General features: G+C 46.1%; 1 protein-coding gene across 1 annotated transcript; it reads right to left on the bottom strand.

Annotated features, from left to right (window-relative positions):
- Positions 1-29,617: 29,617 nt before the first annotated feature.
- On the bottom strand, positions 29,618-45,300 carry SLC25A4 (solute carrier family 25 member 4). The gene is made up of 4 exons (XM_069631507.1): positions 44,866-45,300; positions 42,143-42,629; positions 40,370-40,510; positions 29,618-30,017 (listed from the first exon to the last, which is right to left on the bottom strand). The coding sequence occupies exons 1-4, from the start codon at positions 44,974-44,976 to the stop codon at positions 29,860-29,862; spliced, it is 897 nt and encodes a 298-aa protein (XP_069487608.1). The 5' UTR covers positions 44,977-45,300; the 3' UTR covers positions 29,618-29,859.
- Between the last annotated feature and the right edge of the window lie 26,789 nt (positions 45,301-72,089).

The raw sequence follows: 72,089 nt of genomic DNA, 5'->3' as shown, positions 1-72,089 counted from the left end.
CCTTTAGGTTTGTGTAACCTATGTGAACCTCATATATCCTTGGGGTCAATTATGAGCATGTTATGGTTCCCAAAACACTTACAGGGTAATTCATAGAATTTCACACAAAAGTGTTTCACGTGGCTGGCGCACAGTGTGCCCGTGCAAATGTCTGCGCCAGCCGCGTGCGCTAAAATCGATTTCCGCGCACAACGTATTCATGGATTTTAGTCTCCAAAAGCAGCCGTGACGCAGAGTGGCGCCGCGACCCTGCTGCAGCGCCAGTTACGCCCCCAAGAACGCCCTCGCGCAAGGAAAAGCCATCAAAATCCCCAATCCAGCGCAAAGGGCTGCGCCAACCCTGGACCAGTTTACCAGACTGCCAAACAGCAAACGCCAAGCGGGGAACGTGTATTACGGGTTTCGCGGTAACGTCTACACGCGAAAGGGCCTGTGCGAGTGGGGTACTTGTATAACTGTTGTTCGCGTGAATTTTTACATGCAATTGGCCCGGGTACGTGTATTCCAGGGGTGCGCGGGAAGTTTCACAAGCGATTGGCCTGGGTATGTGTATTCAGGGCTGCGCGGGAAGTTTCACACGCGATTGTGCCTGGGGGAGCGGGGTACGTGTATTTCAGGGGCTCGTGGGTAGTTTCACACGCGATTGGCCTGGGTACGTGTATTTCATGGGTGCACGGGAAGTTTCACACACACGATTTGCCTGGGTATGTGTATTTCAGGGGTGCGCAGGAAGTTTCACACGCGATTGGCCTCGGTACGTGTATTTCAGGGGTGCGTGGGAAGTTTCACACATGATTGGCTTGGGTATGTGTATTTCAGGGGTGCGCGGGAAGTTTGACACGCGATTGGCCTAGGTACGTGTATTTCTGGGGTGCGCGGGAAGTTTCACACGCGATTGGGCCTGGGGGAGCGGGGTACGTGTATTTCAGGGGCTCGCGGGTAGTTTGACATGCGATTGGCCTGGGTACGTGTATTTCTGGGGTGCGCGGGAAGTTTCACACGCGATTGGGCCTGAGGGAGCGGGGTATGTGTATTTCGGGGGCTCGCGGGTAGTTTCACACGCAATTGGCCTAGGTACGTGTATTTCAGGGATGCGCTGGAAGTTTCACACGCGATTGGCCTGGGTATGTGTATTTCAGGGGTGCGCGGGAAGTTTCACACGCGATTGGTCCTGGGGGAGCGGGGTACGTGTATTTCAGGGGCTCGCGGGAAGTTTCACATGCGATTGGCCTGGGTACGTGTATTTCAGGGGTGCGCGGGAAGTTGCACACACAATTGGCCTGGGTACGTGTATTTCAGGGGTGCGTGGGAAGTTTCGCACGCGATTGGCCTGGGTACGTGTATTTCAGGGACTCGCGGGTAGTTTCACACACGATTGGCCTGGGTACGTGTATTTCAGGGGTGCGCAGGAAGTTTCACGCGCGATTGGCCTGGGTACGTGTATTTCAGGGGTGCGCGGGAAGTTTCAAATGCGATTGGGCCTGGGGGAGCGGGGTACGTGTATTTCAGGGGCTTGCGGGAATTTTCACATGCGATTGGCCTGGGTACGTGTATTTCAGAGGTGCGTGCGAAGTTTCACACATGATTGGGCCTGGGGGAGCGCGGTACGTGTATTTCAGGGGCTCGCGGGACGTTTCACACACGATTGGCCTGGGTACGTGTATTTCAGGGGTGCGTGGGAAGTTTCACATGCGATTGGCCTGGGTACGTGTATTTCAGGGGCTTGCGGGTAGTTTCACACGCGATTGGCCTGGGTACGTGTATTTCAGGGGCTCGCGGGTAGTTTTGTTGCCGGTTACTCGGCCCAAAGAAGGACGCGCACACGGAGGTGGAAAGGAACCTCTTTATTCTCTTGCTGCTTAACAGAAGACTGGCGCTTTCCGCGCCTTACCCAGAAACCCCCACTTCCCGGCTCCCACATCAAACTAACGCTCCGCCTCCCCAACGGAGGGGGCCGAGTGACTTAACCCGTGGGGTGCTTGGTAACACTACCCCCGAACATTATATCCTAACATCAACTTAACACTCTTCAACAAGTCTCATTGGTTTCTTGATGACTCGACGTGGCCTCTCATCTTGAGCATTTGGCTCTAAGGTAATTGGATTGTGCACTGCCTGGCTTGTCCCTCCCGGATCCCCGACCGGAGGGGTCCAGAGGTCGTCGCTCTGGGGAAGTAGACCTCGGTGGCACTTCCGTGCCTTCCCTCTTGACATAGTGTCTAAATTGTTGACAGTTCCTGGTGACAGCTCTATTTTGATCTTCAGCCGTCACCATAGTGCCTTTCACTGCGACTACCCTCATAGGACTTGGGGCAAACCGTGGATCTGTCTTCCTGGTTATTGGTTGTTGCACAAGGACTTCATCTCCTACCTGGAAATCTTTTATTTCAGCATGGCGCCGCGCATCAGTGTCACGCCTCGCCTTCTCCTTTGCTTCAGCATCACGTTGGAGTGTGTCTGTGTCAAGCGGTTTTTCACTTGACGGGTCGCGAGGGATACGGGTCTGCACCTCATAGCGAAGCATTAGTTCAGCAGGTGTCTTATTCATAGCTTCATGAGGGGTATTCCTGTACGCTCTCAAAAGGCAGCATAATGCCTGATGCGGGTGGACTGCTTCCAACCTGGCTCTCTGTATCGCTTTCTTGATTGACGCCATGAAGCGTTCTGCAATTCCATTCGCTTGCGGGTGCCGGGGGGGTTATTTTCATGTGCTTGAAACCCAAATGCATTGCCAGCGCCCCGGACTCGTGCCCACAGAACGGTGGTCCATTATCAGACTTGATGGTTTTGGGGATCCTCCACTCGCTGAATACTTCCTCTAGCACCGCTGCCACCTGGGGAAACGCTGTGGTGATAACCGTTTTGACTATCGGAATCTCGAATGTTCATCGATTAGCAGTAAGAGGTAATCGCCAGCTTCTGTCGGCCAGTAGAAATCCACGGCTACTCATTCGCAAGGGCGATGAGGTATCTGTGTGTGTTGCAGCGGGGGTGGATGTTCCATCGGGGCGGTGCACTGGCACGCATGGCAATTCCTCACCCATTCATCGACCGCCACATCCAGAAAGGGGAACCAGACATGGCATCTTAGCAGTTTTTTTGTGTTCTCAGCCCCTCGGTGACCTTCATGGGCTGTGCGGACCACCTCACTTCGTAATGTGGCAGGAATGATAATCCTGCAGCCTCGTAGAAGAATGTTGTTGTCTTTCACAGCCAGTTCACTGTGCACTCTAGCCAGTCTTTCCATCTCCTGTTTGTTCACGCCCAGATGGGCTAACATCGCTCTGTGGTGGTCCTTCCATTTACTGGTCAGGGTCAGGCTGATTGCAAGGGCTGTCGTCGGGTCAGCGGCAGATGCGGCGGCCACCCTTTCGAGGGATAACGCTGGTGGTAAAGAATGATCTGCTACGTATTCCACATAGGCTACATCTCCCTTCCGCGTTAGCGGGGGCCCAACCGGGTGTCGTGACAGATAATCTGCTGGGTTAAGTTCACCCCCGGGGCGGTGTATAATGTCATAGTTGTATTCTTGTAGCCGGATGCCCCACCGCTCGATCCTTGGCGGCATCTTGGTGTGCGGGTTTCCGAACAAGGACAGAAGTGCCTGGTGGTCAGTGATCAACGTGAACTTCTTCCCAATGAGGAAGTTGTGAAAATGTTCACATTCCCACACCGCAGCCAAGCTCTCCTTCTCGGCTTGGGAATAAGCCAGCTCCAGCGTTGACAGCGCTCTGCTTGCATAGGCGACCACATGCCTAGGGTTGATGTCCGCACCACTGGTTTGAGCCAAGATGGCCTCGAGGCCGACTGGGCTTGCGTCCACCACCACCTCAGTATGCCAAGCAGGGTTGAAGTAGGCAAGGCGGTGAGCATCCGTGAGGGCTTGCTTGATGGCGGTGAATGCCTGTTGACATGCGGGAGTCCACTCGAATGACGTCTCTTTCTGTAGAAGTTTCCTCAGCGGGTTGGTGAGGGAAGCGAAATGGGGGATGTACCTCGCACAGTACCCCGCCATGCCAAGGAAAGAGCGGACATCTGCTACCTGCTGAGGTTCGCCGAGGTTGGTGATTGTATCAACTTTGTTGGGATCCGGCATCATCCCTTCCCTGGAGAAGATGTGGCCGAGAAATTTGAGCTTTGTCTTGCTAAACCTGCATTTGGAGATGTTGAGCGTGAGGCCCGCAGCTTGAAGTGCTTCACACGTGGCATGCAACGCTGTGCCGTGGGACTCCTTGGATGAACCGAACACAAGCATATCGTTGCTATAATTCAGAGCACCTTTTATGGGTCTGATAATTTGGCGTATTGCTTCCTGGAAAATCTCAGCGGCGGACGAGATTCTGAAATTCAGTCTACGATACCTAAAAAGACCATCGTGTGTCGCAAATGTTGTGATGACTCGGGAGTCAGGATGTAACTCCAGCTGATGGTAGCCCTGAACCAGGTCAAGTTTGGAAAACATCTGGGCGTTGTTCAACTGCACAATCATGTCCTCTATGCATGGTCCCCGATGCCTCTCCCGCTGGATAGCCGTGTTGGCCACCCTCATGTCCACGCACAGACAAATTTATTGGCCTTCTTTGGGTACGATCACAAGGGGAGAGACACGTGGAGTTGGGCGAGTTGCTGGTTCTATAATGCCATCATAGGGTAATTGCTGGAGCACCTCAGACACAACCTCCTGGAGGTGAAATCCGACTCGTCTGTGGTGCTGTGGCACCGGGCGAACCAGCGGGTCAATGTGCAGTCTGATGGGGGGTACATTGAGTTTTCCCAGTCCTGTACATAGCTTAGGAAATCTTTTCATCACGTACTCTTGTGTGATGAGGTTCTGGTTTTGGAAACACGCTACTACGCCGATCGAGTCCTTCAGGTTCATGTTGTTTGAGGTTGCAGTGATAGTATCTCCAGTCTTCACGTGGATCTCAATCAGACCCAGGCGGGACGCTGTGTGGTAGCTGAGTAAACATCTGCTCCTGGCGAGCGAGCGAATAACGTGAATGGTTGTGTCCACTTGTCGTCCATTGAGGAGAAAATGTCGAGCAAATTGTCCCACTTTCTGTAAGGGGGTGGCAGCACCCCACTGGAAGATTCTCGAGTGTGATGGGTCAAGCGGCGGTGGGTTTGACATCCTGTCATAGTCCTGCTCGCCCATGATATTCACGGTAGCGCCCGAGTCGACCATGAATTGGAATTGGCAGTTTCACATTTTGATCGGGATTTTTGGGGCTTCCCTTGTCCCTTCATTATCGAGAATGAGGTTGACAAACTCGTCCTGGTCATATCGATCATACGGTGCATTGTAGGCCGCCTCTTGATCTTCATGATAAAATGTCTCAGGCCTTTGTTCCATTGGTGGATTCTCGTATTCATCTGTGAAATACCTGGTCTGATCCGCCTGGTCGGGCTGGACGTAATATCCTGGTGTTTGGTACTCATCGATTGCTCTGACATATCGTCTCTGGCTTTGTCCTTGTTGGTATTGTCTTGGTTGATTGTATTGAGGGGGTGTTGGCCGAAAAGGCGTCCTGGTGGATGCTTGTGGACGCATCAGGGGAAACGGTATGCCCTCTCTGCATACAGAGTGAAAATGCCCCTCTCTCCCGCAGTTCGTGCATCGTTGGGATAGGGCTGGGCACGACCCGGAGTGTGGGAAGGACATCCCGCAACGATAACACTGTCTTTGCTGGCGTGAGACCTGCGCCACTGGTGCTCTGTATTGTTGTGGTCCTCTGTCGCTTTGGCGAGGCGGCTGTATGGCAGCTTTGAGTTCATTGGTATCTTGTTTGGGGTTGCTTGTGTTGCCCATGGACGAGGCTTGTGCATCAACTCTCTTATGTATGCGGGCAAGTTCGCTTACTTCGGGGATGGTGAGAGGTTTTTTTAGTAGTTGCTTCTTGAGTGCTGGGGAGAGGCAACCTTCTATCACGCTCAGTCGTATCGCTTCTTCTAGGGAGAACGCGTCATACTGGCAGTTTGCGCCTTTCACTCTTAGGCGAGTTATGAACTCATCAATAGTCTTGTGTGGTAGCTGGGTGCATTTGTTGAATAAGTACCTCTCATAATCGCGATTGACTTCACTGATGAGTAGCTTGTCTAGGGCGGTAATCAGGTTAGGGAAAGTGTTCTGTTCAGCTGCTGGAATCGTTTTCACTACAGTCTTTATTTCCCCCCCTACCAGGTTGAGAAAAATGTCCCTGATGTTGGGGGAGTCACCATCACCGGACCCCCTCACAAAGTGATGAAAATCCTCCATCCAGTCAGTCCATCTGGGCCCTTTGGTGGCCTGGGGTGTGGCGGGGGCAACCTCAACTGCATCAATTTCGCCGCACGAGCAGGCTGCGGAGACCCAGGGTTGGACCCCTGGTTGTTCATGTTGTCGGATGGATGAGACTCCGTGAGTGAGCTGCCACCACGTGGGAAAGCGGGTGCTGTTGGGATTTGAAGACCTACAGCACCTGTGTGCCTCAGGCGTGTGTGGTATAGAGAACACAGGCGTGCACCCACGCACTCACCCGAGCGTATGATGGCAGGACCGGCCACTGGGCCTATATGGCTGTGGGGGTGGCACAACAGACGTCTTCTACGGCGTGGTCCGTGCCACAGTGAAACGGAGAAAAGCAGTTGCAGCCGTGTGTAGCAGGAGCGCGTGGACGGGATCGCCGGCACACGTGTACCGTATGGAGCCTGGCGGCCAGCCAGGTGTGAAGGATGCTGTTCCCCACGTCGCCGTAACAAAGCAGCCTTGCGAGAGGAGGAGGAGGAGGAGGAGGAGGAGGAGGAGGAGGAGGAGGAGGAGGAGGAGGAGGAGGAGGAGGAGGAGGAGGAGGAGGAGGAGGAGGAGGAGGAGGAGGAGGAGGAGGAGGAGGAGGAGGAGGAGGAGGAGGAGGAGGAGGAGGAGGAGGAGGAGGAGGAGGAGGAGGAGGAGGAGGAGGAGGAGGAGGAGGAGGAGGAGGAGGAGGACTACTACTACTGCTGGCGGGTTGCTGCACCTCGCACCAAAGAAGGAGGAGAAGGCTCTGCGTGATAGCCAACACGCGAGCTTGGACGCGGCGGATTGCCGGTTACTCGGCCCAAAGAAGGATGCGCACACGGAGGTGGAAAGGAACCTCTTTATTCTCTTGTTGCGTAACAGAACACTGGCGCTTTCCGCGCCTTACCCAGAAACCCCCACTTCCCCGCTCCCACATCAAACTAACGCTCCGCCTCCCCAACGGAGGGGGCCGAGTGACTTAACCCGTGGGGTGCCTGGTAACAGTTTCACACGTGATTGGCCTGGGTACGTGTATTTCAGGGGTGTGCGGGAAGTTTCACACGCGATTGGCCTGGGTATGTGTATTTCAGGGGTGCTTGGGAAGTTTCACAAGCGATTGGGCCTGGGGGAGCGGGGTATGTGTATTTCAGGGGCTCGCGGGAAGTTTCACACGCGATTGGCCTGGGTACGTGTATTTCAGGGGCTTGCAGGTAGTTTCACATGCGATTGGCCTGGGTAAGTGTATTTCAGGGGTGCGCGGGAAGTTTTACACGTGATTTGGCAGTGTGGGTCCTCCCAGGTGTCCCCTCTACCCCCTCCACGGCCCCTGCAGGCAGCCCACACCACAGGGGACTACCCTGCACCCCTGGTCATGTCCCACAGGCAGCCCATCCACCATGGGCATGCCCCTCAGCCAAGCCACATGTCACGTTGCAATATGATCACCAACTCATGTGTCCCAGTACCCCCACCCCCCAGCAGTCAGGGGCTCCTGCCAGCAGGCCCCCACTCATGTCCCACTCATGTCCCCCCCAACATGTCAACATGACCCACAATCATGGCCCTCATGTCCACCAAAATCCCACGGCATGCCACCCCTGCCCAAATAACCAACCAAGCATAACATACACCCCACATTGAAATGCCCATTACATGAAACAACCCAAATGCATGTATGTACATCAGCACATGTCCGTCACACACACACACAATGGGTGCCAGTGAATGTGAACACCCACATCGTGACATGGATGAAACCAATGAGAGAATGCCACACATTGAAGTACGGGAACAAATGTGTTGAACAAAAAATGTGGTGAAAGAAAATCAAATACCAAACAATGGACATAAGGAAAACAATGCAGAATGTCACATAATGATAAAAAATCATAAAATCCATTGCTCCATGGAAAAAACAAAAAAGAAAAAGCCGATAAATGCACACTCCAACTATTTACAAGGATGAAATCCTGGGTCCATGAGCCCAACTGTCCAAAGCAAACCTACAAAAAAGCCTACAGAATAAACAACTATATACAAAAATGTGGGGCATAGTCCATGCGCCCCAAAGGGAAGAAAAAAAGAAAGGAAACTTAACACTAATGAACTATATACAATGGCGACGGGCAAGTCCAACGCCTCACTGGTTGATGTCATGGGCCAGGGCATCATCAAACTCCTGTTCAATGGCTTGGAGGCGGGCATGTTCACTGGCCCTGAGGTCTCGCAGGGATAATGCGGTGCCCAGCTCCAACTCCCTGCGAATACCCTCAAGGCACTCAGCCCGCCTCAGCACCCTGCGCATGGAGTTCTCCGCCCTGACCATTGTGAGCGTTCCTCCTCCGCCCGCCGTCGCTCCGCACCTATCTGCTGGCCCAACCGCTGCCACACGGAAGACACTCCCATTCCAGGGTTCTCCTGCCCTCCGGCCGATGCCTGCCCCTCTGATGTAGATGGCCCCGAGCCATGATGCCTCCCACGTCGAGCCTACCACTGCCTCCGATGCAACTGCCTCTGCCAGCACGACGGCATCCAGGCTGATGGAATCCACTGACGCCGTCGTGCACGTGCCCTGCCCGATGATGCCGGCACATCCTCCATCTGCTGGGGTCCAGTTGCTGGTGTGTCCACCCCTGCAGGACCTCTGACTCCCGACTGTGGCAGGGATGGGAGCCCCACCGAGCTGGCTGCATTGGTCGGGGCAGGTCCACAGTGGGCCCTGGTGGCATCTGGGCCGGAAGACGGAATGGAGAACGACTAGCGCATAGCCTCCACAGAGGAGGAGAGGGTCGCCAGAGTGGCCGACGCATGTACGAAACCCCCGATCATGGTCGCTCCCAACTGGGCCACGTTGGCACGCTGCTCTTCGTGATGACGTGCGTGCTCCCCCTGGAAAGCACGCACGTCATCACGAATGACACCCGTGCGCAACACGACACCAATCAGGACCTTCTCCATACGGCCAGGCAGGTAGAGGAGTGTCAGATGACATGGACATCCCCCCTGCCTGCGGATGGGCCTGGGATGGGGCATCCCTGCTGGTGCATGGTGGTGCAGTCACAGTGTCAGGGACAGTGACATGCACAGGCCCCTCCATGGCGGCCTGTGCTGCCTCCTGCCCCTGCCCCTGGACTGCACCACTTGCACCAGTGGTACCACCGCCACCAGGCCCCATGTGCAGCTCTGTAGCGGCCTCCTCCTCCTCTGTGGAAACCACCAACCTGGATGGCTCCACACCGTCTTCCGCCGTTGCAAGCCCCTGTGGGGCCTCACCCACCCCTTCCGCTGCAGCCGTGGGGGCATCCCCGCTGCTTTGCTCCACAGCGCCGTCTCCGCCCTCTTCTTCACTTGCCGCTGTGTAGAGGGAGACATAGAACACAAGCATCAGGGTACTGTACAATGGTCCCCTAGACAGGACGTAATGGCAGATGAGTGGCACTGTCAAACATCACTTCCATCATGTCCCTCCACAACACATGGGTCAGTGCAGGCAAAACACATTCAGTAACAGGCATGGCGCATGCTATGGACATTAGCATACATGTCCAAGGGACTCTTGAAACATACAATGTTGGTTTGAAACTCACATGCATCATGGGTCATGCCTATCACATGCACACACTTCCCCGTAGTTTCATCCATCTGGCCTCGTACACCCCAGACACAGTGGATACAAGGATGACTAGGCTGCATCAGTGAATCCGAACATTGTCACAGACATGTGTCATGCATCCATGGCATTCACAAGTCACAGACAAGCAGGTCAGACACACAGACATGGACACCATACATGCACATGGCATCAGCACCCATCCCTCACCCCCACCCATGTCCAGGAACAGAGACTGGCATGCTCTCATGTGTCCATTCCGCATAGAGCTCCCCATGTTGCATTTAAACACATGCACCAACCATGTGGTTCACACATTACTGGTCTCACATGCATGACCATGATGTCCCAGCACACACACATACGTACATGGCCTATGTCACACATATAGGCAAGTATCAGACAACCAGCACATTGCAACATGCCCTGTCTCACACAGCAATGCTTGGCCACTTACCGCTCAACTCCAGACGGGTTTGCCTCTAAAGGATCTGGGCGTGGAGCGCTGGGCGTACGCGTTCCAGGACCCTCAGCTGGATGGTACTCATGCGGCCCCAGCCCCCCTCCACGAGGCGCCGGGCCTTTAGAAGGGTCCTGGACCTCAAGTCCTCCCAGCGCTTCTTGACTTGCTTGATGTTGCAGGTTACCACCCCCTCCGCGTTGATGGCAACCACAAAGTCGTCCCAGATCCTGTCCCATCCTTCCTTGTTGGCGCGTGATGATCCGAAGAGGGCATCATAATGCCCCAGGACAAGCTCCACCAGGACACCAACTTCCTTCTGACTGAAGCTGGTGGCCCTCTGCCCCTCTGGCTGGGGGTCGCCAGTGGTCTCGGATGGTGTTTGCCCCGACATGGCGACCCCCGAAGCAGGCGTGGGTGGGCAACTAGGTCCTGGGGCTGGGCTGTGGAGCGATGGTATACCATTCCGGAGTCTTCTGTTCCAGCAGGGGTGGACACAGAAACTGGACCCCTGCAGATGGCAGATGTGCAGGCACAAAATGGCAGGGCACGATGGCAGCAGGTAGGCAGGCAGCAGCAGATGGCTCGTGGGACGCTGGTCGGGGCTCTGGGGGGCAGTAATTCGGCCTTTTGGGCAGGAACGTGGTCTTCTGTGTGTTTTCGCATGGCCAGCTTGATACGGAGTGATTTGGCACGTGAAATTCTTGCACGTCAGCGTGTAATTTGAGGAAAGTCCCTTAGCGCATAGGTGCGTCAGCATGCATATGCGGTTTCATTGGACCAAAGGCCCTCAGCGCGTAAGCACGTCTGTGACGTATTGCGCACGGGCCTGTACGTGCTTTTCGTGGGGTGCGGTGCATGTGTTTTCCAGGTGTTGGAGTTCACACGCTATTACTTCACAGCGGGTGGGTGTTGGTTACGCGTTCTTCTACACGCAAGGCAGACGGTGAGTGGTACCCCGCTCACCCAGGCCCAATCGCATGTGAAACTTCACGCGCACCCCTGAAATACACGTACCCAGGCCAATCACGTGTGAAACTTCACGCGCACCCCTGAAATACACGTACCCAGGCCAATCGTGTGTGAAACTTCACGCGCACCCCGTACCCAGGCCAATCGCGTGTGAAACTTCACGCGCACCCCTGGAATACACGTACCCAGGCCAATCGCGTGTGAAACTTCACACGCGCCCCTGAAATACACGTACCCAGGCCAATCGCGTGTGAAACTTCACGCGCACCCCTGAAATGCACGTACCCAGGCCAATGGCGTGTGAAACTTCACGCGCACCCCTGAAATACACGTACCCAGGCCTATCGCGTGTGAAACTTCACGCGAACCCCTGTTATACACGTACCCCGCTCCCCCAGGGCAAATAGCAGGTAGAACTGCGCACCCCCAGAATACACGCACATGCTATTTTTCACACAGCGGGTGTCTGTGTTTGTCGCGTACCCCTTTGCACGTCATTTGTCCTAGAAGCCCACCGTATGGGACATTCTACATAGCTGTATATACCTGCTTTTTGTGGGCGCACATTTTGGCGCACATTTTTTTCATGCGCGGGGACGCGACCGCCTGCCTTAGTGTGGCGGACATGTTTAGGCCCGTGCGCGTCTTTGCCCGTGCGCTGTTTTGCCCTATTCGATTCCATGAATACGTGTTGTAGGCGAGCGTGTGGGCGTTCCTCGCACTTGCCTCCTGTACTTCCCCCGTGACGCCCACATTTTCAAGAGTTGTTCCCCATTCCGCATGTCACGCCCCGTGTTCCGCCTACTTTTGTTATGTGCGCGGGCGTGCTTTCGCTGTGGCCTTAGCGCACGCCGTTAGATGACCTGTGCGCCGGCGTGCGCCGCGCACTTTTTCAGCACACATCCCAGATTTTACTCGCGCACGGACTTCCATGAATAGATGTGCGCTGGTTTCCCTGCGATATTCGCACTTGCACTGCGATTTTCGCTCTTTCACTGCAAATCGCGCGCTTGCGCCGATATTTACAGCGCACATTAATTCCATGAATCGGCCTGTTAATGTAATAATGCCACCCCGGAATGCATATGAATCTCTCCTTCACCTTGTCAGCAATGTAGCGTCTTGAGGCCTTTGCGATCCAGATGCCTTTGGACATCTGCCGCATCGCCTGGAACGTATACTTCCTGGATTGGGACTCGCTAATACCCACTCCAAGATGGCGGACGGCGAAACTTGCGCGCATGCGCGATATCGCCATGGCAACCTATAAACATAAGATACAGACAGCCCCCCGCTTATGCATCAGACGGCTGGTTTCTCAAATACACAGCGGATATACAGCGAGGTGAGTGCTCGAACAAACGCTTCCCTTTGTTGTGAAGCAGGTATATGAGTTGGGAAGTCATATTTAGGTTTGAGTGTCATGGGACGCTCGTATTGTTTAGAAGCATAGGTGCCTAACGCTGTAATGTCGAGTCATGCTTTCTTACGCTAAACGTTCGTGTTGAGTTATGTTTCTTCACGCTAAAGTTAATGCTTGTATTATGCCACAATGCCTTAGTCTGTACTGCGGCCTTGACCGCTCACTTGGGGGGCCTGACCCTCTGAATTAGGAGCCCCTTTTTGGGTTTGATTGAGTTGCACAGTATGCCCTCAAGGGTTGATTTATGTTGAGCTCCGAGTAGCTCAGGAGTCCTAAATGGTGTGCCAATTGCATATGAGATAGACTGTGAGGCCCTAGAGGCCTCATGTTACTTGACAGTGAGGTTTCCCCTTTTTAATGTATACACACCTTCTTTCCCTCCCCATAGGGTATCTGATTTCCTAGACTCCTACACCTACCTGCTACCAGACCCAGGGGTGCACTGTGGTCTCGCAAAATCTGGTTCTACTATCTGACAACAACTATTGTTGATGGACTACGAGGTTTGTGGCCCTCCCTATATTATTAGTGATTTAGTTGTGGTAAAACATCCAAACTCTTAGTGATTATGTTCTCTGTTATTTTCTAGAGATTTGAATTGTGAAATATTTTGAAGAATTGGAAGGAATAGTCACCATAGCCCTGAGGATGGATTCTGTAGTAATCCGAAACGCGTTGGCATTTGATTGAACACAATGGTGCTGTTTGAAATGGGTCTTATGGACTTTGATGAATTCTCAAAAATGTTCTAGTGTGAATGTTGTAAACCCTAGTCATCTGCAATTTATTTGAAAATGCTTTTTGAACTTTTTTTGAAATATTGTTATGCTTCTTTGTGTTTTTCGTGTTATTAATAAAAACCTGTGTGTATATTCCTTTTGGAAAGTAATTTGAGTTACAATACTGGCCAAACTGGCAGTTATTTAGTTCTATTACGGAATCAGACTCACTATCCCCTTGAGAGTTATATGTACTAACTGTTTGTGAAATACTTGATCGCTAAAATAAATTGATTAGGTCTATATCCATACTCCCCTGTATATCCCACCCTTGCGGTCGCAGGGCAAATAGACCTTTGAGTGTTATCAGGGATATCATCCCATTTGGAGTGCATGTGGGGCTACCGTGTGGTAACACACGGATTCGTTTTTCTGGCATACAGGTTAATGCCATATCTATGTGGACCCTACCTGGGTTCTTCTAAGGGGTCCCTAACCTAACACTCCCCAGGTTTTTCTCAACAGGAATGATGATTTGCTTGTGTCTGTAACAGACACCCTGGTCCGGTCTCTAACACATGCTCCCTCTCTCTCCTTTCACTGATGTCAGTACTCCTTCTGCCACACTTTCTGCTCTACTCCCTCTCACCACTCTCCCTTGTACGCATTCTCTTACTCTCTCTGTTCTTCTCTCTCCCCTCTTTTGTCTCTACAATGTCTGCACGCCATTCTCCTCTCCCCCATTCTGCACCCCTCTCCTCGCTCCTCACCCCTCTCCACACACCTTTCCACTCTCCATACCCCTCTCCTCACCTTTCCTATTACAATCACTATTATACCCACTGTCCCATTTACAGCTTAAAAATGGTATCACTCAATCGTACACCAACTCTGCCACCGATTCTTCAGCACTCTGCTCTGCCGTCTGGTCTGTCGGTCCACCTCCACCCCTGCTGCCCTCACCCATACAACCGACCCTTGGTCTCTCATTCACTCTCCTTTTATACTGTTCTCTTCCTAATTCTCCCACTCCCCTCACCTTTCATTGCTTCCAGAGCTCACCTGACTCTGTGGGCTATTATTTCTCCAGGGGTTGGGTTACACAGGCGCAAAGCTTTGAAAATCTCACTTAGCTCCGCCCTCCTTCCCCAAACAGGTCTAGCTGCGCACTGTGCTGTTTCTGGGCATGGGTCTGGTGTTTTCGTTTTTCTTTCACCCTGGTGAGTTTTTAGCTTTGCTGTCATGCTGGGAGTTGATTCTTGATAGATTTGTTTAGGCCGTGTGTGCTACTCTTGTCCTGCTCATTTTTCTCATTCACCAGCACACAGGATTTTGATTCTTGTGGTTCTGAAACTCAGAAGAGAAAACACTGGCCAGAACAAATACTGGAAGGCATTGTGGGTCGGAAGGTGGTGCTAGTGGTGACATTCATGGCATGGTAGGGGTGTTCAGGGAGTGTGCACCCCCCAACTCCCAATCTCCGCTTCCGGGTCAATTGTGACAGAAGGTGGTACTGGTAGTGACATTCATGACATGGGAGGGGGTTTCAGGGACTGTGCACACAGCAACTCCCATGCTCCACCTTTGGGACAGGGCTGGCTCTGACTTTATGGAATTATTGAAAGTGCAGACCTTTCTCGAGAGCAGCAGGGCACTGTACAGGTTGTGGGGCCAGCATTTGGCCTAGCATCTTATAACAGTAGCGCAGTACTGTGAGTTGTGGTCTGTGCATCCATTGGGATTAGTCCTTGGTCAGGTTTTGTTGAAAAATCTACGTTTTGAGAGATTTGCGAAATTGGAGAATGGTGAGGGCATTCTGAGGCGATATCGGCATGGAGTTTCAAAGGGTGGTTGCGCAACAAGTGGAGTGTTTTGAGGGTCCTCTCATTGCGGACAAGTTGTGATTCAAGCTAGTTCATCAGTTTGCTGCATGAGGAGCATGTTTTTTATAACTGAAGGGTAAGCTCATGTATAAGTAGAAGGTCTAAAGAGCTAATAATACTTGGAACAAGTGGGAAGGCGTCCTGCCACTTCCTTTTGGGCCGTTTACCTACGTGTTTTGGTAAAGGCTAAATTCTTTCGCATTTTAAATATGGCGCCTTGTCCTTGGACAAGTTAGGCAATGCGCGCGCACCCAAAACCGGAGATTGCGCGAGAGTTGAGTGGGAGTGGTGCGTGGCTCTCTAGCAGCGAGTGGAAAAGGAAGAAGAATCCTGCACTTGGTTCTACAAGGATGGAACAAGACTGAACACATAACCCTATTCTAAGGCCATCTCAGCAGACCATCGAAGCAATTAGTTCCATTATGACCCCAGAAGAGAACCAAAGTTAAGAGGGTAACACAGCAATACTAAGGAATGGCTCAATGCTGGTTCCAGTACCCTGACACCGGTTGCCAGACTGTGCTCCCCAGCCTGCAACCTATCATCAAGACACTTCGAACAAAGAACTGCTTCCCCACAGCATCCAGCCCACTATCCGCTGCGGGCAGCACATCATTGTGCCCCAGCATTTCCAGTAGATTTAACATCTACCTTCAACTCTCTCCTTGTTAACCCCTGATGTCGGACAGTTCAATTGAACTCCCCATCCTCATCATCGAGAAGCTAATTTAAACCCCGGACTTCCATCCAGGGAACACCACGTTGAGGCCCAAGAAGAAGGCTCATTGCCGAAACGTCACGGGTTTACATAACCTTGAAGGCTTCATTCCCACATTCCCGTTTCATTACCTGATCTGATTCCTGACGTTGACCAACGACTAGGTCCCTGTCTCTTTTAGAGCTCACAGACTCCATGCTGTCTTGCATATATGATCCACCCAAATCACAAAAAAACATGATTGATGGTGACTCTGTGCACTATATGTGTTAGATATGTTGTATTTGCTGAATGTCTGCCACAATTATGTTTAACAATCACTCTTTCTTTTTTAATACATTTCTAAAACAAAATGAATGTATTTTGATCTAAAATGTATACTATGAAATAGCAGTATTTCTTGAAAAATTCTAAATGTGTAAAATATGTTTGTGCACCTATTAGCATTAGCAAAATAATAAAAGCATGCTAAGATGCACTCTCGAAGGGCTTTTCTTGCTCGTCTTTTTAGAATACCTATGACGGTCAGCCAAATAAAAAAGCCACTGCCATATTTAACATGCGAAAGAATTTAGCCTTTACCAAAACACGTAGGTAAACGGCCCAAAAGGAAGTGGCAGGACGCCTTCCCACTTGTTCCAAGCATGAGGAGCATGTGCCACCAGACAATTTGAGTTTAACTGGCAGATATGCTGTTGTGCTACTTGTGACTGCTTTGTAGATGATACATGCAATCTTGAACAGTAACCTGACCTGGAGAGGATGCAAATGTAGTTTGTGTAGGACGGGGGTGATTTGGTCATCATTTCTGTGTAGCTGTAATAATAAGTGCTGGTGGTGGACTGCTTTCAGGGTAGCCAAGTGAGCGGCTGGGTGCTCTGTCTCAGGGGCAGACCTTTCTGCCCCTGAGACAGAGCTTTCCCCCATCATTGTGCGAGGCCACCAGGGTCTGCACTACGGTCTGGAAGTAATGGCGCAGGATGAACGGTTATGGTGAAGCCTAAGGCTGTTGCTCAATCCGAGAGTTGCGAATCAAATCCTTCTAGGCGCATGTCATTGAGCCATTGTTGAAGTTTTTGTTCCGAGGGGTACCAATGAGAACACATTTGCTCTTGAATGGGTTAAGTTTGAGGTAGGCAGTCGGCATACAGGACTGGATTATGGCTAGGTAATCTCAGAGACTACTAATGTCTGGAGGGCATTTTACTGTCATGTACAACTGAGTATCGTCTTCGTATTAGTCAGTGGCTATGTTGAGATTGTTGAGTAGTGTGCCCAGAAGCTCCATGTAAAGGTTCAAACGGATCAGTGAGAGTATGGAGCCTTGGGGGACTCTGTAGGAGCCTGCAAGTCAGTTAGAACGCAAGGTGTTTGTCTTGATGACTTGATGTCTGCCTTAGAGGTAGAACATAAACCAATTCTGGACAGTGCCAGAGAGCCCCATCCTGTCAGCGAGAAGGGAGAGGAGGATGCAGTGGTCAATGGTAACTGTGACTGATAGTCATTGGAGAGGTGTAGCTGTTCGATTCTGGCGGTAGTTGTGTAGCAACTGCATTTTCCAGGATTTTGCCAATAAACGAGAAGTTCATAATGGGCTGGTAGTTGGTTAGGTCGTCTGAGTTTAGGGTCTGTTTTTACAAAAGAAGTTGTATGTGATCAGTTCTGAGGTTGTCCCGGAGTGACCCTTCTGAGTTACGGGGTATTTAGCCTGACCTTGGGCATGGTCAGACCAGTTGAGTGGAGGTAGGGACTAGGAAGGTGATGTGGGGGGGATGATGTAAAGACTAAGTTTAGGGTATATTGCCTTTACGGTGCATGAAGAAGAGCACATTTTGCTTAAAGTCCATGGATCCAGTTAGTACGAAAAGAGTGCTTCAAGTATGGTTGTCGGCGTGAGATTCAGGGACGTTAAAATCTCAAAGGATGACATTATTAGTGTGTGCTAATTTGGCAAAGGAGAGAAAGTTGGAGATGTTGTCAATGAAAGAGTCACCCATGTGAGGTGGTCTGTAGATAAGGCGGAAGGTGACAGATTCCTTGTGAGATAATGGGATCCGGCACGTGAGTGATTCAAATGAGCATGTTCTGAGAGAGGATGATGGAGCATTGGCCCAGGATGGTCTCCTCTGAATGATTGCTACTTCGCCTCCTGCCCTTCCTGCCTAGTTGGCTTGTTGGATGCACTAGCCTGGTGGTAGGAGGATGTGGAAAATATGGGGGGAGGATGTGGTGAACCATGTTTCGGTGATGAAGAGGGTGTCAATGTTATTGTACAAGATGGGTCAGCAATCTCTGCGACATGAGCGACTGCTCAGTAAGCATTGACCAGCATGATAGGGTGTGTGGTCATTGGGTATTGGATGGGGCAAGAGCAAAATTAATGAGGTTTGCTAAGGTAGCTTGCCGGGGCTGTCTTTGCGCTTGGGCATTTGAACCCTAGTGAGGGTGGGGAGAGGCTGTGGATGGAAAAGACACATGGTGAGGATTTTTTGTGAGTAGCAGTAGTAGTGATTACTTTGTAGGTGAAACGCAGAATAGTTGGTCTTGGCCTTGGTCCCATCAAGCACAAACAGGTGAAGTCATTAGCTTTCCTTGTAGTGGGAGGAACGACTGAGAGGCAGGGCATGATCACCTGGCCAGCAGCCTCCTCAATGCTGCCTGCCTGGAGCTGGCCTGGAGGCCTTAAGTAGCTGTCTGGAAGGCGTGAAGTAACTTGGTGGTGGATAGAGAACCTCAGTGTCAGGGTCGGGTCACCTGACCAGCAGCCTCCTCAAGTCTGCTGACCTGGAGTCCTTAAGTAGCTTCCTAGAAGGTGTGACACCTGGTGGTGGGTGGAGCAACCAGTGTCAGGGTTTGGCCTGCTCAATGCTGCCTCCTTCCCCTAGTAGGCAACCTGCCTCAGATTCGGAGGGATCCCTATCACCCTTGCCAAGAGAGTCCTGCTGCAGACCCTGTCAAGGAACTTTATGCAGTATTTTTTGTTTGCTTTTGTTTTATTGTGTTTTTGATTTTATAAAAAACCTTTCACAAACATGAGATTTACAAGAAAATAAAATGACATAAAAATACATACGTAAAAGGAAAGGAAAAAAAGAAAACAAACAATCAAAAGTCCATAAAATGTATACAAACAGATGAATACAATAAAACTGCAGGGGTGGCACTCTTATTACAAACAATCAAAGGTGCCACTTACACCTTCTCTCTGAGGAGACTTAATAATTCAGTCATGAATCTGTTTAGGGCTGACACGAGTGGGACACTGTCTGCCTGCACCAGTTGAGCCCCAAAAAGATTCACCCAAACCTGTAATTACTACTAGAGTTTGAACTTTGAAATACTGGATTCTAATCAAAGTAAGTTTAGAACATCAGCGGATTAGGTGTTTGAGTGATTCAGTGGAAGAAGTGCACTCACACAATCTGCAGTACAGAAGGCGCTCTACTTGAGAAGATCGTGCACCAATACGTTCTAGGGTTGGTAGTTGGTTCAATTCGGAAACGCAGGTATAAATTCCAAGCTCCATTACAAGGAAAGAGATAGATGTATTTTGCTAGGTTTTCTCTCTTCCTCGGAAATTTAGCGTATTCCCTGTAGGTCTGATACGTAGATAAAAGATTAATTGTGTCAGACCAGTCCTTAGTGAACAGTTTGTACTTTGTTCTAACTGGTCTCTGAACAAGCTCCTCCTCAGTTGATTGGATCTCAATTAATAAATTGGTCATAGAGGCCCTAAAGGCATTCAACGAGTCCAGCGATTTTTTAAATTAGCATTTCCCCTAAATCAATATACAATTAACTTGTTGCGGTGGATAGAACCTTTGCAAAATTAGCTAATTGTCTACAGTACACCCTACATTACAGGGAAATCAACCCTAGTTCATGTCTAATGATGGTATTAGGAAAGGATTTTGACAGACCAAGGGTTTCCTTCCATATCACTCCCTGAAGGGTGTTGCAACAGTAATCTATAGTAAGTCCATTGTTGTCATATCCAGACCATATAACATTGTTGGTTCCACTTTAGCTAAATAATAGCGAAGTAAAGGGAGGAGCGGAAATGTACAGAGTTGATGTTTGATTTTCTTCAGCTGGGTTATCAAATGCAGTGTTCTTGTTTTCAGGGAGACTGTCCATTCGGGGATAGGGTTACTGTGGGTGAGGTTATATCCCAGATATCCAATGGAGGCAAATCGTTCTAGCCTTTCTTCGCCAACTTTCCTAAACATGAATTTAGGTCTGATTTTAGTAGTATAATGACAACTTTGGACTTTTTGCCATTAACCAAGAGGTTATTCTGGGTCGTGTATTCAAAGAACAGGTTGCGCTTTAGCTGTAACCCGATCGGGGTCTTGTCAAAAAAGACGAGGTCATCAGTGAAAGCTAGCCAGTTCAGCCTGAGGTGACCTAACTATTGAAAATGAAGGTACAACAGACCAGAGATGGTCAATATCACTGATGTATGTGTTAAAAAGGACAGGGGCCAGGACACAACCTTCTTTGAGGCCCACCTGGGTCGCAATAGGTCCTGACACCATTCCTTCCGTGGTCAATCTCACTTTAATTGATGTACCCGTATGTACAATTTCCAATAGCTGCACCAATTTAAGCAGAACACCCCAGGTTAACAACTTGTTCCACAAGATGGTACGGTTGACTCTATCAAATGCACCACTCATATCTATAGAAGCCATATATGTAGTGCCAGTGGAACCCATTTTTTACCGCCACCAAGAGATGGCCCATAATAGTAGTGTTTAAAGCTGTGCCCATTGGTGGTCGAATTACCACTTGAAAACATGAAATTACCCATGAAATGAAATGCACAAGCCTGCTATTCAGGTCTCTCAGCAATAGAGTGGAAAACATTTTACTCGTGGCATCCAGGAAACAGATAGGCCTGCAATTGCTGGGCTCGTTGACATCATCTTTTTTAAAGATTGGAATAATAAGAGATTCCAACCAGGTATGAGGAAGACAATGCATATGAAAATGTGACCTAAAGAGAATTAACAACAGGCCAACCCACAGTTGGGGGTCACTCGTGATTACTATGGGTGCTAGTCTGTCAGGGCCAGTGGCCCTGGAGGCCTTTGACCTAGATATAGCCCACAGTAAGTCATCCATGTGTCACGGGCAACCCTCCTGAACCGTGATCCCAGACCTGCTGTCTATCACAAATATCTTTCCTGGTTGGGCGTACTTGGTCGAAAGAAATGCTATCCAGGAATCAGCGGTAATATGGCAAGACATATATGATTTAGTGGAGCCCCCCATAGAATTTATGATAGCCCAGAACTCAGCAGTATTGCTGTTTTTCAATTTTTCCAAGAGAACTTGGTTGTCTTTAATGAGCATTTGGGCTCTGAGGGTTTTGATGTATTTCTTGCCGCTCTGCATAATAAACTCCTGTTAGATGATATTTCTTTGAGGCATTGGAGGATTTTAGTGTTAAAGTGGTGTACAAAAAAAAGGTCAGACTGGGCTTTTCCCTTTAAACACTAGTTTGGTATTAGTTTCTAAAGTGTCGACAAGTGATAGAGTTCCATTTAACATTTAAGCCCCCCCCCCAATGCAGAATTTGCAAAGTTGAACACCCACATGTGCATGGCCTTTTGGCATTAATGCCTGTCTTTGTGGGTGTCATAAAAACACAAAAACAAGCATTCGCCCCATGGGGACCACACAGCCTGGAACGCCCTATCACTCCACATCTACCTCCCACTCTCCATCATCATGTCCACAATAAGCCTCAGCACATATCTTTCCCCATACCTAATCCAGCCAGAACACCTCTTCTGCCATCTTCATCTATCCTGATCTTCTTATCCTGCCCTGCAAATCTTCTATCTTTTTTCACCTTCTGCCTTTTGAGCTTCGTAAGGCACTCCAAGACCCACTGGGTAGAGCCATTGCTGGACACACATTCAAACCAAATAAATAAATGAAATACTAGTATTCCCAAGGAAGTGCTCCCCCGGGAACTGGCTACCCAAGTGGAAGGAACGGCCTGGCAGCTTCCCAGACACCCAAGTCTGGTTAGTGAGTGTGACCTGTTGTCGGAGAGTGATCAGACTGTACAACTTTACTTTTCACCTGTACCTGAATGTTGACGCGAGTTTTCCCCAGGGGCATTTGCAGTCTTTCCCCATTGCCTGAGTGTCATGATTTTGGGTGTGCTTCTTAGGTGGATGGGTTTGCAACCGTCCACAATCTCATTGTCTGATTATAAGTGTGGCAGTGACTGTTTGGTTGGGCTTTGCTATCCTGCAGGATTCCTGGGTGTGACCTCTTAGCACAGGGGTTATCATCCTCAGGTTGGCTGGGCTTAGCAATGTGTATGTGTGAACTCACTGTAGTTGGGTTTAACAACCCTTATGCGGTGCCTGAGTGTCTGTCTGAACCTTTTTTTGCTAATTGTGGTTTGCTTTGCACCTCCCATTTGACCAGGGTTTGAATGAACAGCTTGGTCTGGTTGCATCTTCCTCGTTACCAGGATGTGATAAGGCAAATGGTGTATACGACTCATGCGCCTCTTTTGAAGAGCACATTCTTTTATTTTTGTATTAGCATACATTCAGTCAATATGACTTTGTATACACTACAACCATCATAATAACTTTCATCAAATACCTAATAAATCTTTAGATCTAAAACATTCCCTCATTTAACATGATCACAGAACATTGCTATACAAATTCGCAAAATTAACACCCATCGATAAAACGGTCCAATTTTTCATTCTGTGGTCCCAAATTAGCTTAATTACTATAAGATCTATAAAAAGTTTGGCGAGGGTATCACGTTCCACAGGAAGATTCCGTGTCATTTCCAGGCATGCCTCTCCACACAGTCTGCAGTATCTTCCATTGCCAGGTATCCCTAGCCTTGCCCCTTCAATCTCTAAAGAACTAAGCAAGTTAAATTTCATTTTGAAATATCTTCTGATTGTGAAGTTCATAGGATAAGCAAATATATATCCGGCGATACTACAACAATTCTGTACCCGATCTCGCATAGTCATGTATGCCTGAGTCAACTGTGAGAGTGTCGCTTCCGGATCCATCGCAAAAAACCTTCCATAGAACATCAATCTTTTATAAACCACCATTGTGGTAATGCCTTGCAAATATAATTCTAAATGAATATACTCTTTGGGCGCAGCCTTTGACAGTCTCAGCAGTGATTTCAACACTTTACCTTCCAAAACCCTTAATGCCCCACTCTAATTCCACACCCAGATTTCAGCACCATATACAATACAGTGAAATATGTTTGCTCTTTACAGTAATAAAATAGTCTGCACAGAATGTCCACCCTGCTTCCCCACAAACCTATTTAAGGCCCCAATGTGCTGGGTGATCTTTAAGCAGACACTCTCCCAGTGTGCCATCCACTCAAGCTTATCATCAACTACTACCCCTAATTATTTATACGTAGACACTTGCTCTATTCTCTTTTCATCAAGTGACCAGCAGTATTTCCTTAACTTAGATGGAGGAGGTGCAAATAGCAAAATCTTTGTTTTGTCCATGTAAATGTTGAGACCATTGCATGTGTGCTCGTATGTAATTGTAGAATCATGACCAAGAGACCGGTAGGTAATCCCCAAGCGACGAGCTTGCCCCATAGTCACTCTCGAAGGATGGTGTCGAAGGCTGCACTAAGTGTTCCACTAGAGTGACTAACGTTGTCAAGTTATGAAGTGTTCTAGACTTTTAGTGAAATCCCATCTGATTTTGCGGTAGGATATTGTTCTCCTCAATGCAGTCCCGTAGGCCCTTTACCAGTACTCATGCAAATGTCTTAGAAGGAATTTCTCGCCTGGCTAGTAGTGGATAATTTCCTGGATTCTTCCAGCTAGTTGTAGGTGAAAGGGTCCAATGAAAAGATTCGTAATACAATTGTTTCGAATCAAAAGGACCGAAAAGCAAAACATCAAATGCATTTTTTTTGTGGGGGTCCCCCACCCAAACTCCTGTTTTTTGCCCAAAACACACAATTTTTACCTATACCAAGCCCCCCAAAAAAAATACATTTAAAAAAAAAAGGCATTCGATCATTGGTTTTTCGATCCCTTTGCAGCAAACGTATTGTATTTGACCCTTTTTCATTCGACCCTTTGACTGGACACCTTCCAGCTCCCTTGCTTGTGGACTGGTACTATGCTACTATCCATCTAGGATCTCGGCAGAGCACCCTTTTCGCTAATACTTTTAGACAAACGATGGAGTACTTCCGCCCAAAGAATTGGATTCATTCGAATCAATGAATTATATGTTCCACCTGGGCCGCACCCAGAGATTAATTTCACTTTTTTTAAAGTATAATCAACAAATCTGCCACTGTGATTTCATTTTCCCATTCCAGATTTCCACTGACCAGAAATGGATCTCAACAGGACGCAGCACCTATTGTACCTTCTACGTCAGCTACCCAGTCCGAATTGGACGCGCCAATTACCAGTGCAGCGAACTATTTGCAGTGTTGATGAGAATCCAAAATAATCTATGTTCATTATTTTTAACATGTTGTGCTAACTGTAGCCAAATTTCACTATCATTTTTCCTAAAATGACCCCGCATGCATCTCTGGTACTCCTTTTTCAGAGTCTTTATAGCTTAACTGGTGTTTATATTACCTCCAGTTTTGTCTGATTGATACACTACCCTTTGTATGTCCAGTCTTAATCGTCTTTTTGACTGTTGCACATCTTTATAGTATTTCTGCTTCCACCCAGGTTTTTTGTTACCTATATCTTCCGATTTCCCATACCCTCTACTTCGCGCCTTGAAACACTTGTGTATAGGCGCGTTATAAATGCCGTATCATATCACCTGGGCCTTCATTGTGTTAATGGTCGTCTCAAACAAACGAATCAGATCCTTATTATGGATATCTGCACACCCATGATCTAAAAAACTAAGAAGCTTTTACATTTTCTGCCTGCCAGTTGGTTTGCTTTAGTCACCTTTGTAGGATTCCAGCGTACTGTATTTATTCCCTCATTAATCCCTGATTTAAAGTCACAGCACCGCTATGATCATAGGCTTGCGACTTAGGTTTCCCATTTCGATTGGCACATAGTGGAAAATTATCCTTCCAGTACGTAGCATTGTTCGAATGGTCCCTTTTGCAACCTCCTGCAACATCAGGGCGTGGTTGTCTTGTAAATTGTGAGCCCGGGGGTGTGTGGCAATGAGTGGGGCTTGTTGGTAGATGAAGGTGTTTTTGGGTATATATATATATATATATATATATATATATATATATACTTTGATAGGGGTGCAGTTGCTTGTACGATGGGACTTCAGTGGGTGAGATTTTGGATGTCAAATGTTACGGAGAGAGGGGCTGTGGCAAATGGCAGTGGGGCTAGTGGCCATCTATAGCTGTTAATGACCGATGGGGGGGGGGGTAAATGGCTGGGATCTGGTTGAGTAAACAGTGGGAAAGGAGTCGGAGGTAAATGTAAATGGCTTTACCATGAGGGAGGAATTTGGTTGTGGATAATGCTGTGAGGGAGGCTGGGACAGATCAATATAGGACACTTGAATGAGTGAGTGCTGGGATTAGGATTTGCAAGGGGAATGAGGTTAGGGTGCATGGCTGCAGGGGCTGTGTGTTTGTAGAGGGAAAGGCCAGGGTTCAGTGCAGGTAGAATAGGACCTGGATGATGAAAGGTGAGAGGAAGGCATGTTGGTCGGCCACATGGCAGCAGTAGGTGAAATAAATTATAGGGTGATTGACTGGGTGGGGCCTGGATATGAAAGTAATAGTATACAGATATGCAGGTTTAGTTTTAGAAAGTGCAATTGTGCTCCCCATCATTAAGGAGGTGGTGCAACAGTGGTAGGTTCAATTGGTTGGAGTTAGAACAATGGCGGCCCCCTGCGCAACAGGCAAGAGTTAGTTTGTGGGTGTAATAGTACCTGCGTCCTGGCACATGGTTTGTCGGGAACCAAAACTCCAATGTTGCCAGTGGGTTAGTTGCTGGCTGATATGACAAACCTTGCTTTGTAATGGCGCTGAGGGTAGGTTGTTGCCGAGGTTGTAGCCTTAGATTGCTTGAGTTGTTGGATATTTGAAATAATGGAGAAGGGACTCCTGACTCGTTTTCATCAAAAAGGGTTTAATGTAGTAGGACACATAGATCACAGGTCTTGCAAAGTGTGCTAGTTGAAAGTGAAACAACAAGCCAACGCACGTTTCGACCGTAGTCTTTATCGAGGCAGAGGAGGTGGTTGGTCCTTAGTAGGAAGGAGCGCTTGAGGAAACTCCTAGTAGTTGTGGGCGGTAGGCTGGTTAGACAATCTGAGAATGAGGGTGAGGCGTTCCATGGTTCGGAAGTCCGACATGAGTGGTAGGTGATGTGGTGAGGGATTGGGCTGATGTGCCAGGAAGGTGGATGGGTGGAGCTTAATGTGGACGTGAGGTGGGAAAGGTATGAGTTATTGACCAGGACTAGCAGGTGGCCAGTGACTTGATGTCGAGGAGAGAAGTAGTATCGTACAATGAATGGAATCAGAGTTTGGCTGGTAGGTTGAGACTATGTAAAAGGGTAGAAATGTGAGAATAGAAGCATTCAAGTGGCAGTGAGGAAATGAGGATAGGTGCTGTTGCCGTGAGCGGATTATATGGTGGTTGGTAAAGATGACTGGGTGGAGCTAGACGCAGATGTGAGGTGTGCAAGGTATGTATGGTGAGACTGGTAGGAGAGATGCAGTAAGAGCAAGACAAAAGGTATTGCATATATTTTGTGTTTTGTACAGCTCAGACACATCTCTGTATGGCCGCTTCAGAGGACTCGGTCCACCGGGTGCCAGAGCAGAGTCCAAGACGTCTATGTGGATGACGCGCGGATTCCAAAACAAAGGTAGGATCCAGAGAGGGCTAAGTGGGGTGACTGATTCACGCGGGCATTATCTTTGTTGGGATCTAATGCCTCATGTTTAAGTGGAAGGAATGGGTGGGGCAATGTTGGAGAGTCATTTCCAACATGACTCCACCCCCACCAAGTCTCCTCTGATGTCACTTCAGAGTTGGAGCACACTTCACAAAAAATGTATCTCTTACGAAAAGGTTTTTAGGAAAAATACAAAATCAGATAAATTGTATCGTTTTAGATGTGAAATTAAGTAAGTTAAAACATTAACAGCAGGAACAACACTTTTGTGTTAAAAATCTCATTTGAAGGTCTACGGATTGAACTTGCCCACAGTTCCAGTTAAATGGGTTTCTTCCAAGGAAATTAAACTGCCAAAGTATTTTTATGTATTTGCTGGTTTGACAAACGTAATAAAAGGGTTTACTTTTGCATTTCAAACTGCATGCCGCTGTGGGTGTCATTCAGTACAAGCAAGTGATTGTGTCACACATGTATGTTGTTATGTGTTAAAGTCTAAAGTCGCAAATCACAGAAGATTTTTTATGCTCAGATCACTTTGATTGTTGGACTTGTCTTGCATTCATGGTGGGAATGCGATGATCACTTACCAGTAATCCGCATTACTCCTAGTCCTACGCTTCCTCTTAACAGTACTCAATAATGAAGGCGATCCACCTTCTAACAGAATTGCCAAAACATACTTTTTTTAAAATCCCTTCCTCCTGTGGTATAAAACTCTTGACCATAGCCAGAAGCCACCTGCTATTCCAATGGATCTAGTACAATCTGCCCAACAGGGAGTGCGGGAGGGGTGCAAGTACTGTGAGGGAAAAGAGCAGGACTGGAAGCAATGAAGATTACCAGAAAGCAATCACATTATTACCTCCACACTCCTTTTCCTCATCGCAGTACTTATTTGCAAAGAATACCATAGACCTCCTCACCGCATGGAGAACATGTACTGATTAAAATGGTTGGAAGCAGAATTGGTTATTAAGTTATTGTGAACACTTTGGGGCTTGCATGAGAGCCATTAGTCAATGGGTAAAAACGTGTTGGCTTAAGTTGAGGTCTTCATGGTGGGATGCCACCCGATCCCTGGATCCCTCAGCTATACTCCATAGTATCAAACCCATGACCCGTCCCTAAAACTACTATGGGCCATATTACAGAAACTTTGCAGTGGTGCAAGAGCAAGTAGCAATAGGCAAAAAGTATTATTTCAATACATTTTTTGCACATGGGCAAAGACTAGCAGCAGGGCAAAAATTTCCATGGTGCAAAAATGCCTTGAAAGAATGTTTTTTGCATTGGGGCTTTTTTGGCCTTAGTGTGAATTGCATTTACACCAGTGCACAGTTGAGGTAATCCCGCCCATGTGTATCCTGAACTCTCCTATGAAATCCTATTAATTGTTGGAGCCCCTTCGCTGTGAGGTCTCTATTCTAGTATTTTTAGAAAGATGTGCCATTCCCTTCTTGCCTCTGAGGCACTACCAATCGCAGTTACTGCCTCGGCCTGGGGTAGTAGTATTGTGATGTGGGATTGTGCCTCCTTTGACCATCCCTAGAATAGCCATTGCTTCCCAATGCTTGGCCTCCCCTGGATGAGCTTATCCCACCTAGAGCCTTCCTTTTGTTCTCCCACAAATGCATAAGAAAAGGAACTCAACGCTGGTTCCTAGCATAGCTGGTGACTCTCCACGTGACAGTTCACAGAACCCGGCATTGGCTTCTTGGCCCAATGCAGCCCACATGTAGCCAATGAATTATCTGTGTGTTCCTACTCGACTATTCCAGAGGGATATTGTTGTTTCCATCTATAGATTCCTGTTTGGAACCCACGTGGGCAAATTACGCATCAATTACCACTGTTGTTTTCGGTTCTTCATTGGCCACCATAAACAAACCAAGGAAGGATATACAACGTGTGAGTCTTTCAGCCGGGACTCCAGGTGTAGTGGGCGAAGGATTCAGAGAAGTCCCTGTACTTCCTACTCTACTGTATTGGCCAAGTGAATGCAAGTTTAAATATGGTTTGTCAGAAAAGACATTAACACATCAAGCACCTCTTGATTTTATTATGTGGAGATGGGATTTGTGTTTTTGATTTAGTAGGTGCCTTTTCTTCTCAGGTTACAAGTAGAAGGGTGGGGGATATTTACTACACACTCCATCAGAATGTAGGTCCCCTGGTCCAAAACCATACTCGGAGGAGGCCAGTGGTATGGCCTTCCCGTCTACACCACGGGTTAACACTGGAGTACCAAAAATCTGCACCATTGAACCTTAAACTGGTTTCCTTTTCATTTCACTGGCCAGTAGCCTATTCAAGACGGATGTGACTTAACTGAGCTCTCCTGTGTTAGGCAGAGTATCATTTGATTTACCCAGACATGTTATGGGGAAAGGAGAATGGTACAGACATGGAGAAAAAAAATAAAAACAAACCAGGAAGAACATTTGTTGGAAGCGGTAGGTAGGCGGGTGCCGCTCACATTGTTTTTATTCTACTTTTGACTGGGTGAGAGGGTGCGAGTGTTGAAGAAAGCATGATCCCCTTGCATTTCAAAGAACAGTCATAGGATTTCAATACAATTCTTTTCACGGTTCAGCGATGACAGTTCACGTGAGAAGGATAAGTGCATGGCACACAGAAAAGACTCAGTGCAGAATGGACAAGAGGCACTAGGACTTATTAGACATTTATTGACATGTTCTGGTTCCAATATAATACTTCTATTTAAATACAAAAAAATAAATCATGATTTAGTGGACACCTTTGAAGCATTTTACAATGTTGCATCTCCATCTCTTTGGATTCCTTCGGCAAGCCTTCCTAATTTCCCTAGGAAATACCCCATTGTCCATTAAACCACATGCATATGTTACAAAACTGTCCCGAGACAATTTCCCTAGCTAGTTTTGTGAGATCTATGTGTATTTCTTGATTTCGTCATACAGGACTAACACGAACGCGCCTCCCATTCCTCTCAGCACATTGGACCAGGCGCCCTTGAAGAAAGCTTTGCCGCCTTCCTCTTTGGCGATCTTCTTCCAGCAGTCGATTGTGCCCGTGTACATGATATCAGCTGCGGAAACAAAGAACCGTGTGTCAGTCACTGCAAAGCCAAGCTGACAAAGTATCCCCCCTCCCACCCACCCATCACCGACCGATGAGCACAGCCCTCGATCGACAACCTCTAGGACTGTCCCAGAGGTGCTCTCCGAGTTCATTAAGGGGGGGGGGGGGTTTTCTGGTTAGAGGGATAATGTTCACAAACAGAACGGAGAGATGTTTAACCATTTGCCCTAGCTCAGATATATGGCCATTTTGTTTACTTTAAAAACACTATGCTTTGTTAAGGAGAGAAATGTACAGTGGCACATCCTGTGTTAGGAACATGTATGGGGGTGAGACTACTTATTTCTGTCATACCGTGGATACCCTATACACAACCGATGTGCGCAGTGGCTCATTTTATAAAATATGCACGAATAGGCAGTAAAATAAGTGTAAAAATTGAGTGCTAAAAGCGTATACCAGTATTTACACCCATGTGACCACTCTAGGACATTGGGGGTCATTATAAGTTTGCCTGTCTCCCACGGGAAATACCGGTGGAATACCAGCAAACTGACCTACCGTTGCCATCACCTGATATCCCGGTATTCCCAGGATATTCCCGGTGATGGAAAGGGCAGTAAATCCCCATCCCATGGAGTCATGCGGTAATACCAGCAGTTTTTTGCTGGTAGGGACCGGATTTACCTCCAGCTCTTGGCTGGAGGTAAATCGGGTAACCCCCACTGGAAAACCTGTAGTTTGGTGGTGCAGTAAAAGTACCGTTAATGTAATTACCACCACATTTACTGTCACTTTTACCACTAGGGGTGTTGCTAGGTCTGGAAAAGATCTGGGACTAAGCTAATTTTGGGACTGTCGGGACTGGGGGCTCGCTATAGCTTTTTGGTTGCAACCCCTGAGCTTCTATCCGGGGCTACAACCAAAAGACATGGGGCTCTAGCCCCCTTTGCCCCCCCCCCTAGCAACGCCACACTGCCATACTTGTAATGACCTGCATTATCTTCATATTTTTCAGGCAGATAAGGAGAAGGGAGGGGAAATAGGTTTCCACTCGCCTGCAAAAGCTCTCCGTTTTACGTCAGACTCATGGTGGTGTAACCCTTATTAATTCCTACTGAATCCGCTTGCATTTTTACGTCAGACTCATGGTGGTGTAACCCTTATTAATTCCTACTGAATCCGCTTGCATTTAGCACCTGCAAAACATGGGTGGATTCCATTTTAAACACCGTCTGCAGCTGTAATTTGCAGGTGGCATTTACATTTTTCATAGGACAAAGTAAAATCAAATGGTGAAAGAGATTTTGCCTGTATTTTCGCTTTTCTTTTGCTCTCTGTTTCAGCCAATCAGGTGGCTAGAAACGCAAGCTAGAACACCGTGTACTTCCCACGCATACCAGCCACCCGAGGCACTTCGCCAGGTGTCTCTATCTGGATTGAGGTGGGGGGGAAAGGAAGGCCATCCCTGCTGCATCCCCACACCACCAACATCTACCGCACCCCCAAGACATAGTGCCCCCTTTCCCCACGCCCACGTACCTGCTGGACCGGAGCTTTCTGCTTTGGTACCAGCACTGCCTCCTAGCCCTCGGCACTTGCCATAGCAATAGAAAAGGGAAATCTTGATTTTTTTTCTTTTTCATAAGATATTGGACTCGCGCATAACATGTGGAGCCCATCTCCCATAAAGAAAAAAAACGATTTGCACCCCGAACGGAGGCATAGGGAGTGAATAGCAATCACCCCCTTGTTGGGGCTGGGGGTGCGTACATAGCCGATAACGGCCCTTAGCCCTAGACAAAGACCTCGCCTTGCTCGGGCCTGCCTAGAATTGGTCTGGCAGGGTGTTAATGTTCATGGACGCCCCGCCGCTTCCCCCGACACAGGGGTGATTACAACAATCTATGTCAGTTTCACAAAGACCTAGCCAATGGAGATCAATGTATATGGTTAAGTGTGGGTCCTTAACATTTAATGGCGATTTTGGGCACAGATATAATAAAACAGTCTGCATCAAACATCTCAGGATGTCACCCATCATTGGAGAAAAGTGTATTGTGGTGGTGAGAATCAGTTTAACCATTTAAGATATTTAATTTTAAAGATTATTTTGTATTTACTTTTCACACATGCATACTTGTCCCAGATACTATTTTATATTTTGATCAGAAATAAAAAATATTCACTCATTAAAAGAGGCACTTATGTTTTTGAAATTTCACGAACATCACTGAGATATGAGATGGATTAATGAAGTTATCTCTGACTTTAAAATAGGAAGGTTTCATTTAATTTAGCTCCCACAAAAAAACACTGAATCCGTGTTCTGGTCTACTCTGCCCTCTACAGCGCTCCCTAGCCCCTGCGCCCAGTGGTCAGGTGCATGGTACTCAGGGGCGCCACCAAGGGGTGGCCAAGGGGGGCCATGGCCACCCTTTTAGAAATGGTGGCCCCCCCATCGGCCACCCCAGCGAAAAAGCAAAAAAAAAAATCTTTTTCGCACTGAACTGTGCATGAACAATAACATGCCCAGTTCAGTGCGAAAACAAATCTTTCTTTTTTGCTGCGACCTTGGATGGACTCTAGTCAGATCAGAGAAACATGGTGGCCCTGCACCCCATTGATCGATTTGCGCATGCTCAGTGGACCCGGAAACACAGCCTGAGCGCGCGCATTTCTTCTTTGGCTCGTGCTTCCAGGCTGTGTTCCAGGCTATGAAAAGGAGACCTGGGCTGTGTCGCTGACTGGGGGATTGAATGGTTCCTGGCAAACACTTCAGAGCCAGCTGAGGATAGTATGTGTGTGGCACCAGGGGGGTGGCACTGCAAGACCACTCAGGAATCTGGGAATCCTGGGAAAGATCAGTGTTGTCATTGCTAGGATGATCAGCAAAATGTGTCTCTCCAGGGGTTGCCACATTTATCATACGGAATTAACCTTTATGAATTCTAATGTAATGCCCCTTGAACCTGTAGGTGTTTAACCCAAACCCTACCTTTGTCTAGAACTAAGCATTTTCGAGGACAGGTGGGCTATAAATTAGCAAATGTGCACTGGAATAGAAGCCTCTAAGGGTGTCCAGTATCCCTATTAGGTTAGAAATCGTGACACTCAATAAATAATAGATCCGATTCTGACTCTGTTCTTAGTGTTCTCAGAGAACAATATCCTATTTTATTGTGGAAAGACCCTTTTCCCTGATAGTTCTGTATCCCCAGCCCATTATGACAAAACTAAATAAAGATGATGCACTCTGTCGTCTAACTAGCATGTTTTCTTTTGCTCCTATGTTGCACTACCCCACATCCGTGCCACGTTTCTAACGTATTGTATTTCCTCATATCCGAGCATGCCATGCAGTACTACTACTGCCATATTTCCTAGACTTGCCTTTTTCTCTCTGACTGGCCCACTATCCTGTGTTGTCCGTTGATCTCTTTGCCAAATCTGATAATACTTGGCTAAAAAGAGGCAGTTAGACCACTCTAAGGCACACCCTAACCCTACAATGAATTGGAGTATGCCTTACAAGGCTCCTTTTTTAAATGCCCCTTTTTAGTTTGGGCTATTATGTGGCAGATCCACCTAAAAGCTGAAACTATTGCATTAGAAGTACAGATGGGGGGAGATGGCATATGAGGAGGGAAACAAAGCTTTAATGTAATGTTTGGTTATTTACCCACCCATTGCCTGCCCATGGCTATTCTAATCCCTATGGTCCCTCCAACCAAGTACCCTCCCTCTCTCCCCAACCCCTGCCAAAGCACCTCCTAGTGGGAATTCTTTGAGCTCTCTTTGTTCATGGTTTGCCATCAAACTTTGCTTTGAAGAAAACACTGGCAGGCCCTTCAAAGGCTGTATTCTGAGTGTTAATGACTTCATTTGTGCTGTAAATGAAATGTGCTACTTATGTAATAGAAATGCCTTAACCAGGTCTAGCACCCAATTTATAAACACTATGCGTGTCCAGTGTTGAAGTCCTGTTAAAAACAAGTATTGGCAAAGTCAGCAGTTTTGGCTTGTGTAGACCTATTAGGCATTGCAAGGCACTCCTATTAGATGCCCAGGCACTCACACCGTTTGCACCTGCTACTATCAATGGCCAGTTAATATCACTCTGGCATGGATTATTTGGGCCCTCCCGTGCGCCTGGGCTTGGGAGGGCTAAAGCCCCCCGCCCCTCTGACACAGCAGTCATCTTAAACAAATACACTGCTCTCCGAGGTGAGAAAACAGGCATTGAAGCGAAGGGTGAAGGCTGAGTACAAAAGCCTGCCAGCCCATCAGTAGGACTCCCTCCACCCCCATGTTGCAGCTAAAGGCTTAACTGCTGGCTCAGCTTTTACATGGCCCATGCTTTCAATAATTACCATTAACAAAAGAAAACGTATATTTGTGTGCATGTGGGGATTGTATGTATGTAGGCATGCATGGATGAAAGTATGTATGTATGCAATGGAGTGTGTAGGTGGTTGTATGTTTGTGTGCTAGGCCTTGTCTGCAAGTGCACACCTGTGAATGAATGCAGTGTGGATGGTGTGATGTGCGTGTTAACGAGCGCACAATCTAAATGTTCTGGGTACTCGTGTGAATGACAGATCAGCTGTGTGGGTGCATGTGTCTGAATGTCTCCATATCACTGTGTATCTGAGGAGGGGCATTGGAGCATTGACATATTTTGACAAGAGCATGGCATGTTTTATTGCCGTTTTTGGGCAAAGGAAAGTCAATGTGAGTGTTTTTATGTGATGGTGGGGTTGGAGTGGGGGTTAGAGGAGGGAGAATACTACAGTGGGGCTGACCTGACTGGGTCTTACTGTAGCATAGAATGTTGTACTTGCATTGAGGTAAAAGGCAACATGATGAGTGTTCTTACATGGGGAGTGCATGTTTCCTTATTTTGAATTGGGTCTTTATTTTACTGGTGTTTAAGGTCAAAGGCAACATACATATTCTTACATGGGGAATATAACATGATGCGTGCAACATGATTGTACTTATATGGGCGGATTTGTGTGATGATATGCTATTTATATAGTACTTTGGCCAAAGCGATGTACAGAGAACAAATTTACATCAAATATATCACCCAGCCGAAGTTTGCACTCATTTAAAGAGCTTTATTTATTGCATTTATTGACATAGCCCAAACCCGTAAGTATCATGGCAGTGATACAACTTGGTGAGCAGGGAAAACAGTACAGTACATAAGAGAGGGGTAACAAGGTGCACAAGCAACGTAATAGTAGACGGTCCGTAGAGGAGGGTAGAGATCAGGGAGGTCACTTTGAAGTATGTATGAAAGGCTGAGTTGGCCTTGCCGTGATTTGAACCTGCAAATCACACTCAGATTACAAGAGCATGCGCTCAGCCCACTGAGCAACTTACTGGCTAGCCAGCAAGAGCATGTCTTCTTTCTGTGGCATTGCAGTTTCTTACTGGTGTTAAGGCCAACGGCAGCATAAGTGTTCTTACATTGGGGTGGTGGCATTTGTGCTGCCTGCAAAGCTGTTTTTTTTATTGTGGCATGAGATGTTTACTGCCGTTAGGGAGCAAATACAACATGAGTGTTCTTATATGGGGAGTGGGGGATTTGTGTAGCCAGCAAGGATATGTTTTCTTACTCGGGCATGGATTTTTTTCACTGGCATTAAGGCAAAGCTAATAGGAGTATGTTCTTACATGGAGATACTGGCATGTATTGGGAGAGCTAGCATAAACATACTTTGTCATAGTATGGTTACTGGCATTATGAACAAAGCAAACATGAGTATTTTCCTATGTGGGAATAGTGGCATATATAAGTGCACCAGAATGGACATGTGTGACCACAATCAATATGAAAATGCTTTTTTACACTTGCAGAGTACTGGCATATAGCAGACAAAATGAAAATGCTCCTATGCATTGTTGGCGGCTTGGCATCTAACGTACTTTGTATGCCTTACCCTACAAAACCGAATGTAAACTGTGTGGCATTTTACCTAATTTATCACAGCAAGTATACTGTAAAATGCACTTTTTTAACCCGTTATTTAAAACCTTTTCTCAAGGGGACAAACCCCCCTTGATTGGTTCGCCCTCCCCCACTACTCTCTGTCACTCCTATGCATTTGGCTGGGGGCAGAACAAGTGCCTTCCTTCCGCAGACTCTTCTTAATGTAGGCCATCCTACATTGGCTCCAGGCCCCACTTGTTACAGAATAATAGCTAAGCCTCTGGTGAGTTGGGGTGAAAGATGGATCTAATGGGCCAAAGGAAGGCGTGATATCTACTCAGACTCCTGGGCTTGGGGAGAGGACGGTAGGATGGGTGGGTTTGGGGGGAAATCACTAGCGCAGAAGGTTTAATGTCCCGTCTTACTAACGGTTTTCAAAACCTCCATCCAGCCCCGCCAAAATGTTGAGGCTGGATCCACCCCTGTGTGGCACCCTGTGTGCCACCCCAAGATTTCCTGTGGCCTCATCAGGCCACCCCTATGAAACATTTCTGGGGGCGCCACTGATGGTACTTTAACAACTTTATACAGGAGTGTTGTTGAACTGTGTCACAAATAAAAATACACTTTAATATGGGTGAACTGAAGAGCAATTCAGCCTGAGCGCTGTAGAAAGCAAGGTGAACCAGGCAAAGAGCCTTGAACTGAATGCGTTTGGCCACAGGAAGCCAATGAAGGCTCAGAAGAACAGGAGAAATAAGCAAGTGCCTTGATAGAGAAGTGGCATCTCTGGCCCCAGAGTTTTAAAGCACCTGAAGCCGCTGGATCAAGCAGGCGGGCTGAGTCAGGAGCAAGGAATTACAGTAATCTAAAGATGACAGAACTAGGGAAGCAACCGCGGGTGCCCAGAACTGAAGGGGGAGAAAAGGAAGTACCTTATGGAGGATTGCCGGTTGGAAAAAGCCCTTTTGACAGATTGCACTAATCCGAGGCTCAGCTGACAAAGAGGCAGATATGTTCAACCCTAGGTCCTTCACCAAAGAAACAGAAGACGGGAAAGGACCAAGGGAAGAGGGTCAGAAGAGAGGGGTCCATAGGGCAGAAGCAGGGGGAGGGGGACCACCAGTATTTCTGCTTTGTCACCATTTAGTGTTTTACGCTTTAATGCTCCCATGGCCTCTCAGCAGGTCCTAAACCTAGCTGCTCCCTCAGATGCAGAGATATCAAGACGGACTAGGATTTGGGTGTCATCAGCATAGGAGTAGCAATGAAAGCGGTGGATTTGTGTAGTGGGAGAGTTCTCAGGTGTCCTTGGGCTGTTTGGTGTGGGTTCAGGGGGCATTTTAGCACCACCTTTAGTACTGGCTCATAGTTGACGCTTTAGTGCAACCGCTAATTTTGGATTATATGTGATTCAGCACTCATTAACTTGGGCCTACGGTAGCACATTACAACCACTCGTTTTGGCTCTATGGGGCCCATCAGCATTAGTTTTGGTCCAGGATGTGCCGCAGTGCCACTATTAGTTTTAGCTCAAGGGCGCCACTTCAGCACCACCTAGTGAGAAGACAGTTTTAGCTCAGAAGGAGCACTTTAGCGCCACCATTCGTTTTTGCTCATAAGTGACCAATTGGCAACGGCATTCATTTTAGATTGTCAGTGGGTGCCCCCTAGCATTTAGCAGGAGGCAAGAAGGGGGTTACGTTGTATGGGATGTGGCATACCACATAGAGCACAAACTGAAAGGCACCGGGGAGGAAGGTGGGGAAAGCGGCACTCCCCTCATGTGTCAATGATTTATTTATTTGTACATTTATAAAGCGCACATAGCCCAGAGGCATCTAGGCACTAGAGCTTAAGAGATTGGTTACAGAGGTGTACTTCATCAGGTACAGTACTTCATGCATTCACCACATATACCGATATACAAATCAGGCACCGTATACTTAGTATTACTTAGTCACATAATGAATACATATCAGTCATGGCATATGATAATGAAGGTTACAGACACTAGTGCTCAGATAAGTTTGCCAAATAGTCTTCTTCGTGGGCAGTCGGAAGTGGTCTATCTGGAATAGGCCTAGTATCTATTGTTGGAGATCTAAGCGGAAGAGTCTCGTTTTTAGACTTTTTTGGAATAACCAGTCTTGCTTCTCAGTTGTACAGGCAGAGTGTTCTACAGTTTGGCTGCTACTACCGGGAAACTAGAACCACCTGCTGCCTGTCTCCTGAATCTCGGTGTAACGATGAGGTTGGAGTATGAAGCTCGTGTGGGTCTATTAGTTTGGATTTTTGACAATGTGTTTGCTGAGGTATGCCGCTGCATTGTTAGCGAGGCATTTGTGGATGAGAGTAAGGATTTTGATGATGCTTCTTCAATGCAGGCTGCCTCTCCAGAATGGGAACTGAGATGAGGCCTGTGTGACCAAAATGTGTTCATGAGTGCACGTTTTCAGAGGAGTCTTCTTTTGGGTTATCATTTTATTTATTGAAGGGTGTGTAATGCTTTTTATTTATACATTATGTCTCGGGAGGATAGCTTAGTAGCAACGTGCTCGCCTTGGAAGCAAGACGTCACGGAGCAACACAGGTTCGATTCTAGGGTCCGCGTCTAGAAACCGCTGGATATTAAGCGTGTTATAAATAACCTATCATATCATATCATGGGGAAGTATTTAAGTGGAGCAGTAGCTTCTGATTTGTATATTTGTAGGTAGGCCTTGCCTTCTTCTTGGATTCAATGTATGCGTATATTGTTTTTCGTTCAACATGATTTCTTTTCAGGAGCAATCATAGATGTGCTAGCTGCTCAGGCTTTAGGACGCGGTGTGCGAGTATTTGCTTGGCACGTGACATTTCCCCCTGGTGCTCACCCTGGCACTAAGTGCAACCTGCAGTGCCGGCGCAAGGACCGGATGTATACTGGCGTGTATCTGCACCAAAACCAATGGGAACTGGTGTTAGTTCTAGTGCTAATGGTGGAACGTTGATACTAAGGCACGGGGAGGCGTGAAGTGGATAGTGCAACCCTGCTGTGTGTATGGAGCTGGGACTGTTCTTTTTTTTAGTGGGGATGTTAGTGTTGTCGCTATAGCCAGTGGACTTATTCTCCAGGATATTTGTGTCCGCGCTGTAATTATGCGTGCCATATGTTACATCTGCCTTTACAGAAAAAGGAGGAATCTGGGTATGATGGAAACTGCTGACACTGCTCATCAGGGAGCTTGAAGGCAATTGGGACACAGAGTTGGATAATAACTGGAGCATTAAAGAAACTGAATATAATAAAAACTAGCAATGTGTGCAAGGGGGGGACATTAAAATATTGTTTAATAATTAGCATGTCAATCTTGTAAAATGATGCTGCACTGCTCCCTTGAACATGAAGCACAGCCACTTGCGGTAACTGATCTCTACAGCCAAGAGGAGCCAGGTCTGCTTGTTCCCAAAGTAGGTTTGTCGGGCCAGTCTGTGAATCGTGGAGCCATGGTCCATATTATGTAATGGATCACTGCAATGATGCAATGTCTGGATGCTTGTGGCCATGGCTCCTCTTTGCAGGTATATTACCAAAACATGAACAAAGGAGCAGCACTAAAGTTTCTGTGGTGAGGACAACAAACTAAACTTGTGGAACACTGTCTACTGTGCTCTGTGCAACTACCTGCCCAGCATCACACTAGAGTGCTCGCTCTGTACTGAGCTGTTGGTGCCGCTCCTCTGCAGAGACTCTGGTACACAGGCTTGCATCATGCCCTATAATGTACATAGGTGGGTGTGGAATTGGCCTGCATCACTTCAGATGCACTCTGCCACGAAACTGTCACCTGTCCATTGCACAATGACACGTTGCTGCTGCTCCAGCCATCTATTTGATGAGGCGATGATTTGTGATCTGAGAAAGGGGTCGCATGAGTTGGGGTCAATACATAAAAATAACAAATGGATCTGTGGAGGACCTTCCTGGGTGCGTGCAGGCGGGCATTGGTGGCAAACATTTGTGTGGAGGCCATGTGGGTTATATGTCTGAGCGTGCATACCAACCACATGCATATCAGGCAAATGTATGGACAGCACATGGGCAGCAGAATTGCTTGGATGCTACCTGGGAGTATCCATCTTCTAGGAACTTACAGGAGCCAGTCATGTGTTGCGGACACATTACAGGTGGCCCTCTTTGCACAGGGCCAAATGTGTAGGTATGAGGATGAAAGGCCTGATGAGTGCATGGAGTGAATACAAGGGAAGCAGGCGTGATTTAGATACTCACGGGAGGATGGACACATTTTATGCAATATATGTTGCTGCTTCTGAAGATGAAATCCTCATCTCCAGAATGTGGAACTAAACTCACCATTATTTTTCCTTCTCTGCTTGTGCACTGTACATATGTTTAGAATTTAGAAAACTCTTACCTCCTTTCCTTCCAGACTGCATCATCATACGACGTCTGACAGTGTCAAATGGATAGGACGCGAGACCGGCAACAGCCGTCACACTCTGGGCGATCATCCAGCTCACCATGATGTGCACATTCTTGGGATCGGGCATCATACCTGTGGGTGGATGACACTGGTGAACACTTGCTGCTGACGGGGCACGCACACGGTCAACCTAAAGCAGGTCCGTCCTGTACTCATGTCATTTCCCACAGGACAAATCCATTCAAATCAATGTATTTAAACATACAATAAGATTTTGTGTGAGCAACAATGTATCAATCTGCCATACAGCCATACATTGCTGTCATATGACCAATATTCACTTATCCATTCACTGATGATCTAGCTCAGGGATCTGCCACCTTTGGCTCTCCAGATGTTTTGTACTGCAACTCCAATCATCCCTATACTGCATAGTCAATGGTGAAGGATCATGGGGGGTCATAGTCCAGGGCATCTGGGGAGCCGTAGATTGCATGTCCCTGAACATGCTAATATAGTGTGGCGCCGGGAGCGATTCTGCAGTGATTGGGCAATCAGAGAGCAATAACTAGTCACTAGATAAGCCGATCAGATCTACTCTCAGTAACCAGCCAATCACTCGTGGAACCATGGTTTAGGAATTCTGTAGCTTTTCACCATCTATCCATTATTCTACATGTAACTCCACAGCTCTACGAGTCAGACACCTGCTACTTCTCTCCATTGTGGATTTCACTGATCAGCTCCCTCCATCCATTACCAAATTAGGATGTCCCTGAAGGTGTTAATTCGAGTCAATATTAAGGAATAAATCAAACAATTAACTTCAGGAATTATAACACTGTCCCCAGATACACCAAAATAATCCACCCATGATCACCACAACTAATATCACACCCAATTACTGAAACAGATCACCCCTCAGCTATCCAGACACACGTTCATGTGCCCCTCAAGCCATTGATTTACAAGTATCAGAACCCAGGGCTCTTTAAAAACATGGTTGATGTGACACTCCATTTTACAATAATGACTAATATTGAAATAATAGATCAAATCGCAATCACAGTGTAGGTAGGTAGGTGTGTAGATCTAATTTAAACACACCTTTAAACTTCACTGAGAAACTGTGAAATTGAATAAATGGGAAATATGACAAACGTACAAATGAAAACAAAATACAACTGTATTCCTAATTTTATATTTACAAAAAAGCAATGTCAAATAATTGCATTAAATGAGTGTAAACTGTCAGTGCCTCAAGCATTCTGTGTCCTCCCAAACCTATGCGTGCACTCTACTTTGGCCAAAAGACGTCACATCATTGCTACATAAAACACAAATAAGTCAATGTTTGCGCTAAATGTACACTATCTATTGCTTGGTCGGGATTGGATAGCACAGATGCTGCTCCGGTGTCACAGCCTCCTCCCCGTACATGCGCCCCAGTTCCTTTCCTCTCCCCTTATCACCGCCCCTCCCTATGCCCTTGTCACGGGTCCTCTCCTGCCCTTGGTACATTGTACATCCGCCCCCCCACCCCCACGTCCATGTCAGAGCACATTCTGTCACATGGCTGCTTACTTTTTCCAAACCAGTTCTTCCCCTCTCCTGATGTCCTAATTCACCACCCACATATCAGAAAGTGACCTCAAACTCATAAGTCACAATTCCTTCTCCAAGTGCCAATCTTGTGTCTGCCAAATATGACATACTCCCCCACCCCATGTGCCTGTTCTCAACCTCCCTGTCCCCCCACCTTACCCTTGGCGGTGTCATAGACACCAAAGTAGGCCGCTCTGTAAATGATGATGCCTTGGACGGAGACGTTGAAGCCCTGGTACAGGCCCTTGGCACCATCTGACTTCCAGATCTTGGTGAGGCAATTCCCCAGACCAGAGAACTCCCGCTGAGCAGGCCCTTTGCCCACATCAGCCGCCAGCCTGGTCCTGGCGAAGTCCAACGGGTACACAAAGCAGAGAGAGGTGGCACCGGCTGCGCCCCCAGAGGCCAGGTTGCCCAGGAAGAAGCGCCAGAACTGGGTGTGCTTGTCGACGCCCCCCAGGAAGATCTGCTTGTACTTGTCCTTGAAGGCGAAGTTGAGGGCCTGAGTGGGGAAGTAGCGGATCACGTTGGCCAGGTTGCCCCTCCAGAAGGAGATGAGGCCCTGCTCCTTGGGGATCCTGCGCACGCAGTCCATGATCCCCTTGTACTGCTGGTCCACCGAAATCTGTTTGCTAGCATGTTGGACCTGCAGAATTTGGGGTAGAAAAAATGGGATGGGTCAAAAACGGGCAAAAGATAAGTGGTATTTCTAAGGCAAGAAAATGTTATTACACAACACACACACATCAGTCAACTGCCGGAGTGGGCGGAGCTTACAATGATTTCCTGTGGGAATTCAGGACCAACCTACTCGCACTTAGCCCTGAAAAGGAGTGAAGATGAAATATGTTTACATTTGTACAGAGGTTTTATGACAGTACTGCATAAAATTAACCTATCAGTACGCATGAAATAAAAAAAAAATTATACTGGGAAGCAGTTGCCTTCTCAGTAAAGAATACACAAGAATACTGCTGTGCCAAAATAGACACGTCAAAAAAAAGGTCGTCAATACTATCGGGTTAATAGTGTGTGAATTGTTCCGATTTCACAGAGAGTCACTGCTGGGGCAGATGCTGCTGCAGTGTACACTTCTTTCCTTGGGTTACTGCTACGTCCACTCTGCCTTACCAGGAACAGCCACAGAATGCACATATCTCTTTGAAAGGCCTACAGTGTATCTTCATAGTATGGCGTGGGCATGCGATCTAGCGCTTTCCTATGCGGTTTAAGAAAAGTGCAGCAACCTGTATGCAGTGAACTTTGTCCGTATGAAAAAATAACTAGCTACAGTTTACGGCTAGTTTAGATGTCCATATTGGCCTAAATGGTTTGGAGATTAGTGTAATTGATAGTATGATTTATATGTTAGAATCAATGTTGTTCTTTTTTGTTGTAAATGGATATACACATGGGATATAGTTATAGTTTTCAGAAGGCCCTTCTATTTTACACTTCTTGGGAATGTGTTTAAAATGTTTCCTAGAATTCGATATAGAATGCATGTGTGGCAGAGGAGACCCCTGGGGAGGAAGGTGGCACCGTTTCATAGAGCATTCACGAAATGCGCACGCTTGCTGCATATACATGAAAACCTGCCACAAAACAAGGCATTTCGGCGATGGACCAAATGGCCGTCCCTGAAACCAACAAGTAAGAACTTCCATTTACTGCAGCGAGTGCGTTCCGCCAGTGGATGGCGCTACTGAAGGTCGGTCTGGCGCCCCCTGGTGCTTCCTGTCGGTATGTTCAGGAGGCAGTGGTCTCTGAGTCCAGAGGTCACTCGTCGCGCACGGGACCACCGAGTGTCTTGTCCGCTCGTGTGCTGAAGGTCAATGCCTTGACAGCTCACATAGGGCAGGTGTGTGGAATACACTTTCACACGGGACTCTCCAGCCATGGATTTGCGGGGCCTCTGGGGGGGAGGGACGGCTGGGGGTCGTATGCTATGCACCCCCAAAGGGAGGGGAGTAAACCAATGCACTGCAATCGGGTTTGGGTACTTGGCGTCCCAGAAAATCACAGACAGTTGATTAATGGCGACCCCACTTGTTTATCAGAGACAATAAACTGCGGACGCTCCTAACTCTCAAAGGACAGCGCGTACGCTCTATGAACGAGGGTCCCTTAACGTAGAGATGCCAGTCCAAACGTACTTTCCCATTCCACTGGTTTTACACGCCCGTTATTTTGGTCCGTATATCGTACATTTATGTTTAAAACGAACAGTGCAGCGTCTAAATGAGTCCCCTTTTACATGGCTGAACTCTTTGTGAAAATAAGATACACTGCACATCGTTCCACCTGGGGACCCCGTCTCTCGAGATGCGTGCTCCATACGCAATCCCCTATGCGCTTCCCTAGACGCATTTGCGTAATACAGCGCAGACGGCCAACCCATTCCATGGCGAGGCAGCCGTGATCCAATCCAGTGCTTGCAGCGTAACGCGCCCCCCGTTAGACCGGCTGGGAGTAAATACACGTGACGTTGCCCAAGCAGTGCAGCTCTCTGGCGCTCTGCAGAGGACTGTTCTATTAACAGCCGGGCCGGGGGGAGCCAATCCGGCCCTCGTGCGTGACTTGTTTCCATATTTAGGCACTAGTCTCAGCCCTGGGAGCCAGCATGGCGTCACCGGGGCAAGCACGCACATTGAAACGCAACATAGAGGCGGCGTCCCAGTGGCCCCTGAAACAGTAACACTGCCGTTCTTATGGTTATACATTCATAGCGGCGTATTTCGTGGTCCCTGGCGAGGTATTTCAGGCCAGTGGCAGCTGCTTGCGCAGGCTCCCAATGCCATGCCCCTGGCTGCACGATGCAAGCTTCCAGAAACACGCTGCGCAGTGCACAAGCCTCCCCTCACACTGTCCCGGTCACTCACCTGCAGCAGCAGCTTCACCCTCTCGATGGGCGCCACAGCTGTCTTGGAGATGGCGGCGGCCACTCCGCCGGCCAGGAAATCCTTGAGGAAGCTGATCACCTGGTCACTCATGTTGGAATCGATTCAGGTCCACCCGAGAAGATAAAAAAAACACACACACACAGGCCGGTGCCACTCTCTTCCCCCCCTGTGCCCTTCTTCCCCGTATGCACTGCAGCACCAAGCAAATGGGACCCAGCCGCCGGAGGGTGCCCACCCTTATACTCACCGCGGGTCTCGCGAGAATAAGGCAGGGCCGGGAGGCGCTCGTGTTTCCCATTGGCTGGGCTCTGAGGGGTCACGGGCGCCATATTTCGGCAGCATGGTGGGCTCTGTCAGGGCTGCCCTGCGCCCACGCTGCAGAGGGACGTTTAAAGGGCGAATTAAAGTTATCATGTCCCTTCCGAAGCATGTGCTCACAGTATTAATAGAACCTCGGAGGGTGGAGGGGGACAGGGGAGGATCCTGGGACAGACCTCGGGTCACATGTCAACTCTATTTATAAGGCAGAGGGCTCATAAACACCACGCACTCAACTGGAATACACACAGGATGTGCGATACATGGTGATGTTCAAGTACCATTTTTTAGACTACACAGTTTTCATGTTATGAAATGTGATGTGTTATATGCAGCTGCTCATTATGACTGATGCAAAATAAAAGCCAATTAAAATAACATAACGTTATCATATGCACTAAATGCAGAAACTTGCCACATGAGGAGGAACTTTTTTATATAATGTGTCAAAATGTAACTACATCCTCCCCAATACAAGGCATGCAACAATTCATGTTATGTATGCCACATCCAATGCATGCAATTCTTCTCTTACTACCCCACATGCCACTGTATGTGTCTTGCACTTATCTGTGTATCAATTAGCCTTATATCCCGTATCCTTGTAATATCTGTATATTTGTATATATCTGCATTTCTTGTATCTCTGTATATATGTACATATCTGTATTTCTGTTTAGTTACCGTAATCTTATTATAAGCGCCCAGATACCCCTGGGTCAGGCACGCTACATAAATACAATAAGCAAACAATATTATCTTCTCGTGGGGGTGTGTTACCGCCACGTGTATTCTCCACAAACTGGTATCCGCTCATGATGCTCCAAGACAGATAATCAACATTTAAATGCCCCATAACTCGCTGGTAAAATGCCATAAGCTCGCAAAGTGTCGCATGCCATGCCACGGGCCATGACATACAAACAAAAAGTGGCTCACACGGAACTACCAAACTCATTAAGTGAAATATTATGAATCATGAGTTCCCCCAATTCCCTGAGATATCGACATGAATTGCCACAATGCAGTAAGCCGCGCTTCGGCCCAACGCCATTATAAGTGCTGGGCTGCCCCCCTGACTCCCACCCCCTGCCCAACCCAATCTCACACCTGCCCGTCCTCCTACCTCTCCCAGGTTCCCCCCGTACACTCGTTGTGTTTTGTGTACTGCATTCCATCGCTTACTATTTGTGTATGGGTACCTACGCAGACAGCTCCGTTACATTTTGACTGTGCCAGCGTTGTACCACAAGTAAATAAATAACACAATACGAGCAATTCAATTCTGTAGCACTTACTGCCCCCAGCCGTGAAATCTGTCCCATGGCACACTGCACACATTCAATCAATTTCACGCCCCAAAACCGCGAAATATCACAGACAATGCACTGCCCCCGTGAACTATTCACCTCCCCGAAACCATAAGTCAGGAAGGGTCCCATGTGTTCTCTTCTGTGTAGGTATTTTGGAACACAATGCGGATGGAGGTGAACAGCGTTGGGAAGACGGATTAAACCAGACCCTTTAATTGACGAGGGTTCTCCCAAAATATGCCCCCACAAACATAGACCCCATTCATGTGACAGATCTCAAGCGTTTTCAAGTGGAGCTCCCAAGTTCATCCACGCTATTCACTATGGCCAAAGCGCAAGTGAGTTTGCAATCTGTCTGCACTTGCTCACGCTCGCCCAGGCATGCTCGCCACAATATTCCACACAGCATTCCGGAGGTATCGCTTATCAGCAAAATGAAACCATGTCTGTGACCTTTGCAGATAATCAGTGCCTTCTAGAAATACAGCATGCGCACAAAACAAGTTCCCACCTGATGCATATTAGCATAATATAGAAACTTTGCCAGGAGATATAGTTTACTCTTATGGGGAATGCACCACGCCTGATACAGAACTGCCATTATGCGTTCAAGGCCAAAAGACCTTTAAAAAGAGAAACGATTAAAAAAAACGATTTGGAGAGACCGCTCTGAGAACGCTCAGAGCGGTCCTTCTAAATCATCACTGCCAAGCCCCTGCCGCAGACAAGTGCGCGCAGGCGCCATCAGGCTGACCGAGATAGGCAGGGAAGGACGGGTTACAGTAAGTGTGTGGTTGCGTGCGTGTGTGCATGAAAGGGGTCAGTGTTTGTGGTGGGGAGAGGGAATGGGAATGGGGAGAAGGAGTGTGTCTGCATGGGTGTGTTTCTGAGTGTTTTGGTATGTAAGGGGGTCCAGGTGGAAAAGGTGTGTCTGAGTATGAGGCAGGGTTGGGGTAGGGGAGAGGTTGAAGGAGTTTATGGGGGTAAAACCTCCCTTTCAAAGGGCAAAGGGGGAGGAATTCAAGTATTTTGAATATTAAAGGCCACCCAAAATCGGCAGAAAAAAAATCTGTCTTTTTTTGGTGCGTTCGAGATAATGACATAGAACCCCATATTGTGCACTGTGCTTCGAGGATTATTTTCCTTTAGGAATACTGCGCTGCAAGAACAACAACATACCAGTAACAATGCGCCACAAACAGTCCTGCCTATGAGAACTTTGCTACCCAGAACATTGACACCAGAGATACTTTTACAAGAACAAGTAAAATCCCATAGTAGAATTGTGCCAGGGTACATTGTGCTTTAGAATTCTATGACATGGAGTAATGCACACTGCACGCCCCACAAACAACAGGGCACGGAGCTACTGAAACAAAGATATATTAGTTTTCGTTTTTCGCAACCCCTTACATAGATCTCTCATAAAGTGCACTTCATACTCCCAGGTGGAAAAGGAAGTTAATAGATCGGGGCAAGTGGGGATTGGCGAGAGAGGGGAGGGGGCACCATCATGCAACTACAGTGCTTGAGCGTCCTCTGTATCAAGTACAGGAGGACCCCCATCCTCCTCATCCAGCCTGGCCCCAGGCTCGACTCTACCATCCACACAATTGATATTGCACTTAGGAGCACCTGTCTGCACAGGATCACATTGGAAAACATATCTAGATGCTGCAGCATAACTTTGAAGCACCTATGACCCTTAGCAAGGTATCTCCTCTGCATAGCAGCCCAGCTTCCAGATCCCGCCGCTCCTTCCCTTGGGTCCTCTTGGCCTCTTTAGATCCCTCCACCCAATGCCTCCACTCCCTTAATCGGTGGATCTCCCTGCAGCACACAGACTTGTCGATCACTAAGATTCGCATAGTGTTCCTCACAAGCACTCCTTATCAAGGTCGGCCTCAGGCCACAGTCTTCTCTGCTCGTCCTCGGTTGCCTTGTAGGCGAGAAACACTCATACTCAGAGATGGAACATCTCCTTCTTGTGACCGACTCTTCACCCCGCTTCAGTTTTATAAACTCCGCCTTTGCACTCTGAACTCTGTTCTATTCATGGATATCCTGTCAGTGGAGCAGTGGTGTTGCTAGGGGGGATGCGGGAGGGCCTAGACCCCTCCTCTGAAATCCTGCCCCCCCTGGGCACATTCTGCGTCAGCTGGGCGACTCTCTGCACTGTCTGCAGTGCTGTGTTCGCCCGCACGGCACACACACAGGGCCGCAATCAACAATGAAGAGCTGTTAAGTTCCTTCTGCCGTCAAGACCAGCCCCTCCAATCACAATGTAGCACACAAAACTCTGAATGATGGGTCATTAGTGACTTAATTGTTTTGTGCTTACGTTCTGATGGGATGGGAGGTGCAGTGTGGTTTGGTAGTTGGGGTGCACAAAGCTTCTCTGCCAGATTGCTTGTGATTTCACACATTCCCTTTCGTAGGCGGCCCACCTACTTTTATCTTTGGCCCCACTACTTTTGTATTTGGCCCCCTTTGTGGCCCCCTAAATTTTATTCCTGACGATGCCAATGCATTGGGGGCCCTGTAATGACAACTTCAGTGTCCGGCTCCAAGATGCTTTCTAGGGTTTTATGAATCACCTGGAAAAAGTGAAACATTTGACATCTGACCCCTTGCGCTTTTATGCCTTGATCTAATGTGTCGCCCTTTGTGTGCCACATGATAAACAGGAGCGCTCAGGGTAGCTATGGGGCAGGCAGTGCCCAAATCTGTATCTGACTTATGATGCCCAAAGCATGAGCAGTGAAACAAAGAGCAGAGGGATACAAAAAAAAAATGTGCGGTTGTGTGCAGCATTTTGGACTTTGTGCATCTTTTTGTGTAGCAAGCTGCCCTACACACAGCTATCCAGCGATACAAGGAGTGGAAATGGGATATCTGGGCTTTGTGCAGTCCAGCACTCCATGCACATCTAACTATTGAGTACAAACCCTATACTTTTATATTCAATGGCTCCCGGCACCAATGTGGCTGTAGAGCTTAAGGCACGCTGATTCCCACAGGTGCCCTCCAACTGCCTATGCAAACGACAATAGCTCATGTCTGGGATGCTTCGCCTGGAATGCTTCTCTCACATTCCACCGCGATTAAAGTGGAAACCTAAAAGTATACTGTAAGGGGTAGTTAACTTGCCACCCTCTGGATGCTTTTTCCTACAACGCCCACCAGAACTCACCAGTCTAGTGAATGGTGCAGAATCATGGAAGTTTTAGGACATAACTTCCAGAGGGTGACAGGTCGGTTACCCCGAATATACAGCAGTGATCACAAAATAAATGAACATTTCTGTACAAGGACCAGCAAGACAGGTAATTTTCCAAAATTATCTTTGCCTGCTTTGGAAAACAGAACATATGGGCACACATCGTCAATTTTGATGGCAAGCACTCCAAAACGCTCTAATGAGAAGGAAAAAAAAAGAAAAAAACAGAAGATTGATGGCTGGAAGGTTTTGAATCAATTATAACCACTGGCATTGGCCTGGGCAAACCTCCAGAACCACTGTTTTTCAGAAGGGATGTGATTTAGTAGTTGGATGGACCCTTTTGGGATGGGACTAAGCCTGGTTGGCATATCATCTTTCCCCTTCTGTAATTGTAGTGCAGCAATTGTTGGCTAGAAAGCAGGTGCCCCCCTGCCTTCCTCAAAAAACACAGAATTATAAAATCAGAAACAACACATTTGAAACTACACTTTAAATCCTCCTGGAAAGGCAGCTGGCACAAAGAATAGTTCGTTTTGCTACACAAGTAGGGGCAGAGGAGGCATTAGCTTGCACAATTAGTGTGTCTTTTAAAAATAGAATAGACTAGGTGGTAGGTAAGCGTGTACCAAGAGAGGATCTGACTAAACATGTAGGGCAGCATGGCTATAATAGTTAGGGTCATGTTGCATTGTACCCATAGGTAGAAAAATAATGTGTCAGGCATGCACCAGGCCTCAGTAGGGAGCAAATAAATGCAGAGCAAATGTGTGTTGCAGATTAAACATAAGGTGACAAGACGCCATTTTAAAAATTTCACCAGCAGAGAATTCAGCTTTGCAAGTGATATCTAAAGATGTGGAGGTAGAAAACAATGCTTCTCTTTCGGTCAAGTTCATTGGTGGCCCAACTTTCAGGAATGTCCAAAGTAGGCCAGGATTGGTCTTGGGTTGAGGCAGCCATAATTATCTTTTCTGCTACTAAGCAGTCTGTCTCAACGAAAGCGTCTGGTCTATCAGCATTCATTCATGACTTCGGACTGAGTACTCTCAATAGATAGTTTTTCAATCGTGGATCATTGGATACATGTAAGATTTTTATGTTCCAGAAAACAATTGCCTCTTCCCACTTTGACTTCAGAGGCTATTCAACCTTTACTAGTCCTGCTTTGCGAGCTGATTTTGGGCAACCAAGTGGTGTGTTGGTAATCGCAATTGATATAAATCTACAAGTTGCAACTGAATTTGTCCGTTCATCTGATGGTCTCCTAGCTGTATGTATCAATTCTTTGGATGAGAAGTGGGTTATGTTGGTTGTAAATCTCTATTGAGCCCAACTAAGTATAAATTTGAGGTTTTCCCTCAGAAGCTATCTGATTTATTGGAGAAATGGGTGATTGTGTGTCCCATATATTTTATTATTCTCAGTGGTGATTTTAACTGTGATTACTTGGAGGGTCCCAAGTTCAAGCACTATATACTACCCAGAAACCTCTTCCAGCGATCCAAGAGGCAAGATTTGGGATAGGTTTCTCTGTCAATGGGATGTACAGTAACTAGTGGTATCCAGAAAAACTGCTAGCCACATATATACATGGCATAGAGGTAATCTCATCTCGAGAATTTAGTATTTGTATGTATCATCAGCAGTTAAGGAGAATTGTGGACCAGTGAACCTTCAGGAACCCAGGTTGGGTGACCATCTGATGTTGGATTTTATACTTGCTGTGAGAGTCCCTGTGTTTGAAATTGTTCCCGGACTCGCTTTTCTTTCCTTTGATAGGCCTGGGTTTTCTCAGAAATGGAGTCAGAGATTAAGTGATACATTTACACATCTATTAAGAGAGGAGGATAGGGTAGCTACTTTGACATAGTCTGTGATGCATTGTCTGAAATGGACTGCAGGTTTGACTATGGCAGTGTTGGAGAAACCTTGTAAACATATATTATTTGCTATGGTTTCCTGTTTCTTCAGAGGCAGCAAATTAGAGATTTGTAGAAGCAAAGCCTCACTAAATTGCAGTATGCTAAAAGCAACAATTCTATCAGGCAAATCCATAAGAATTTTGTAAAATCCTTAAGGATTGATATGCATATTGGGGACAACCAGGTAATGCTCAAATACCGTTGTAATAACAAGATGGGAACTTTTTGGTCTATCATTAACAAAACTGTCGGAAATTCTCGGGGTACCTTAGAGTCTTCTGTTTCTGAGGATGCCCGGGTTCAGTTCTTTACTAACAAATATAAATTGCCAAAAGCATTTTCTGAGGTGTTGGACCCATGTGTGGGCACTCGTATTCAGGGTGTCTGTACTTGGGATGAGACGGATATTATATGGGCCATAACTAAATTGAATCCATCAAGAGCATCTGTCCCTGATGGCATGCCATAGTTTATTTTGAAGAACGATCCGGTCTTATGGGCCTCAATTTTGAAAATCAAATTTGACCATATATTTATATCCAACTGCATTCTAACATCATGGGCGCACTCCCTCATAATTCCCAGTTTAAAAAAAGGTGATCCCTTGGATGCTGCAAACTACAGGCCCATAGCCCTTACAGATGCATCCTCAAAGGGCTTTGCATTGTTGGTTCTTAGGGAACTAGAAACTGTTATGCAACAGTCAGCCAGCTCTTCTTTCACGCATTCAAGTTGGTTTTACAAAAAAGATGGGCACACCAGGGGATCGAACCTGTGTTGCTCCGCATCATCTTGCTTCCAATGCAAGCGTGTTGCCCCTGAGCTATCCCCCCGAGATGGTGAAACATACTCAATCCAGTCCAATTTATATGGCATCTCTTGACATATCATCTGCCTTTAACTATGTTATTAGATCTGTATATCTGTAGACTTGTGTAAAGCGACTTGTGCACAGGTGCGTTATAAATGCCATATCATATCATATTGTGGAACAAACTATTGAGGTTTAAAATCCCCCTCAAGTTAGTACAACTTGTGGCGCTTTTACATCAAAATACTCAGTTTAAGATTAGGATTTCTCGTGAGGGGCCCTTATGAGATCTGTTGCCTCATTCACGGGTGTCAAACAAGGCTGCACACTGGAACCAACTTTGTTTAACTTATATGGATGGAGTAGATGGAACAGACTAAATAGGTGGAACGGATGAAGTGGTCGGAACGGATGAAGTGGACGGAACAGATGAAGTGGGCGGAACGGATGAAGTACACGAAACAGATGAAGTGGATGGAACATATGGAGAAGATGGAGTGGGGGAAGTGGGTGGAGTGGATGAAGTGGAAGAACGGATGGAGTGGGTGAATGGAATGGGTGGATGGAATGGGTGGATTCAATGGGTGGAGTGGATTGAGTGGATGGAATGGATAGAGTGGATGGAGTGGATGAAGTGGAAGAAGTGATAGAACGGACAGGAAGGATGGAGTAGGTGGATGGAATGGATGGAGTGGATGGATGGAGTGGATGGAGTGGGTGGATGGAATGGATCGAGTTGATGGAGAGGATGGAGTGGATCGAGTGGATGGGGTGGATGGAACGGATGAAGTGGATGGATCGGAAGAAGCAGATGGAACGGATGAGAGGATAGAACAGACAGAGCAGATAGAACAGATGATGTGGATTGAACGGACAGTGTAGATAGAACGGACGCAGTAGATAGAACGGACAGAGTGGATGGAACGGATGAAGTGGATGGAACGGTTGAAGTGGATGGAACGGATGAAGTGGATGAAACGGATGGACCCCCCCTGTCCTGCTCTCGTGCTTGGTCACAGGCGCTTTACTGATAATCACCATATCATACTATTACGCTCACTCTCTCCTATACACCATCATCCAACTAGAACACAGCTATACTACGATAAAATTCGGTATAGCTGTTCTCATACTAACATGACCCCACAAACACCTCATCATCCTAATAAAACATAGCTAGCGGAGCCCATACCGGCTAGCTTAGGCGTCTCCTCAGGCCTAATGTAGCCAGAACTCAGTCTAGGTGTCCACCCTCCAGACTGAACACATTCAACTGACTTCCTCAGCACCACACCTACCACTAAGAAACAGCTATCATGCAACAACCACACCAGCGCACACATATCTGGAGCGCTCACGCACCATGCAACACTCTTTCTCTCTACTGACTAGAACTATGGTTCCTGAGGGCGTTCAACCTACCAGCGCTTTGAGGTCATGCCAATGATACATAAGGCACTATATAAATGCCAAGTAACATAGCATAACATAAGATTATATCTTAGTGATATTGAAGACTTGTCGAATGCTCCTAATATACTCCAAGATTGTTGTATTTTCAAGAGCCCACAAGATTAAAACTATGTATTGGATAATGGGGACAGAACGAATCAAATGGGTTTTGGAACTGAGCTACTTAGGATACAATCTTACCAATTCTTCATCCATAGGTATGTAGAAAGTCTCTCTTTTAGAAAAACTTTGACCTTTGATTTCACATATGAAATGTTTATATGCCTTGCTGTGCAATTTTTCGCTGCTTCCACTCCTAAACTATTATCTGATTTACATTATGGACTAGAAATGTGTCTACTCGATTTAGATGATTATTTGAATTCCATACAGGGACAGGTCTGGAAAGAGGTTCTTGGCTTCTCTAAATCTATGCCAAATGCTATTATTGGACATGAGTTGGGACGCATCTCTTTACTTACCAGCTACTGCTGGAGGCAACATTCACATTTCGCAAACATTGTAAACCATCCATCCAACTCATTATATGTTGACTTGGGTGTAATGTTGGTAGATTATTGCCCTAACTCTGTGAATTTATATAGACAGAAAATGTATCTTCTTCTTTGTGAAATTGACTCAAGTGAAGAGGAACTCATCAACCGTCCAAGTATTGTCAAAATGAAACGTTTTAGATTTGAGTACAATTGATCTTATAGGAACTTACAGCCTATTCAGGAAATGTGCTATATTTCCCAGAAACAGGGGCCATCTCTGCATATACCTGAAACGCTTTCCGTGCAATAAGGCATGAGCAGTTTATATGCGTTTTTGCCTGAACCAATTTGCCACTAGGGAACAGACCAAGAATTGGATATCTTTCAAGGCTTTGGGAATTTCCATGGACTGTTGTTTCTGTAAGAAAATCAACTGCATGGAAACTTTAAGGCATTGGATAATTGACTGCCCGCATTTTAGACAGACTAGGCTTAGACTGTTTAAATTTGATATAAATGTTGACCTTGAATATGCACAAACATTTTTTGTTCTAGACTAATTTGGGTGAGAATGTGGCTTTGATTTTATCTTTATCGGTTTTTAACCTTGATGGAGTCACAAAGCGCTGTAAACATTTCTGTTGAGTATGAATTGTTAAATTGTTCAGAGGATTGCCCAATCACTTCCGTTTACCTGTATTTGGGTGGAGGGGTTTGTTTTGTTTTAAAGAAAATTTCATAATTTGGTTGAGGGTGAAAGAAATGTATATATTTGTATATGTTTTAAATGTGTTTTTTGTTCTAAAGGTTTAAAATAATCCAGATACAATTTCTTTAAAAAAAAATATTCCTTCTCATCATTTTCTTTAATATGGTTGGATCATCGTTCCACATACACTATGAGTATTCTCTGACAGGTGTTTTCATCATACACCTTATGAGGTGAATCTAGATATGACTGAATATTGTTGGTTGTTCTGAGTTCTTTTTCACCTAGATAATTGTCTTGGACAAAGTCATGTATGTGCATAATTGTTGGACCATGTAACTCTGTATTTTGTCCATATCTTCTTTCATCAGGATAACCTTATGTTGAAAGAATAAGGAATCCTTGTGTTAGAGACATTCACGGTACGTATTCAGTCACTCTCCAAATATTGTAAAATGCTCTAGGGAGGTCTCAACTTGTGTTCCCCATGGATCAATGGATGGTAGTTTTTCAAAGCCCATACCGTTGCAGGAGTCAATCCTCACATTCATTAAATGTGATCTTAATGTGTGTTAACGTTTTGCTTGCTTAAGAGATCACTATGTTCACCTGGTCATGCTTATGATATATGACCGCGGTTAAACAGGTGTTGGAAAATCCGGTTTCAAGAAAGAATTCATTTTTTATGGGAGCCTGGGATAGACTTCTTTAGAGTTGTTTGACAGCCTCTATCTGAGAGTCCCCCCAGGCTCTACTTGACCCCTGCCTTCAAATGCTGGATCATTGGTTGTGGGATCTCTGTGTAATTCTCTATGAATTTGAGACTGTAGTTAGTCAATCCTGACAGACTTCGTAATTCACGTAGATTTGTGGAGTTCTTCAATTTCAGTAAAGTTTCAACCGTTTTCTTATGTGGATTGAGACCCTCTGCTGTGATTTCATGGCCTAGAAAATGTACTTAGGTTCTGCACCACTGTGCTTTCTCGAGTGATAACTTTGCACCAACATTTTCCAATTGAGCCAACACATGGTGGATCTCCTCCAGATGTTCTTCCACGGTCTGACTTTTGATTAGGAAGTCATCTCTGTAGGCCAAATTCCCTCATTCTACAAGGTCAGGCACGGCTTTATGTACAAATGTATTCAACTAATTTCCTCTATTCCTTTACCGAAAGGGTGTTCTGGTCCATGCATATTGTTGCCATATTAGGGTCTGTACTTATGGTTGCATAATGAAGGGCCATATTTCCACAAATAAACAACAGAGAAGACTTTCAGAAAATCGAAAAATACATGTCACATTTTTGTTTTTTGCTCTTCTGTCTCAAAGGCATCAGCGATACTGATATGTCCTTCAAACAGCTAGCGTAGGGCTGGAAATATTTCTGGAGTGGCTATTTCTGAAGTTTTCTACTTGTGTAAAGAAGTCTTTGCTTATGGAATCTACAGTGGCAATTGATTCCAGGTGCTAGGTGCCATTCAAACTAACATAATTGACACTTCTCTTTAGTTCGATCGAGCAGCAAGTTCGGGTGCAAGTAATCTATCAGAGGCGAAGATCTCCAAAGGGAATTTCCCAGTAAAACAGGTATCCAATGGGGAGCTACTACTATCACTGGATGGGTGAGGCTATTCCGCCCTACTTTGTTTTCTACGTCTGTAACCTCATCTACTGGATTCTCCTTTCCATCGAACATGTGAAATACCCCAAGGGGAGGTTTGAGAGTAGTACAGTGACTTTTCAGTGTTTCAAGTACTTCTCAAGATATCAAGGTTGCCTGAGACCCTGCATCTTTGAGAGCCAATAGGTGACACTGTCCTTGGATCTGGATAGTCACTAAAATCCTTTCATCTTTCTTCTCCAACTTACAGAGAAAATGTCAGTTAGTTGATCATTCCGATTGCATCTTCATAAAATTTGGGATGTCTTGAGCTTGACCTTGGGTCAAGATCTCATCGATCTCCTCCCCAAGGGCAAGTTCAAGTGGGCTACTCAAGGACTCTGAAGGCAGGAAAAGGTATTTCGAAGTTACAAATGGGATGGGGACTTCCCGCTTTCCCACATGTTCCAGGTCACCGATGTTGCTTGAATTTCATACCTAGAAAAATCCAGAGAGGAAGGATTATTTTTTGTTTTGGGATTTCTGTCAAAATGACTTTATTCTGTTCTTCTTGTGTCTCGCATCTCAGGGTTTCTTTGCTACTCTATCCTTTTATTCATGTTCTTTGTTGTGCTTTCTTTTAGTCTTATTCTCTGCTCTTTTTGAGGTGGCAATACATTTGGGAAAAAAGAAATGCTGCGTTCTATCTCCACAGAGTTCTCTTTTTCAAATGTATTTCTCACATTCTTATCCTCACTGAACTTCATTTTCTTATTTTTCTCTGGTTTTGTTTCAAGGAATGAAGAGGATTCGCCTTTGGTCTTTGCATAACTTTCAGCAAATTCAGGGGTACTTTTGTGTGAGGTAAAAGAAGCCTCCTCCAAGCCTTGGAATATATTTTTTGTTACCTCCCCTTTCCTCTTCTCCTTGTGTATTTTTCACTGAAAGTCCACTCTGATCTGTTACGTCTGGCCATGGTTTCCATGAGCATTAGAATCAGGATTTCCCTGTTGGTATCCCATGTTTTGGCCAATGCTCTTTCCAATTGTGAGAATCTTTCTCCATTTTCCTGCTTGTGGGGCGGTCTTTGGTCATTATTCTTTTCTTCTCTAGAAAGGTAACTATCTGTCCTAGGAGAGTATTTATGATAGTTCTGAGAACTATTGTATATATTGCTTGATCTCCACTCACCCTGGTACTAGGATATGCCATCCTGGAAACAAGGAGGAAGAGGATAGGTTTCTTGGTAACTGGTTGTGGGAGGTGGGGATTGGCTTCTTTCCCAGGGAAGAATCTGATTCTAATTTCCCTGGGAAACTAATCCTGGGTTCTGAGTATTTTTTCACTGAAGGAGGAACATACTTGTAGCCCAGGGTAGACTGTGATGCTAAATACATTGGAATAATTTAAGTCTCTGGTTTTGTAGGATCAGTATTTTGCATGTCAGGTAGAGGACTAGTTGGCTGGCTCTGAACAGGGGGTCTTCTATTAACAGCAGAGGAATAAGTCTTGAGCCCCTGTCTCTAAGTCCAACTGAGTAGTATTAGCCATCTTAGTTGCCTTAATGCTGGTCGGAGCAGGTGTTTGTTTGGGGTTCTTTTTTTGGTTTTTGGAAGTTGCTCAGTTCTATACTTCATAGAACCTCGTAAGCTGTTTGGTGATCCACTCCAGTCTTCTTGAGTAATTGAAATCACAAAAACGTTTTAGAAGGGCATGTAAGAATACAGTTTTGAAATTTCAATTCTCATTATCAACACGTTGAGAAATCTGGACAAATGGGTGCTTGAGTTCTTGTGCAAACTCCCTGGGAGATTGATCCTCCGCACACATTAATTGTAAACTGCCTTGCAGACTTTTGGGGGATTTCCGTGACTTGAAAAATATTTCTAAATGGCAATCTGCTAAGAGGAGCGTTTGTAAAGATTTTAATCTTCCAGCCCAGCAAAGAAACTAGAAAACTGGGCAGAAAAAGTCTGTTGCTTTGATCATTCTTCATTCCAAATGATGCCATCATCTGTTTGTATTATTCTAGATGTTCCAAAACAGAATATTTTGCATTTGTATGTTAAAGGGTCATAAAGATTTCCATGGCCTTAATCTGCTTGACTGGGTCTTTCACAAGCTGTGATTGTGATTTTTTTTATGTCTCTTTACTTCAGTCCAACTACACTCATCAGAATCAGAGGCCTTCTGGAGTTCCCCTCCCTGCTTGCAAATTTGCTCTCCTCTCCTATAATGACTGTATGGCAGTTTCCTATATGAACGGTAGAGGGGATCCTATCTGCTCTCTCTTTCCCATTGGTCTTCTCGGTTATGGGGCTCACATCTTTTCTAAGGGTCTAGATAGTAGGGAATGTCTTCATATTGTTGCTCAGAATCAGTGGTCCCTCATCTACCTAAGGATTCTGGTGTATCCCCATAATCCTTGGCATAGGTATGGGGTTTAAAGTGCATTTTCTAGGTTGCATTTTCTGTATCTCGATGTCGACCAAACAGGCTCAATGGTCTCTCTGTTGAATCATAAACTGTAATTCTTGTTCCCTTAACTCATTTTAATACCTTGATTCATCAGTTCTCTGTTTGGGGTTGCTTTCATTTCCTCTCCTGTCCGCTCCTGACATATTAAGTTGTAGGGAAATTTATCTTGGAGGAAAAGATGCAGAAACGCGCCATTTTAAAATGACTGTGTGAAAAACATACCTGCAAGTAAAATGTGCGATGTTCGCAGCACAGCTAAAATAGAAAATATACTAGCTGTTCCTGCCATAACATATGCTGTTTTAGCATATCGTGAACATCAACATCGGTTGGTAATACATAAGGTCACTTCTGTCCAATTTCTTAAACATCGGAATTACCACTGATCTCTTCCAGGAAGGGGCGTAGGTCCTTGCAACTTATTAATGGTCATTAAAAAGGCTAATCATATCAGATGGAGTGAGAGGTATGCACGGTATAAGAACAGTATCTAAGTACCATCGATCGCACAGGCCTATGATGTGTCTTTTTAGATGCGTAATTGTCAACCTTGTTGCATTGCATATCCCCTGTGATGGCATAAGATTGCGTAGTAGCATAATTATAGCAGTTTTAGCATGTGAAGAGGCATTCGTCCTACAGCGTTTCGCTCATTAGAGACTGAAACGTTGAGCTAGTAATTGACTGTTCATTGACACTGAAACCGCCGTGCCCTATGTGAGAAGAAGTGGGGTGGAAAGAAGTAACTTTTGGGACCCCCAATCCTCCCCAGAGCAGGCCACAAAGTCGGGGGGCCTTCAATGCGTAGTGGGGGGAGGGAATGAAACTATAAAAGGAATTTCATTATAAGGGTTTTAAGATGCCATGTGATGGGGCCTACAGCAGGCGCATCCACATCTGGTGCCGCCTGGCCACACCCCCCTCTAAAACTCTTTTACACAGTTATTGGCTCCCAGAGGGACATGTAACTGTACAGAGGTTTGTTTTCAGTGTTTTTTCATGGCCACACCCTGCTTTGACAGAGGATCTTGTGCACCATCCTGCCTAGAAACAAAGCTCCCTGGGCATACAATGCTCAAGACTCTGTAAGCATGGAAGCAATCTAGAGCACTGTGATTGACTCCCAGAGGGTCTTATGAAACACTGCCTCCCTTTCCACTCGGGGTACAGAATGGGGGGTCTGCTGCTGAGCACCAAAAGCAGCAAAGGGCAACTCCCTGTTTGGGCCTGTTGGGGTTTGAAAGGTTCTTGGGCCAGAACCTTTGGTCAAGACAGGAATTTGCCAAGTTCACCCTTTACCTGACTTCATCTTCCATGCATAGGGATACGTCCAACAATTGACTATCCTTTTACTCTGGAGCATCTGTTACCTCACAGGAACAAGGAATATTACTGTTTTGGGTCTGCTAACTGTCTTTTGGTTACCTCTAGCCCAACTCAGAACTTACACCTGCTCTTTCACAGACAGCATCCACCCCTTCCCTTTGCACTGCCCCCATCCTTTCTCTATTGGACTACACCCTTTTTTCTCTGTCTTCACTTGCTCATTTCCTCTACCCTTCATCATGCATCTTGACCTCACTCCATTCTTTCTTCTACTCACTTGTCTGCTTCCCTTACTTCATAGCCTTCAGCCTCAAATTGGTCCAACTTCTACATCACTCTCCGGCCTCACAATCTTCCTTCTCCCCCCTGCACACGCACCCCTCAAATAAGGTGCTGCCATTCTCCCCAGATCTCCATCCTCATCTATCCCCCTCGCCTAACACACACCTTCCCCACTCCGCACAATCCATCTGCAACAAGTCTTCCTACATCACTGACCACCTCGACTCTTATCACTCTCAACACTTTCACTTCTTGCTAACACAGAAACCTGAAACACCCCCTCATTACTATGCTACACTAGCAGCTCTCCCCACTGACCCTGCTACCTTCTTCTACTCCCCCTGTCCTGTTGGGAAGACGTGGTGTAGGCTACCTTACCAGTAAGGCTCTCAACACTGCCCCACTACCCCCATCAACATCACCTCCTCCTCTTTTGAATATGGCACTATTTAACTCCTCCATCCTACTCTTCACACTGTTCTGGCTCTCTATCTACCCCATGGTCCTCTCAACTCCTTCTTCCCTTATCTGAACATTATCCTTGAATCACTTTCTATGGAAATCCCTATTGTCATGCTGGCGGACTTTAACCTCACAAAACACTCTGTAGCCACCTGCCATGAACGTAACTGCCTTCTATCTGTCCACTTCCTCTACTCCCTCTATGACCGACCTGCCCACTCTGGTGGGAACTTTCTTGATCTTGTCTTTCTCTCTGATCACTCTGTTGTTCACTTTTACATATTGGTCGCCCAACTTTCTACTCCTCATCTCCCCACTTTAGTGACTAAAACGAAATTCAGGCAGGACTCTCTTGATCCTTACCTAAATTATGTGCTGAGGACCTTAGTCCTGCCTCCTTCCCCGTTCAATCCTCTCCCATTGATCATGCTTTCTCTAACTTTCTCTATGCAATTACTCAATTTGACAAACACTATCCTGCTGGCACATTCACAGCATCGTGTCCTCAGCCTTGGATCGCCTCAGAAATTCAGACCTTTAAAATAAACATGCGCTGTGACCTATGAAGCTGGCCCAAAATACAGACACCTGCCCTATGCCTAGCCTACAAAAATGTCCTGCTGCCCTAACATCTACACCAGACCTTGCCAAATAGTCCTAATTGGGCGCTTTAGTCTCTACTTATTCTTGCATCCTGCAGAGTAGAAGTAAATCCATCCCATTATATATATTTTTTTCTTTGTTTTGTCCCTGATAAATATCTCACTTTTTACACCCTCATAAAATGACTCACCACTTGTTCTCATCTTTGTAATATTGGACAGGCACCCTTGGTGGGAATGCTTCCATCTATAAATGTATTATTGTAAGTAATTTCTGATAGAATTTGACATCCCGGTTCTTCATATAAATGCAAATTGCAAATGCATCCTACGAAACATTATTTCCATGGGAGAAATACAGAGAGAAATGGGAGGTGTAGTAAACCACTGTGTAGCCACCGCTGCAAGTATTCCACAAACATGCAAACCAACTATGGAAGCTTGGTTCGTTATAGAAAAGTATTTATTTTGTATTTGTTTTATTTCATGACAGGTATTTGATATAGTGTGGACCAACCCAAGGATAGAAGTATCACTGTACAATTAAAAATATGCAAAATACACATTTTTAAATATCAATCAAGACTAACGATTATCAGAATAACATACAAGTTATAATTATGCGGTGATAGACACTAAACAAGAAATCAAAGATAGCAAATCTAAAAGCATATTACATTATAAGTAGCAGGACAAAGAAACGTTTTTACATTTTTGTGAAATCACAACAAAGAAGGCGCTAAATATAATGTTAAAATGTGATTATTTCACAACCATTTGGCCCCATCTGCTTAGTCTTACAGAGGCAAACAGATGAAGGAACAAAAGCTGTTTGCACACTAGTTCCAAGATGGCAGCCACATATCTCATAGCCTCAGATAGTTGAGACACAGGGCAGTGTGCTATCTAACTGTGGGACCTGGGGATTCTGTAGTTTGAGAAGCACACACCTCATTAATTACATCTGAGTTTACTTGGGCAAATACCTGTCCTGGGCCCAATCCCGCAGCGACTGAAAAAGGATGCAGGGCCCATGGGTAGTGTGGGCGTTATGAGTATGGAGAGAGATGTACAGGTTAGAGTCTGGTGGTGTAGCAAGGAGGTGAAGAAGAAGCAAGAGAGCATAGACGTGGTAGGGGATGAGAGAGAGAGTGGAAAGGAGGAGCTTAGCAGTGGAGAGGAAGATCAGAGAGGAGTAGGAGGAAGAGGAGAGCGAGCAAGTGGAGAGGAGGAGGAAGTGAAAGAGAGCAGAGAGGAGGTAGAGGAGAAAGAAAAGGCAAAGGAGGAGGAGAAAAGGAGCTAAAGAAGGTAGGAGGTGGAAAAGAAAAAGACATAGTGCGAGTGGAGGAGGTGGAAGTGAGAAATGTGGAAAGGAGGTAGCAATAGGCCAGGGACCAAACCAAGAATGCTGGGGCAGTTAAGAAGTGCCTAGCCTGATGGAGGAGGCAAGTCACAAACCTAGACAAGTCCCAGGTGGGCATGTAAGCCCTAAGACCAAACTCAGGCAATGCAGTATCGTCCTGGGATCCAAGGATTTATAGAAACCCCCACCCCAAGTCAATGGGAGCTGCACGAGTAAATGGTGGGAAACCTGGTAGTAGAATCCTAGAAAACCAACATCAGATACTGACAACACCTACAAGCAGTGGGGAAAGACACAACAACAGCCAATACAGTGTGTGACACTATAAATTCCAAAGACTCTAGATGGCTGAGGCAACTATGAGCAAGGATAAAGGAACAAGTTGTGCGGTATGAGGTGAAGGGTTGGACGTCCCCGGTATGTGAAGGACTTGAATCGTGACTGTGACACAAATAAACCCTTTCGTGAACTTTTATATGATCACTAGATTCAGTTAACTCCTCAGCTTCCAAATGAGTTGATCGTCTGTCTCTTGACTGAATGGACTAAATTCCACCCTTTTTGGGGAGATGTCATCCTGTGTCTCAGTTGTCAGCTTTAAAATAACGCTGCTATTTTTCCATTCCCAGCTCGGCCTCTTTAGCAAAATTGTGTGATCCTGTACAGAACATTGGCTCCCTGTGCTACAGTTCTTGATCTGCCTAGCTGGTAATCCTTAGAATTAAAGGAATAGTGCACTCAAAAATGTTATTATCCCGAGCATTTGGGCATGTGGTTTTAAGCAAACTGTGATCGATTGTAAAGACATTTCCTATGCACCTTACCTTAGTGTTCCTCACTTTTACACATGCAAAATCAACGAGCGGGGCGTGGCCATCTTGTGCTAATCTTATCTGTTGCAGCATTGCCCTAAGTTCAACTGCCTTTCCGGCACTAAATCATTTCACCCACCCCCGGAAGCTGACATCACTATTCCTAGCGATATTCTCCACCTATTTTCATGACGTTAGTGGGCAGCGCAGCCAATTGTGCACAGTCATCACCTACGTCTTAACGCCAGTTGACGCAGAACCCGGAATATCAATACACACATCCTCTCACAGCACCGCGCTTCCCAAATCGGAATAGAAAACACTATTTTTAAAGGAAACATCAATACTCTGCAATTTACAATGTGCTTTTATTTCACAAAAAACTCTTGAAGAACATCAAGTGATTTCAATTTACCACCAATTATTGAAAGTCCTTGGGTTATAGTATCAAAACTTCATCATAAGGCACACAGTGTTCCTTTAGGGAGAAGATGCACATTCGACGCAATTTGAATCGCAAGACTTCGGCATCAGCTTCTTGCTAGACCACTGTAAATGATGAGAGGTTGCTCCTTGTCGCTGGTACCGCCAAAGGGCATATCAGTCCTGGGAGATCGTCCCACATCAGCGTAATCGAAATCCATCCGTTAGGCATATCTGCCACTGCTAGCTAAAGAAACCATCAATCGGTACCTGGAAACAATGACATTCACAGAAAGGAAGAATGTAGCTGTGTAGAAAACATAATAAAAATATATTTCAGTAGCCGTTCTTTATTCAAATGTATCCATTTACCCTTTAATTCTGCACTGGGTGAAACCTAATAATGAACACAAACCACAAACAATGGAAACGCACAGAAAATATTGTGTAAAGTTGGAGACTACGGTGTGCTTGCAAGGTTAGGACTTTGAAGTATGTTTAGCTCCCAATGGGATACGGAAGCTGATGGAAAAATTCAAACAACACATAGACGGCATTATAACGGAATATTAGCAGCGAACCTGTGGTTGGTGGAACCTGGGGGAACTCAGACGTGGACTCCATGCTCACTGTGCTCCGAGAGGCACAGCTCCACCTCACTGATGAGGCACAACAAGGCTGAAACATGTATGGGGTTGCTGTAGGTACTCTAATTCAGAAGGGAATTGCCATAGAATTTTGGTGCTGGACTGCCCATGTGGGCGGGACAGTGCCTGATATGCAAACAGATATTTCACATCTGTAAAGGGTACAGTGAGCTAAAAGCAATGGCTGTGGACTATCAAAGTGGGAAAAAACCACAGAACCGGTTATCATGTCATGTTCTTTATAGAGAGGGGCGCCTGCTACCTTTTTTAAAAATGTAACAGAACTGGCAACATCACATTTTGACAAGCAAACCAAGTCCCCTTGGAAAATGTTCTGCGCCCGGCTCACTCAATAATACAACGTTGATAGCGCACACTGATATGCCATGGGACAAAGTGGTTTAAGTATCACTAGCCTGCATACAGGTTGTGTTTACGTTTCCTCACAATATGGCCCAACCAACAACCCATAACAATGTAAGAAAGCAATACCAGTCAGAAAATGAAACCTTTACTTGTTCGTCTATAAACTCGTCTTCATTCAAATTTACATTATATTTGGTATTTCCATTCTCTTGGCGTAACGCAGAGTGTCCGCTCACAAAAACGGTTTTCATAGAATGAAAACAATTGTTCCAATGTCAAGTTTTAAAATAGTGATCCTTATTTTTGAGTATATTCGATACCTTCCGCCTTTCAATCCATAGCGAATCCTCCCTTTCTCCCAAGGTCGAACAACAATTGAACTTTGTTTTGAGCGTGTATGCCTGGTAACTTTTGTTTTTGTGAGGGAAAGCCACAAATCAAAAACATACTGTACAAGACGTGTCGGTGTGAACTCCCTACAAGCAACATCAAACGAAGTGACCTTCACTCCATGGGAGCCATTAGCTCGGCCGACCAATGTGGCATTTGAAATATGTTAAAAAAATAAACAAATTGTTTTCTGGCATCCACCAATGCCGTGCTATCATGAATACTTTTTTACCCATCAATAGTGCTAGTGATTTAGATATTTTTGGACAACAGTTACAGTTAGGGTAAGTAAAACAAATAATTAGGAAACCATTTTCAAATAGGGTGAATGACATCTTTCTACTGGACCTGAAAATCCATCTCTCTGTACAAATGCAGCTCTCCCATCCCCAGCGCCTAGCTCAGCCAGCCCACACCATCTCCTCCCCATTGTCACATCTGCGCATGCCCTGTTCTCATGGAGGAATGTGCTCTGAGGATAACTTGAGACACTGACAAGTCATAAATCCATGTGCCCATTCATTTCCACTGAAATTCCTGTGCACTCACAGCCTCCACCCTGCCAGGTCTGACTCCACCAGCTCAGACCCTGCAGTTCCTTTCATGCAGATATCCATCTGAACCTCCCGTGCCCTGGTCATTCAAGGACCCACAAGAGTGGGGCAAAAGCGGGAAGGGGCAGAACACAGAGTTACACTGTATGGCATCGTAGAATAGGCACTGCTTTAAAAAAAAAATGACCAAGAGGATACTTTTGAAAAGACAATTTGGACGGTATGGCCACCTATGTAGAGCTTTACAGAATTCAAGCAACCACAGACATGTATGTTATTGTTCGAGATATGAATTAATGAATCATAAACCGGATTAAATCTGCATAATAGCATACTTCTAAATACTTTCAATAGCTTTGAAATTCGAGTTGAATAGCATTCCATTGTTCATGTACAATGTACAAACATTGGGGAACATATCCCAAAGGTTATAGTGAGTACATTAGGAACACAGCTGCAAATCATTTATACCGGGAAGTCAACTGTTCAACGAGTTCTGCTTTAGGTGGACAGGGCTCGTTTGCAATGTTTTGTGGCACTGTATGTGTCCTGGGAACAAAATCAGGATCAAATCCATGAGTATGCATGGCCAACACAGTCAAAGTGAGAGCTTTCACAAAATCGAATTCCATTTCCTGGTATATTGGCTTGGCCACCCATTTTTTGCTTCGTTTTGCAAAGGCACAGGTGTAACTAAGCATCCCAAAGTTTCCTGCAGTTCTTGATTGTTCTCTCCATACGTTCTCATTATGCGCTAATACGGCTAATAATGTCCTAGCTTGCATCCCGTCTATGCCGAAATGCAACCTTTTGGGTCTATACTTCAGGCACATATTGTGGAACTCCTCCAAATCTCTGGTGTGACAGAATTCTGTGAGTGCCTTTAGGTCTCTTGAAAGAGTTTTTATCAAACACGATCTTCTCAAGGGCTTTGTGTGGAGGTGAAGATGGAACCAACCACTTCTTCTTGCATTCCTGCTCCTCCGATAAATGTCCAAGTGCACATTCGTGAAAATGTTGGTTTTATGTCCATGAGTGAACGTTGGAACAGTGGTGCATCAATGAGTGCCATTTATCAAATAGAATTTCCACAGACCCATCACAAGTTTTGTAGCTCCTCCAAAGATGGTTGCTGAAAGACTGAGACCACTGTAAAATATTTTCCAAACCCTTTTTTTTGCCAGCAGCTTTAATTTTGTTATTGACTGATTTGGCAACGTGCCATACTTCAAATTGATGACAAATGTTTTGAAACTGCTCTTGCATTGCCTTTGCTATTGAAACATGTCTGTCAGTGGCTATGAGGTTTATTTGCATTCCCCTTGATTTAAGATGTTCGAGTGATTTTATGAAACCATGTTTCTCCATGGCCACAGAGGATTTACCTTGGGACACCTGCACAATCTCCGAACTCACAATTCTTTTAGTTTCCATGTCTTGAAAGTGTTATGTGCAGTACTTTGCTGAAAAACTAGGGCTATCACACTATCACACTGTCCATCGCCCAGCTAGCCTGAAGCGTTTGCCAGAAAATGTGCTTTCAATTGACATTTGTTTACTTTTCCAGGCTTGACTAATAGCGGGGAATAAGAATTCTCTTTGATATTTGTAATATTGTGTTTTAGCAAGGAACTACCACAAATTGACAGAAACTCGACAACTTACTAAATGTAGAGGCACTGAAAAGTAAAGCTGCTGAACATAGTAGATTTCTGGATGGCACTTTGCCCAGCATCGGTTGAGCGGACCATGAAAATGTTTAATAGAGGTGGAAACAGCTGGCTTGGATTTTCAGGTTAGGGCCTTGTAATACACGAGACACATGCACCAATGGCTGCCCGCATATTTTCCCCCTCAATGTATGGACACATTTCAGCATCAGTATAATATCTACCAGGCAGCTGTCGAATACAATGTATCCATGCTCTTTTACTAGCCAATCGACCTGCATGATTGTGGTTTGTGAGTCAACTGTGGTGGACAAATTGCCTAAACTAGAGAAACTGTAGTAGAGATCTTTGGCAAGTTCCTCAGTCAGTTGCATTGAAGCCGCAGTCTCTGTTAGTTCAGCTTGTGTTATTTGCACACAAATTGGAGAAACCATCAACGTCTAATGTTTATTGGGTAGACCTTTTTTGCGGGTGTAGATTGTGTCAAGTGGTCAGCGAGGAATTCCAAAGCATCTTCAATATATTCAGTTTCATCTTGTCGAGTTCTCACATTATAGCAATGGTCCAAGAACACTTTGCTGGCTTCGCCGGTCACATTCAATTTAGTTTCAGGCCATTGGACATAAACATCTCGAGTCTGCTTATTGACAGGACCACGATGTGCCTCAAATAGTAGTTGCTCCATGGTGAAATCTGTTTGGCAAGCGGCATCTTTGGGTTCATTTGTTGTCTGTGTCTCTATAATTCTTTTCCTTCTGGGCCTCTAGGTGATGGGTTGTAAAAACATGTTCAATGTATAGCACACATACAGTAGATAGCAATTTAAATACAAAAACATGTTATGAAGAAAACACCAGCCCAAAACACTTCTAGAAAACGAAATAGTTTGTAGCTACCCTTGTTTTCTTGATTTTCTGTGAAACCGTGGTCTTCTCTGTAACAACTGCACCAGCAAGCTGATCCATCACCTCTGATCCATGTGCCTCCACTTCTAATTACACATCATGGGCACATTCCTTGAATAGAATATTCATTAAAAAAAAGAAAAGTCAATCGTATTCGAAATTAAAATCTTTCATCGCACACTTATCGCTTACACACATACCCTCGCAAACAGTGTATGTCATTTAGTCAAAATTTACATTTCAAATTTCACCCCGATTGATGGAAAGGGTACTTGATCAGAGATCAGTGTGCAAAACATACTGATTGTAATGTTGCCTTCAAAGATTTTGCAATGTATTCTTCATTAGGCGAGAAAGTGTAACATTAGAACTGAAATCAGAAAAGTTTGAAACACTGCACGTTTATATGAATATTACCATCTAATAGTATCCTATGTAGGATTACTTTCTTTCATTCAAGGGAACTGTAAGTATGCATACCTCATATTCTGGACAAGCTGCAAAGGACGATGTAATTGTAGTCGAAGTACCAGCATCCCCCTGTAACACATTACCTGTTTTAGTACGGATGAAAACAGCTAAACGGAACTGAGACAATGGGGTGCAGACAATGGTACATCTAAAGAGAAACCCATAAATGACACCTAGTGTAAACAACCGACCGGATACATAAACGCTTTCATATTATTTGAAATTCCAAGCATAATACATTCTCGTGATTGAAAAGTGAAATAAAATTACCTGATAGGCGCTTGAAGCTGCTGTTGACTCCTGAAAATAAATGGATGCAGAATCTTGCTCCTTCATTTTCAGAGCATTGTCATGAAGTGGTAAAAGGGAAAATTAGATTTGAATTAGATATGTGGGAAAATACAACTGTCGAGAATATAAACTTCTGCAAGTCTGTAGGGCTCACCATTGGTATACTGGATGTGTCAGTGGATTCGTCACTTGCGAGAGTTTGTGCTTCCGTCAGTATGCTTTCTTAAAAAAATGGTCATGTCAAGCAACTGATTATGAAAATATTATGCTTCTTGTGAAGGGCACTTTGGCATTGTTTTCCATGGTCATAATTACTTCATTTGAGGTTCCATAAACCAGGGACAGATGTATAATGAAATGTGGTATAGTTAAAATGTGATACAATCTGGTACATATGCAAACTTTAGTAAGACACATAAACACCGAAAAGCACTAATGGAGTTACCTGTTCAGTACCCCACCGCCTACAGCTAATTCATCATCTGGGACTCACCTGAGGCAGCGTGTGCATCAATAGAGTTTGAATTGCATTTGGAAGCAATTTATGAAACATTCTGGCTCAATGCTTTTTTGTGTACTTCGATTGGTCGTACATATCATCTGTAAAGTGCAGGCTGCAGATGCAGAATTGATTGGCCCTCAAGTCTCCCAAGACAGCCTGGGCTCTACTTTCAATCTCATCCACCGCAAAACCACAATATCGAACCCATATTCTTATGAAACCAATATCCTTCGGGAATGTATGCAGGATTGTGCCCCGACTTTTGACATGGCTCCTAGAAAGGCAACCCAAAACCATACAAGCAGGCATTCTTGAAAAACCTATAAGATCTGTATAAAAAAAGTATAAATAATTACAAAAAAATGAATGAATGCATGATATTGATGGAATTATATCACAGTTTTCTATGCAATGTTTGTTTTGGTTAAAGAAGCAAAACCTGTGTTGCATAGTCGAACATTCACTAAGCTAACAATCATATAGAATTGATTGATGTGACGCAAATCGTAACGTGTTACTCATCCGTTGAATGTTATGTTATACACATTTATAGAGCGCACAAACACCCAAAGGCACCCTGGCGCTAGGATGAATAAAGAGCTACCATATAACAAAATTAGAACACAGATGTTTTGAGCATACGCCGAAAGGTAAGGTGATCAGCTGTCATCCGCAGTGGCAGGGGAATAGCATTCCAAGCCATGGCAGCAGCCACAGAAAAGGCCCGGCCACCAGTATGTGTCAATCTAAACCGGGGGACCTTAACCAGGAAAGCGGAGTGGGAGCGGAGACATCGTGTAGGTACGTAATGGGGGAACTTTACTTGAATATATTTTGGCCCAAGGCTGTTAAAAGCCGGATGTACCATACACAAGGATTTGAACAATATCCTCTTGTCCACCGGAAGCCAGTGGAGCTGCCTCAGAAGAGGGGTAATGTGGGCTCCAATAGGAGGCCGAAGAGTTGCTCTGCCAGCGGCGTTCTGTAGTAGCTGTAACTGATGAATCACAAAGCGGGGCTGGCCAAGATACAGTGAGTTACAGTAGTCTAGACTACTCAAAACAAGTGCTGCTACCACCAGAGTGTGGCATTTTACCCAGCACAAAAGGGAGTACCTTCTGGAGTATGCGCAGTTTACAATGACTGATTTTACATACTGCCCCAACCTGGGCATCCATAGCAAGAGAGGAGGAGATAACCACCCCCAAATTCTTTACGGATGCCACAGGGACCGGAAGAGGACCAAGGGACGCTGGCCAGCACTCATCGGTCCAATAAAGGAGAGGTGAGGTGGTACCGACTACCAATACCTCCATCTTGCTACCATTTAATTTGAGCCAGTTAGATGACATCCATTCCCAAACCTTCTGAAGACATAACCTAAATCGACTGGCTTTGATGGCATGATTAAGGTCAAGACGGACCAGAATTTGGGTGTCATCGGTGTAGGAATAATAGCGGAAACCATGTGAGTGAAGGAGAGCCAGGAGATGCCTAATATACAGGTTGAAAAGAATCGGGGAAAGGGCAGACCCCTGCAGAACACCGCACGATAGTGAAACTGGGCTAGAGCGAGAAGGAGGGAGAGACACAGATTGTGAGTGGTCGGCCAGAAAGGAGACAAACCATTCCAGGACTCTGCCAGACAGCCCGGCAGTAGAAAGGCGGGAGATCAGGGTGGGATGGTCAACAGTGTCGAACGCAGCTGAAAGATATAAGGGAACAGAACAACTGTGCCAACACCCCCCTGGTCCACCAGACGAGCCAGGTCGTCGAGCACAGAGTTCAAGACTGATTCAGTTCCGCTGCCAGG

This window comes from Ambystoma mexicanum, chromosome 6q (genome assembly GCF_040938575.1).
Source record: "Ambystoma mexicanum isolate Mex_15411 chromosome 6q, UKY_AmexF1_1, whole genome shotgun sequence".
NCBI lineage: Eukaryota > Metazoa > Chordata > Amphibia > Caudata > Ambystomatidae > Ambystoma > Ambystoma mexicanum.
This window is presented reverse-complemented; position numbering and strand designations above follow the sequence as displayed.

Coding starts and splice junctions, on each gene's coding strand:
- SLC25A4 (XM_069631507.1), bottom strand. CDS start 44,976: ATGAGTGACCAGGTGATCAGCTTCCTCAAGGATTTCCTGGCCGGCGGA. Junction 42,630..44,865: donor GGGTGAAGCTGCTGCTGCAG/GTGAGTGACCGG, acceptor CAAATTCTGCAG/GTCCAACATGCTAGCAAACA. Junction 40,511..42,142: donor TGTCTATGACACCGCCAAGG/GTAAGGTGGGGG, acceptor ATCCACCCACAG/GTATGATGCCCGATCCCAAG.